Raw genomic sequence first — 72,089 nt, forward strand, 5'->3', positions numbered from 1 at the left:
CTGCAGTTTAGTGCAGTCTTATTCCCTGTCATCTACTTACCACCATCAAACACCCAACAAATTCCACAATATTCAACAAAACTGATTAATCTTATTTGGGTGTTTATGGATTCATTCATTCTCAAGCTTATTCTGAATCCTGCAAATTAAGCTTAACCCTAACATGAATTTAACCCAAACATCAATTTAACCCTACAAATAATTTTAACCCTAACATTAATTTAACCCTACAATCGAAATCCTATACCTTATCATGGATTACTTCAGAAATAAACAAAACTCTAAGAACAAAAAACCATAGAACCAAAAATACATAAACCTACTTATTTGTTACTAAAATCAAACAAATAAGAAGAAACCCATTATTTATTCGTACACATACATCAAGAATAAACCCAGAAAATCAATAAAATCGAAACCCTAAAAAAACAGAAAACCCAATAATCACTAACCTTTCAAAATATCTGGTTTCTTCTTCTTCTTCTTCTTCTCCTTCTTCTTTCCTCGTCTTAACTTCACCATCTTCTTTTCAGAGAAACGATTTTAGGGTTCCTTTGGATGGGTTTGATTTAGGGTTCCTCTGAGAAACAATTTCAGAGAGAAACAGAGAGGGGAAGAGGGAAGAAGAAGATAATGACGAGATTTCTCTTCTTTTCCGTCTATATCAGTCCACTTTTCCCACACGTGTTGGTGGAGAAAGTAAAGGAACTAAACGATCTGAGCCATTGATTTTCTACGAGATTTCCATCACACATATTGTGTCCCGTGTATGTGACACGTCGACTTAATACGTGGCATCATTTTCTCATATTGGAAAAAAATTACGTGGCATCAACTTCTCGTCTCGGTCAATGATAAATTGGAAATCTGACCGAGAAATTGACTTTTCTCACGATTTTGGATGGAAAACATCCAACAGGAGTATATTTGTAAATGGGAAAAAAACAGGGGTACATTATTAAGTCGGGTATAAAAACAGGGGTACATTTGTTTATAACCCTTACAATTTTCTTATGTAGGCCATTTGAGCATTAGTGTCAGAATACGGGCATCAAGACAGATTTAAGAGTAGCTCGGTTTTTCAAGATGAGATGAGAAACCGAGTTACTTTTAACTCGGTTTCTTAAGAGTAAATATGTCTTGTTAGAATACGAGCATCCAACTCAAAACCAATTGGCAATGAGTGGAGAGGCCCTAAGAGATTATAAATCGCAGGATCTTAATTGTCCATACAATGTGGGACTAATAATCTCAACACACCCCTCACGTGTAGCCTCGTAGGGTCTAACACGTGGACACAATAAATCGGGTGACGCGGAGTAAAGGTGCGGTCAACTGACTCGACACAAATAGCCTGCTCTGATACCATGTTAGAATACGAGCATCCAACTCAAAACCAATTGACAATGAGTGGAGTGGCCGCAGGATTATAAACTGCAGGATCTTAGATTGCCCAACAATGTGAGACTAATAATCTCAACATGCCCCTCACGTGTAGCCTCGTTGAGTCTAACACGTGGACAATTAAATCGGGTGACGCAGAGTAAAGGCGCGGTCAAAGACTCGTCACAAATAGCCTGCTCTGATACCATGTTAAAATACGGGCATCCAACTCAAAACCAATTGGCAGTGAGTGGAGAGGCCCTAAGAAATTATAAACCGCAGGATCTTAATTGCCCATACAATGTGAGACTAATAATCTCAACAATCAGCTCAAGTCCCAGTTTCGTATGGATGAATAACAATTTTTCTCTCCTCGAACCTTATTATGGTGAGATAACATGGGCGCTACTTATCTTAGTGCTAATCCAATATTTCATCATAACAGGATGAAGCATAATTGTCAATTTTGAGATATCATTTCACTATGTCCGTGAGTTAGTCGCCAAGAAGCAACTTGAAGAAGACGCAGAAACATCCAACTTACAATAAATACCACCACCCAGATTAACTTCAAGGAGACAAAGATTGAAAAACATTTATATACGTAGAACTTCTTTTAGGCAGCACCCAAGTAAAACCTACAAACACAGACACCCTATTATCGAGCCGTTGTTTTTTTCGGATGACCCTGTGGCAAGAGACCAGTTTCATAAGCTATACTTATATCTCATATGTCATACCAACCCGGAGAAGCTTGTGATGTGGAATGGACAATAACTTGTCGCTTTCCATTAGATTATTTCTAAGAAAATGGTAAAAATAATTAACTTCTGTTTCTCCGAGCAAGTACACCACACCCTTATCCATTGCTTTCTTTATAAACTCTATCTCTTTGGCTGCTGCTTGGAGCGGCAGGGTTTGGATTCCACTAGATGAATTTGATGACCGAGTTCCAGAAGGTGCAATCTGACAAGAATGGGGAGCGCTAGCCAGTTCTTCAGCTAACTGGTTTGTATTTGTCGTGTCTTCAGTAGATCCGTATTCTAGAACGTAAGACTCGTAGAGAATGAACTCTTTCAAATTTTTGACCAAATCTTGCTCAAAATCATCTGAATTGCCAACAATGTCGTCATATCCATAATGCGCCAGACAACGGAACATTCGGTACTCTTTTTGTTCAACCTGTCTGAAAATAAAACGTTCCTCGGCTGCCACTTTACTGACTGGGATCCGTTTTATTGAAACAAACACCAACACTAAATGTATAGATGGTATATTTTCAACGAAGTGTCGGAATATCGGTGGGATGCCTTGTACGAGCTCGGAATATAGTAAACTTATACCAGGAATTCTGTTTACATCTCGGTGCTTGACAAGATCTCTGACAAACTCGCCAGAAACTTTGTTTTTAAGCTCAAACATGTATCTTTTCTTGTGAACATAGTGCCATGTACCCATCATTGCCATGAGGACTAGTGCTAATGCCACTGGAAGGTAACCTCCTTTTGTGAACTTATATAGGACTGCTGATAAATATGTCGCTTCAATTGAAACCAACACTATGTAGAATAGTGCTACCAGCCATATGCTTGTTTTCCAAATGAATAACATTATAAGAGTAACCAAATTAGTTGTGATTACCATCACAGAAACCACCGCAATTCCTGCACAAAATTAAATTTTGAAATGAGAATTATGGAACACTTGAAAATTAATTCGCTGATCCAGTAAGAAACATAACTTACCATATGCATTACCAATCTGTTCGGTAGTCCGGAATACAAGTGTGATGAGGACAGTGGCAATCATAATAAAGTAGTTGAGCTCAGGAATGTAAACCTGTCCTTCAAACTTGGCAGAAGTGTGAACCACTTTAACCCTCGGAAAGGCCCCTAGACTTAGAGCTTGTGTTATGATTGAAAATGCTGCCGATATCATAGCTTGGCTGGCAATAATTGCAGCAGCAACAGCAATAACAAAGGTTGGCCAATATATATATATATTGGTTCTGCCATTAAGAACAAGTTATTTGGTTCTGAGATTAGCCTATTCTTTTCAAGACTGTATAAGAATTAATACCATGATTGCATCTTAGAGTGACTTACTTGGAATTGATTTGTAAAAAGTATCGTGAACATCATTCGGGAATTTGGAGAGATATGCAGCTTTCCCAATGTAACATGCAAGTAGTGCAGGAAAAACAACCCCGGAGAAACTAACCTGCAATTCCAATGTAAATAACAGTACATTTAGATCGTCGCCTGTCATTCTAACATGTTAACTTTTTTCTACTTAGACCTGTTCCCCCTAACCAAGATCATGGAGATCTCCAATACATACTTGAATTGCTCGGACGGAGAAATGACCGAGATCAGCAAACATAGCTTCAGTCCCTGTTTGAAATCATATTCATACTTAATCAAATAAGCTGTGTTGAAGGTATGAACCTTTTAAAGAAAAAGGTTAACGTTACTTAATTACCTGTCACACACAGCACAACCCCGCCAAGAGATAGCCAAGCTGTCTTACCATTTCGTTGGAAGTATTGTATTATGTACATTGGATTAAAAGAACGTAAAACAGTCACATCATGCTTGATTAAATTGTAGAGAGCAATGCCACTAATGAAAGTAAACCATACAAGTATGATTGGAGCAAATGTGCTGCCAACTTTGTCTGTGCCAAACTGTTGAGCGGAGAAGAGAAGGATCAAGATTACAACGGAAATCCAGACGACGGCATCTAAGTAGTCAAACCAAAGAAAAATAGTCAAGACAGAAAGCAGTTAAATAAAAGAGACCATTTCATTTTCTTTACTAATAATTTATTAATAGAGTACGTAGTTAATGTGTTTTGATCTGGTTCAGTGCAGTGCAGTTCAGTCTTAAAGTCTTGATTTGCAACGCAAATATACCTTGATTAAGATTATCCCTCTGCTTGATGCCACCAACTGCCGACAACACTGTAACATATACGATTTCATTGTCATCATGTACACAGATACGCATATAAAATACCTGACTAAATTTAGAGGACTAAAGATCACCTGAGATGCTTGGAGTCAGAATTCCATCTCCAATAACCATGGAAACCCCCAAGATTGTGAGACAAAAGAGAATAATTTGAATGACTTTACTGTTCTCTAGTGTGTGTTTTATCTTTTGAGCTCTCCTCAGCTGGTTTGATGGTTTGCCCAGTTTATAGTGAGATAGCTCCCTGTCCTCTGGCTGCTGATTAGGCATTAAGCCTACCTTTGCATAGCGGCATATCAAGGAATAGAGTGCAAAAGTTCCTCCTGCAGTAGTCAATAAGTTATAAACCTTCAAATTTGGAAATATTTATACAAATCTTCAGTGTTCTGTATCTGCTATTACTGCTTTATGGAACTCACCATTGCCGTGATCGTTGGCCCATAAAACGATACAGACATATTTAATCATCGGTGAAATTGCTAATGTATAAATGATGAGAGACAAAACACCAAGCAAGTCATCCTTGTTCTTGATCCCATTCGTAAAGGTACTCGAGTAGACGTAAAGTGGAGATGTTCCAATGTCTCCGTAAATGACTCCAACAGTCTGGAACGCTAAACTCAGTGTTGTTTTCCGGTCCAACTGTTGCATTTACATAAACAAGCAGGCAAATGCATCAAGATGGGAAAACTTGTTAGAGATCATTTAACCTTTTATTTTTCTCCGAAAAATACTATCTAATATATCTTACAGGGATTATTTCAAATCATACCGGGTATAAAACCATTAAAGATCAAAATGAATACCAACATTATTACCACATGACATGATTTTTTCCACAAATATGAACTAATTTAAGATTCGACCATTACTACCAATCACAACATTCCATGTGATCATCATAAGAAGATCCAAAACCCATAAAACAGGGAACTTAATAAGGAGACTTAGATCTCTGCGACTCGCTTTTCTCTGATGGTTTTTTGGAGAGGAAGTTCCTCATTTTGTTAGAAATTATAAACAAGAATTTTATATGAACAGCAAACTTGGCGAATAAAAGAAGATGGTAAACGGGAGCAAACCTTGTATTTATGGCCTGGATCATTAGAAACTTTTCCAGCTTCCAAGTTCAATGAGTCTACACGGCCAAGCTTTCCCCATGAGACCTTTCGTTCTTTCAATCCTTTCTCGATTTTTTCTGTCGTTGGCGCTTCAATATCTCCGTTGTTGATCTCATCACTCTTCTGATCTAAGTCTCCTATTTTCAGTTCAGAGTTTACTTCCTCCACTCTCACTTTAGACGAAGGAATGAGATTTTACGCACATCAATTCTGTACTATATAAAGGGCAAACAATAGCATGCACACTTTATTTTATGGTTGGACTATTTAGCCCCGGATAGAAACCTTGGCACATGGTGGGACAGAGCCAGCTGGTAAGTGGCACAAAAATGAAAAGAAAATTTCTACTACGCGGTTGTAAAACACAAATAGTAGGCATAGCCGCGTAAATCATAAGTTTGGGTAAAACAGTACATAAATAACATGTAAAACCTAGTTGGCAAGTAGAGCGAGTTGCACCTAATTGCCATAAGCTGTGTCTCTGTTCTGCATTATAGAATGAATCTTCTTTTATTAGAAAATAAAAAATGACCCCCACCAGGAAAAAATGATACCAAACAAAGCATAGAATTTGTGTGTCTAAAGAATTAATCAAAAAATTATGGTTGTTGGATAATATATAATAAATAGCCTCTCCGGCTTTTAGAATGTCATGCTTTTTTTTGTTAATGAATGCAAGTTCGGAGTAATTTCTAGAAGTAAAATAGTTATTTTTTTTATGAAACAAATTGTTTTTGCTTTTTATTTCTGTGATTGATTTTAGTTTTTAGGACAACAGAAACACGTTTGGTTTTCGTATCCAAACACAATAAAAGTATGTCTGCTTGAGGGAGTTGCTAAGTATTTTTTTTCGAAGGTTACTAAAAGAAAAGGTGGAAATAACACTTCAACGACAATAGTATTTCTTTTATCAATTAATATCTGTTTGCTGTGTTATACGTACAATAGTTGTTCATGACAATGTAACCTCGAAATTTACAAAATACTTTAGATGGTTAAGATACACGAGTAGTTTGGTCTAATGGTTGTATAAAATGTTAACCCCGTTTGAATTGTGATTAGTACCTGTCCTAAACTGAATATGGTAATGTGTAATTTCTTCGGAAAATTCTAAACTGAACGCAAGTAGATATTAGTGGTCTAGTCATACTATACAGGATTCAAAATATTCAGGAAAAATATTACTTTCTCTGTTTCAAAATGATAGGTTTGTTTCATGTACAAATTACACATGAAACAAGTCAATTTTGTGAAACAGAGGTAGTATGTCTAATTAACGATCTTCAATGAAATGTGCACAAAAAGACTAATGCCAGTTCAAATTAGGGATATGTAAATTCCTTTTCACTATCACATATCCTATTAGTCCTGGTGAGTGTAATTATCAAAAAAGTGCATTAGCGTAACACTTAAATTGCCATGGAATACATGAGAGGTTATTAAGAAAAGAATTCATACTTTGTCGTCAATTAGGCATAATTAATTAGCAATCAAAAACTCTTTCTCGAAAGTATTTGTTTTACTACATCATGTCGTGTGTACAATGTATTGCATTTTTGCATCTCAACATCTCATAAATAAAGTAGTTATATTCTACCGCAAACCATGAGCTTTTAAAAGCAGAGATAAAGTCAATTATGGGTAAACAATGTCATTGGAAGGGAAACTTGATTTTTGGCCAAGAATAAAAATGAAGTGAAAACCTGTTTCATTGGAAGAATAGATATAAACTAGTTTTGGTGTGAGTATCGTAACCCAAAATTTGAGCATATAGAGAATTAGAGATAACATTCCACCATGTTCATGAGCTAGTTGCCAAGAAGCAACTTGAAGAAGTAACAGAAAAAAAAAGGATTCAACTTACAATAAAAACCACCACCCAGATAAATTAACTTCAAGGAAACAAACATTAAAACTTTTATATACGTAAAACTGCTTTTAAGCAGCACTCAAGTGTAGTAAGAAACCAGCTTAATTAGCTGGTCTCATATTGAGCCAGATTAATTGGCTTCACACATGCACAAACACACGCACCCAATTATAGAGCCATTGTTGGTTTAGATGACCCTGTGGTAAGAGACCAGCTTCTTCAAAACATAGTTATATCTCATATGTCATACCAACCTTAAGAAGCTTGCGATTTGGGATCGACAATAACTTGTCACTTTCCCTAAGATTCTTTCTCAGGAAATGGTAGAAGTAGTTAACCACAGCCCGCTTAAGTATAGAGGAGTTCTCCTCTGCCACCACTTCTGTTTCTCCTAGTAGGTACACCACACCCTTTTCCATTGCTTTCTGTACAAACTCTATTTCTTTGTCAGCATCTACGAGTGGCGCAGTATGAATTCCACTGGATGAATTCGACGACGGAGTTCCAGCAGCTGCAATCTGACCTGAATGGGGAACGCTAACCACTTCTGCAGCTAACTGGTTTGTGTTTGTATTTCCAGTAGATCCATATTCTAGAACATAAGACTCATATCGGATGAACTCTTTCATATTTTGGACCAAATCTTGCTCAAACTCTTCTGATTTTGCGACAGCATCATTATATCCGTAACGTGCCACACAACGGAACATTCGGTAGTCTTTCCGTTCAACCTGTCTGAAAAGAAAACGTTCCTCCGCTGCCACTTTACTGACTGGGATCCGTTTTATCGAAACAAACACCAAGACTGAATGTACGGATGGTATATTGGCAATAAAGTGTGGGAATATGGGTGGGATGCCTTGTACAAGCTCGGAGTATAGAAGACCTATCCCAGGAATCCTGTTTACATTTTCGTTCTTGACAAGATCTCTGACAAACTCGCCAGACACTTTGTTTTTAAGCTCAAACATATATCTTTTCTTGTGAACATAGTGCCATATGCCCATCATTGACATAAGAATTAGCGCTAATGCCACAGGAAGGTAACCTCCTTTTGTGAATTTAGATAGGACTGCAGATAAATATGTCAATTCAATTGAAGCTAACACTATATAAAATAGTGCTACCAGCCAGATGCTTGTTTTCCAAATGAATAGCATTATGAGAGTGACCATATGAGTTGTGATTACCATCACAGAAAGCACCGCGATTCCTGCATGCACAAAGTTAAATTTTGAAATGAGGTTCATGAAATGCTATCGACAATCGACATATATAGCCAATCATGATGTTCTTGATACGCTTACCAAAATTATTAAAATTTGTTAACTTACCATATGCATTACCGATCTGTTCGGTAGTCCGGAATATAAGTGTGACTAGAACAGTGGCAATCATGATAAAGTAGTTGAGCTCAGGAATGTAAACCTGTCCTTCATACTTGGTAGAAGTGTGAACAACTTTAACCCTCGGAAAGGCCCCAAGACTTAGAGCTTGTGTTATGATTGAAAAAGCTGCGGATATCATAGCTTGGCTAGCAATAATTGCAGCAGCAACAGCAACAACGAAGGTTGGCCAGTATATTGGCTCTGTTATTAAGAAGAAGTCGATTGGTTATGAGATTAGCCTATTGTTTTCAAGACTGTGTGCAAGAAGAACTAATACTATGACTTCAGTTTAGATTGGCTTACTTGGAATTGACTTGTAAAAAGTATCATGAACGTCATCCTTGTATTTGGAAAGGTACGCAGCTTGCCCAATATAACAGGATAGTAGTGCCGGAAAAACAACCCCGGAGAAACTGATCTGCAATACCATGGTAAAGAAAAGCAATTTTTAGCTCATGTCCTTTCCTTTTAAATTACTCCCTCCATTTAAAAAAAAGAGAGAATAGGCTAAAATGAAAAAGTAAAAGTATCTGTTTTTTTTTTTTTAAAACGTAGTTAGTATTAACCCCTATTAATTTTTAGATTTTTTTTCAAGAGTTTCCCAAAACATACTTGAATTGCTCGGACGGAGAAATGACCGAGATCAGCAAACATAGCTTCAGTTCCTGTTAGATATAGTACTCATACTTAGGAAATCAGCTGTTAAGTTTATGCATCTTATGAGAAAAAAAAAATGATCAATATCACTTACCTGTAATGCACAGCACAACCCCACCAAGAGATATCCATGCATTCTTGCCATTTCGTTGGAAATAGCGTATTATGTACATTGGATTGAAAGCACGTAATACAGTCACATCATGCTTGAATAAATTGTAGAGACCAATGAGACTGATGAACGCAAACCATACAAGGATGATTGGAGCAAACGTGCTGCCAACTTTGTCTGTGCCGTACCGTTGTGCAGAGAACAGAAGGAGCAAAATTACCACGGAAATCCAGACGACGGCATCTAAACAGTCAAAGCAAAGAGAAAATAGTCAAGACAAAATGCAGTTAAATGAAAAGGTCCATTTCATTTTAGAAGATACGTTATTGATTTGCAATTCAAATCTACCTTGATTAAGAGATTTTGCCGACGACTTGATGCCACCAACTGCGGAAAGCACTGTAACATATACAATTTCAATTATCTTCAGTTATACAGATGTTTTGCATAAGTAAATCACCCGAAACAAATATCTGACCGAATTCAGAGTAACTAAGCTCACCTGAGATGGCTGGAGTCAAAATTCCATCTCCAATAATCATGCCAATCCCTAAGATTGTGAGACAGAAGAGTGAAATTTGCATAGCTTTACTGTTCTCTAGTCTTTCTTTTATCTTTTGAGCTCTCTTCAACTGGCTTGATGGTTTGTCCAGTTTATAGTGTGATAGCTCCCTATCCTCTGGCTGCTGATTAGGTATTAATCCTACCTTCGCGTAGCGGCATATCAAGGAATATAGTGCAAAAGTTCCTCCTACAGTAGTCATGAATAATTTGTCAGCCTTCATATAAGTGGAAATATTTGTACATTTGAGAAAGATATACTGCAAAGACAATCACGACATCGACATTCGACAACAATGAATATTGGTACTAATACCAAATTTCACCGTTTGTGTGTGTTCTTATCGCGGCATGGGACTTAAAATAGCAGGAAAGTTGAAAAAACGAACTCACCGTTGCCGTGGTCATTAGCCCACAAAACGATAAATACGTATTTAATCATCGGCGAGATTGCTAATGTATAAATGATGAGAGACAAAACACCCAGCAAGTCGTCGTCATGCTTGATCCCATCCAAGAAGGTGCTGGAGTACACGTAAAGTGGAGATGTTCCTACGTCTCCATAAATCACTCCAACACTTTGGAACGCCAAGCTCAGTGTCGTTTTCCAGTCCAACTGTTAGATACAGACGCAAACATCAAGATCAACAAACTTTGCAGAACTAAGATCGATGGTAAAATCTTATATATAGGATCTGGTAACAAGGCAAACCTTATTCTTATGGCCTGGTTCATTAGAAACTTTTCCAGCTTCCCTGTTCAGTGAATCTATACGACCAAGCTTTCCCCAGGAAACCTTCCGTTCTTTCAATCCCTTCTCGACTTGTTCAGTCGATGGCGCAGCATCTCCGATCTCATTACTCTTCTGATCAAAGTCTCCCATTTTTCAGATTTTTTGATTTGTTTGGACTTATTTGTTCACCAGCAGCAGCCTTGTTTAATTTATGGGAGTACAAAGGTTGATAGAGTCTTCATTTCTTATAAATATATTCAAAAGAGGAGTTGTTAACAAACAACCTATAGAGAGTTAACAAGTTTAACATGAAACTAAGTCGGTGGCGTTTGAAGGAAAACTCCCATGAAAGGTTCAAGGATTTTAACTTCAACGCTTATTTGAAAGATCGTTCTGCATTTTACTGGATCTGGGTCAGGTCGGTGATGGAGGTGTTTAGATAACTCTCACCAAACTTAGTGGGTGGACCAAAGATTGGGATAAACCCAATTTTAGTCGGTTATGAATTAGGATTAGGATTAAGAGTTTTATGATAATTCTTAATTGGTTTACTTTATCCTAAATTCTAGGAACTTTGTGGACAAGTTATGAAACCCTAGTCTTGTAGGCTAAGTAATGTACCTATATAAATAGCCTAGTAGAGAACCTAGAAAATTACACCAAAAAAATTCTTCTTTCTCTCTTAGGGTTTATATGTTTTCTCCCAAACGATAATATATAAATCTCTTATTTTTTCCCGAGGATTCAACCTCGTTAAATTCTTGTCTCTTTTATCTTCTTTAGTTTGTGTTCTTTGCAATATTTGGAGTACCATTGTGTAGCTATGCAAATCGCTTCCCCAGGGTTTTAGCGCAACAATTGGCATCAAGAGCTCGGGTTAGGTTCTTGGAATTTTCGGTATTCATAATATTGCAGCGGGAGTATTTTTTTCTGAAGTTGTTTGAGGTAATTCTGATCTCAAAGTTTAGTTTTTTTATCTATATTTGGTTGTTTGTGAACAATGGTTGACGGGAAAGATCCAGTTGATCCGAAAGATCCTTTAGGAGAACATTCAGAGTCCACAAGTAAAGATAAAGAAACAAAAGAAGAAATACTGGATTCTCATAGATCACAACTGAAGGTTTAAAAGTTACTTTGGTTCATGGAGAACAAACGTAATGGATGCTCTTGTTCATCTTGACCTAGAAGAAGCTCTAGAAGGTCGGCCAGCGGAGATGTCTGACAAGAAGTGGGACAAGATGAATAAATTATGTCTGGGTTCGATTCGTGGGTGTTTAGCAACATCAGTAAGAGTTAATTATCAGCACGAGACTTCAGCTAAGGATCTCTGGGAAAAGCTAGGGAAGGAGTACCTTGTGAAGAACGTGGCTAATAGAATACATCTTAAGAGAAATTTGTATCGCTATAACCTGAAGAAAGGTGCAACTCTAACAGAACACCTGGATTCATATAATAAACTTCTTGCTGAGTTAGTTAACTATGATGAGAAGATCAACGACGAGGAACAAGCTTTGTGTCTGATAAACTCTCTTCCTGAAAGGTATGAACCCGTGATTAAGGCTTTAATGCATGGCAAGGATAAGATGACATACGCTGAGGTCACTACAGCATTGCGTAGTGAGGAGTTCAGGAAGATGGACCGTGAAGACCTGTCAAGTGAAGCTAACAGTGACTTGCTTCTTGCAAGAGGTCGCTCAACAGACAGGAGAAAGAAGAATGGTGATCGTGGGAAAGTGAAAGGGCGTTCAAAGTCAAGAGCGCGTCTGCAGAAGGATGAATGTGCATGGTGTCATGACTTTGGCCATTGGGCTAAGGATTGTACCAAGCGTAAAGATAGAGAAGGAGATAACAACAAGACCGAGGTGAACATTGCTAAGGCAAGTGATGATTCAGATGTAGCTTCGGATTTCTCACTGATTGTGACACCATCAGCTTGTATCGTAACTGACGGTACATGGGTACTAGATTCTGGTGCTACTTATCACATATGTCCTCATCGGGACTGGTTCTCAAGCTTCGAGAAGTTTGATGGAGAAGTACGTATGGGGAATAATCATACCTGCAGGGTGATCGGGATTGGTAGTGTTCGAATCAAGATGCATGATGGTATGGTTCGAGAACTAAAGGAAGTAAGGTTCGTACCTGCTGTGAAGAAGAATCTGATTTCGCTCGGAACTTTGGAAGCTAAGGGCTACAAGTTAGTCGCTGAAAATGGCATTCTAAAGATAATCTCTGGATCGTTGGTAATCATGAAGGGCACAAGGCATCATAACTTGTACTACTTAACTGGGAGTACAGTAACAGGAGATGTGTCAATTTCTGAACACATCGAGACTGCAGCGATGGAGACCACGAAGTTATGGCATATGCGACTTGCACATCCAGGTGATAAGTCGTTACACTCTTTAATTCGTCAAGATTTATTGAAAGGTGCTATTGCCTGCAAATTAGAGTTTTGTGAACATTGTGTGCAAGGAAAGAAAACAAGAACAATCTTTGGCACAACAATCCACAACACTAGTGGAGTTCTTGATTATGTTCACTCAGATGTTTGGGGTCCCTCCAAGAATGCATCATTGGGAGGGAAACATTGGTTCGTGTCTTTCATTTATGAATATTCTAGGCGAGTATGGGTGTACACCATGAGGCATAAGGATGAAGTCCTAGAAGTCTTTGTGAGGTGGAAAAAGGCAACTGAGACTCAAACTGGCAGAAAGATCAAGGTACTACGTTAGGACAATGGTGGAGAGTACAAAAGTGATCTATTCTTGCAAGTATGTCAGGATGAGGGAATACATAGGCATTTCACAGTTAAGAATACATCGCAACAAAATGGGGTAGCTGAACGCATGAATCGTACTTTGCTGGAGAATGTACGATGTATGTTATCTAATGCTGGATTAGGTAAAGCGTTTTGGGCTGAGGCAGTTACATATGCGTGCTTCCTCATTAATAAGTTGCCATCAGCTGCATTAAAAGGTAAAAATCCGATGGAGAAGTGGTATGATAAACCATCTTATGACTATGACTCAATTCATATCATTGGTTGTGCTGCTTGGTATCATGTTAGTGAAAACAAGCTTGATAGTCGTGCTGTTAAAGGCATCTTTATGGGTGTGAAGAAAGGCGTGAAAGGGTTCAAAATTTGGAATCCAGTAGAGAAGAAGATAGTCATGAGTAGAGATGTTACATTTGATGAAGCGTCTATGGTAAAGTCTTGGGGTTCTCAGCAGGTGGAGAAAAGAAGCACCAATACTAGTGAGCCTTTGCAGCAGGTGGAGATTTATGCAACTCCACTAATTCCAGCTAAGTATGTATCTGTTACGACTACTTCGGAAGGCGTGACGTCTACAAGGGAGGTAACTACTGAAGTTCCAAATGATAGTGACGATGTTTATGAAGAGGAACATGAAGCAGTGGAAGATACAGAAGCTACGGTCACTGAGACCATAGCAACCAGCAAACCGAGAAGATCAATCAGGAAACCTGGTTGGATGAATGATTTTATAGCTTATGCATTACCAGTTGTTGAAGAAGGTATTCCTAATACCTATTTTGAAGCTATACACAGTGTAGAGCGTCATGAATCGGAAGCTGCTATGCAGGATGAGATGAAGTCTCTTTACAAGAATGTCACATGGATTCTTACGAAGCTTCCGAACGGTAAGAAGGCCATTGGGTGCAAATGGGTATATGCTAAGAAAGAAGGATCTCAGATGAATCAAGCACGCTACAAGGCAAGGTTAGTTGCAAAAGGTTATGCCCAAAAGGAAGGGATTGACTATAATGAGGTGTTCTCTCCAGTTGTGAAACACTCATCAATCCGAATTTTGTTGGCCTTGGTAGCGCAGTATGATTTAGACTTAGTTCAGCTAGATGGGAAGACGGCGTTCTTACATGGTGATCTAGAAGATGAGATTTATATGACTCAGCCGAGTGGGTTCAAAGTTGCTGGAAGAGAAGATTGTGTATGCAAGCTGAAGAAATCGTTGTATGGGCTGAAATAGTATCCAAGACAGTGGTATAAGCGATTTGATCAGTTTATGATTGGCCAGACATACACAAGAAGTCACTATGACCATTGTGTATACTTCAAGAAGCTACGTGATGGGTCTTTCATATATTTGCTCTTGTATGTCGATGATATGCTGATAGCATCGAATAACAAGAAAGAGATTGATAATTTGAAGCAAAAATTGTCAACTGAGTTCGAGTTGAAAGATCTGGGAGAAGCTAAGAAGATTCTTGGCATGGAGATTCAACGTGACAGAAAGAAGGGTAAAGTTTGTTTGTCTCAAAAGGAATACTTGAAGAAAATGTTACAGAAATTTGGTATCTGCGAAGGAACTAAATCTGTAAGTACTCCCCTTGGTCCTCATTTTAAGTTGAGTTCTGATATGTCTCCCACTACTGAAGAAGAGCGTGAGTATATGGCCCAAGTCCCATATGCTAGTTCTGTTGGTAGCTTGATGTATGCGATGGTATGTACAAGGCCGGATATTTCACATGGAGTAAGTATGATCAGCCGTTATATGCATAATCCTGGTAAAGGACATTGGAAAGCTGTGAAATGGATTTTGAGGTATCTTTATGGTACTGTTGATGTTGGCTTGGAGTTTGTGAAGGAAGATGGGAACAATCAGCTATGTGTTGGTTATGTGGATTCTGACTATGCTGGTGATTTGGACAAGAGGCGTTCAACTACAGGGTATGTATTTACCTTGGCTGGAGCACCGGTTAGTTGGAGATAGATTTTGCAGTCTATTGTGGCTCTCTCAACTACTGAAGCAGAGTATATGGCAGTGACTGAAGCATTTAAGGAGGCTATATGGTTACAGGGTTTGCTAGATGACTTGGGTGTTGTGCAGGAACAACTGCCTGTGCATTGTGATAGTCTTAGTGCAATTTACTTGGCTAAGAATCAAGTGCATCATGCCAGAACCAAACATATAGATGTTCGATTTCACTTTGTTAGAGAAATTCTGGAAGAAGAAGACATTCTACTTGTGAAGATCGATACCAAAGACAATCCAGCTGATATGTTAACGAAAATAGTATCTGGGGTCAAGTTTCGTCATTGCTCGAAATTGATCCACATTCTTCCGGTTTGGTGATACCCTTTGGGGTAGAGGTTCTTAGGAACCTGGTGGAGGCATTCTAGCAAGGACATTGATTGAACTACGGTCGGTTTGATTCCTTGCAGAGGATACGTAGGCAGCCTATGGCGCAATCGACGTTGGAAGACGAAGGTGATTTTGTTATTGATCGTCTCATGCATGAATGCATGATCCGAGGTGGAGAATTGTTGGATATGGGTCAGGTCGGTGATGGAGGATTTTAGATAACTCTCACCAAACTTAGTCGGTGGACCAAAGATTGGGATAAACCCAATTTTAGTCGGTTATGAGTTAGGATTAGGATTAAGAGTTTTATGATAACTCTTAATTGGTTTACTTGATCCTAAATTCTAGGAACTTTGTGGACAAGTTATGAAACCCAAATCTTGTAGGCTAAGTAATGTACCTATATAAATAGCCTAGTAGAGAACCTAAAAAATTACACCAAAAAAATTCTCCTTTCTCTCTTAGGGTTTATATGTTTTCTCCCAAACGATAATATATAAATCTCTTGTCTTTTCCCGAGGATTCAACCTCGTAAATTCTTGTCTCTTTTATCTTCTTTAATTTGTGTTCTTTGCAATATTTGGAATACCATTGTTTAGCTGTGCAAATCGCTTCCGCAGGGTTTTAGCGCAACACATTTTTGGATCGTACAATAATATAGAGTCAATCACATTAAACTAACTTTTTATTTGATCGAAAAACTAACCTTCTCCAGCGATGCTTGTCTAGTATAGCCTCCTAGCTAGATGCATGAACTTACATCGATATGTGTTCACGATTTCATTTAACGGCCTCCATGGCTGCATCACGAAAAAGTTTTTTTTTTTTTTTTTGAAGCATCACGACGAATAAGATGGCGGGGGATGGGGATTGGTCATCTAGTGTTTGACCGGTCAAAGTGGGTGTGATTAGGGCTTTAACTACAATGCTAGGCAGGTACTTAGCATGACTAGCAGTCAAGTTTAACGTTATTATCATAAAGCATCACATCTATGTTGGTCCTTTGATTAGCAAAAATATATATCCTTATGGCAGTCATCTGATGGAACTATAATCGATCGTTGACATAAGAGAAGAGAGCATGCTAGCTAAACATTGTTGAATTAGTTTGATGCTTAGGAGTCAATTAATAAGATTATATTAGTGATCTCTTTTTGCCATGATTGATACAGGGGACACCAAAAAATCCATAGAGGGTCACCAACCCAGAAGATCTAGCGATGAGGATTCTTATGTTTTATCGATTTAGTAACCTCCGTGCCATATGGTATCTCCCTATATCAATCCTGTTTATTTTAATCTGACATTATTGATTTCTTTTTGATGCTTAGGAATCAATTAATCTACTGATTATTTGGATCTATGGACTTGGTACTTGCAATTATTGGTACTATATTATTATTAAGCAATCAATAATGCAATTGTATATTAGTAACAACAAGAGTTGAAATATTTCGATTATCGATTAAAGATTCCCATAATTCATTCACAAAGTCGTGATGGTTCATACTTTGTACTATGATTCGCAATAATGCCGTATTATATATATTCCATAATAGGAATTATACAAACGGTGTCTATTCCGTGTATAATCCGTAATAATGTTATATTATTTAACCTGAAATTTCGATTCTTTGATAATGAAGGATTTAAAACCCCATTAACAATGGTTCCGGTTTCTTCCTCTAGAAATATAATTTTTTTGAAAGAAGATTACCTTCCCACCATCAAAGAAAAAGTAAAGTAAAAGTTATTTGCTAACTTTTAAAATTGTGTTATTAAATTTGTTTATGATTTAAAAGGGTATCGTTATCAGAATCATACCCATTATTCCCTCCTGCACCTTTAATTTTGTTTTTGTCCAATAAATCTATAGAAAGATTTACATACCGTGTCTTATGCGTGTGTTACTGTTACCATCGTGGATGACTCGTATAGGTGATGTTTAGAGGACAGGGAAATATTTGGGGTTGTGTTACAAATTTGACTATAATGGCACCTCTTTCGAATAGAAAGCCTAGCCAGACAATAGGTTGATTGGTACGTACAAGTACATTTTTTTTTTGTATAATAAACCATATGGATTGTTCTAATTTGCTTCGACCACAAACATAAAAGTGAAGAGTCTTGTTATCATGCACACGCGTCCATAACAACACAATAATGAGCCTGTATTTGTAAACCATTAAATTTTACATCCATTATAATGACATTTGAAGGAGGCGCTGCAAATGTGATCGGAGGAGTGTGGCTTTCTCAATCTCTTGATGTCGCTAGACATTTGATCAGCGAGGACCTTGCTAGAAGAGCTTACACCAGAGAAGAAAGTTTGTCTGTTTAGTTATTTGGCCGCAGGCCAGTGTAGCAAAAAAAAGAAAAAACATATGTAACAAACTAAAAGACTAAAAGTGCTTGTTCAAAGTCAAACCACTGTTGTTACGTCATGCAGCAAAAAATGCTGGCTATGGGGTTCGAACACATGCGCAATTATGGGAAGAAGATCCTAAGTCTTACCACTTAACTACTGGGGAAAACCAACTATTTGTTATAAAACTAAAAATGATCCAATAAGTAGGTGCATTTTCTCTTTTGGCATCCACCCTTTTGGTTGGATTGACAAAGTGGTAATGGTGATCAAAGAATTCATTTCATTAACGAAATAGCAAACGTAACAATTGATGAGGCAGCATTTATAGTTTTACAATTACCGACTTAACTAATGGAAGAGATGTTACGCGTATAGAAACATATGTGTGACATAAACTGTCACCTGATAAACACATGTCTGAAAGTTATGTCTAAAGCTGTTAACATACACTGCATCATTTCTTAACCTGCACTACAGTGTTCTGTAACTCTAACTGAGATCTGTATCATTAGGTTGTGCAGTGCATTCGTTTTAATATTGCATGTGCTAACAAAGAGAAGATGAATTTACAAACAAACAAAAATGTACACTATAACTAACAGGTATTGAGAGCCCATTTACGGGCCCTATCTTATCAAACTCTTCTCCTCATGCCCATTTAAGGGCCCTATCTTATCAACCTTTGCTTTCCCTGAGTCAAAAAAATAAAATAAAATGGTAAAAGAACCTTCTTCTTTGTGCAGCGATAACATTTGAATTTTCTGTTGTTCAAATTGTTTTTCTTCCTTATAACTTGTTTTTGATTGATGTTTTAACTGTGGATGTGATGGTAATGGTGGTGGATTATTGTTCGACATCGTGAACTAGTAATTTTGGCTGTGTATCTTATATTATAGGTGATTACTAGGATAAACATAGATTTATCTATGAAGTACATAGGATGCACTTGAGTGCATAACACATATTTTTATCAGAAATTAGTTTTGGCTTGGTTGCAACCGAGTGCATAATGGATATACATGTTTTATAGTAAATATATATGTTTTGACCAGGTTGTACCTGGGTGCATATAGCATATTCGTATAAGAAATAGGTTTTGTCCTTCTTAGAGCATAGCTCGGTTGAACCCACCAAGCGTTGGTATGTCAAGTTTAGTTTTCAGATTTTGGTGAATCAAAACTTATTTACTAGAGTTAACTTCGTATAGGTTAGCTAGAAAGTTACTAGGATATGAGACATACAAGTATTACTTGAAGAATTGACGAATGTGAAGAAGTAAAGAGCTACAACGACGACATCATCCTTCCTCTTGAAGTTTGTAATATTTTGACTTGAACTGTTTCATTCCTAAAGTATCTTTCAAGTCGTGTATATTGAAAACATAACAGCGAAGCTGTGAATGATTATACTCTAGTTAGACGTAGTATTAAGGAATTATAATACGAAATATAACGCCTATCTTTTGAACTTCTTATATAAGACATCAACATAATCGTATAAATGCTATTGTGATTATGCATGGGTATGGGTGAAGATTTCATCCTAGGAAACAATGTTTTACATTCGTTTAAAGGAAGTAAAATATTCATAAACTTGTTTTATGAATCGAAAGGGAAATCTCTAGGATTATTGGTATTGTTATTCATTTCAAATCTTCGGATTACCAATATGTGTTTAGTATAACCGCTCATAACTTGTTTATGTATCTTGATAAAACTACTCACAATGCCTGGCTTTCGTATTGCTATGACTTTTATTAGTGAAATCGATCTTAAGTAATCACTTGAGATGGTATGATCGATATATTATAATTGGTATGACCAACTCTAGACATTTGGGAACCGATCCTAGTAAGAGGTGAAACCGATCAAAAGCATGTGGAATCGATCCTTGTAAGAGGTACAACAAGCTTAGTAATTGGTAACCGATCCTATGACTTGTGCAACCGATTACAAGTTAAATACCATAATTATGTGGTAACCGATCCTAGTACCTAGTCAACCAATTTTTGGAAAGCTAGTGTGACCGGTCCTAGTACCCACATGGAGGTAGAACCGAAGCCTTGTGTTTTTGGTAGAACTGTGAAACCCATTAATGGTGATTTGATAGGATAATCAATCACATAGTTCTTGGAAGTCACATGAACCAATTCTAAACTCATTAGGAAGTGTGGAAAATCGGTTCCAAAATTGTAAATATGAAAAAGGATTTACAAAGTCAAGATGTCGACATACTTTGAACATGTGCAGTAATTCTTATCTTTTATTGTTCAAAGATATTCCTTAATAAATAACGGAGAATCCCGGATCAAAATAAATTGAGAATCTTTTAATTAAGATTTTTAGTTTTATATGCTTTTAATTTCCAGCAATTAAATGCATATCTTTAGAAAATAAAAATTGGTAATGTGCATTTAATAATTGGAGATTTTCTACTGAGATTTTGGTCAATATTTGGATAGAGCATTTCCAGGAATTATGAAAACCAAGTTTGGAAATATATTGCATATCTTGAGAATATTTTCGGTTTTGAAAATTCCTTGGTGTCCAAACTTTCTTGGTCTATAAATATTGAAGTTTGCATTTCGAGCAAAGTAATCCTCAGAGCCAGCAAAACTACCTAGTTGTGTTATTACTGGTGGAGCCGTCTATTCGGAGAGGAAAGTACCCTAATTAGGAGAAATCTCTTAAGACCGCTCGTTTTAAAGACTTTTTTGGGATTGGGAAGCTCTACGAGTATCGTTGGTGGGAAACTAGATAATTTTAGTTTATTATTAGTTTCCGATTGATTTGATTGACTAACGGTTGTTGAACCTTGATTGCACCTAGTTTGTTTATGCTTGAGAATCTTCTCATCTGATATAAGATTCACTCAAACTATATCGAAGTTTCGACGGGGATCTTTAGACTGTTTGTAGATCTAAAGACGTCTTGTGATAATCCATTGTTAACACACTCCGTTCTGTGTATGATTGATCACAAGAGATTCAAGTTGATTGTGTGCAGGTGTTTATTGAAGATCTAAGAAGATTTGAAGACAAAGAAGATTTCTTATTTGAGTTCATAATCTTTGGTGTGCACAAAACTTGATCGGCTGGGGATCCAACTATAATCGGTTTATCTTTGTGATAACCTTGATTGATTAGTTGACTAGATAGACATCAATATAATTCTTTGTGATTCAAAGTATTGATTGCATAGTTTGGACAATGGTAGTTGTTAATAGATTTATCTAATAACTTGACAAAGAAGTTTATTGGGATAAACAGAAGAGTCTTTTGTCAAACTCATATCACTTGTTTGAAAAGAGTTGTTACCGAACAGATTTTTTGTTCCTTTACTATTTCGAATACGAACCAAAGGAATTGTTTCAAGTGCGTGAATTATTGCAAGTTGGAGGTGCAGGGATACAGACGGAACTAGGTGAACTATAGGTTTAGTTTCTTGGTCTCAACTATACAAAGTTGGTTTAAATTTTGTATAGCGGATTAATCCTGAGAGTATTCAATTCTGGACAAGGTCCCGGGGTTTTACTGCATTTGCGGTTTCCTCGTTAACAAAATCTTGCTGTGTCTTTTACTTTTCTATTTTCGCAATTATAATTTTTTTATTATAATTAGAAGTAAAATGCACAAACCTTAATTCCTAATTACTTGATAGCAATCCTATAGTGTTTGGTTAAGTCTGAACCTATTATCAAGTAATCATACTTTGTTGTTGTATTGTCTCGATCTTGTATCCATGGTCAATCACGCAAGTTATCTTGTTGTCGTATTGTCTCGATCTCGTATCCATAAACGATCAAACGAAGTGTGAACCGATTAGTTGTATTGTCTCTACTCAGTCCATAGACAATCACTTTTGGAGAAAGGAATTATAGGTGGGAAAGTTTTAGATTGAGGTATATTTGGGTACCTTCGTATTTTCAGTCCTGGTTGCACCTCGGTGCATAATGTGTATTCTTATTGGAAATAAGTTTTGGTCAGGTTGCACCTGGATGAATAATCCATATTTCTATAGGAAATTGGTATGGTCCAGGTTGCACCTGGGTGCATAACGCATATTATTATAGGAAATAAGTTTTGTCCAGGTGCACCTGGGTGTATAATGCATATTCTTATAGAAAATAAGTTTTATCCAGGTACACAATGTATCCGCAGTCTGGTTTCAAATTAAGTTTCTTTCTTTTCGAATTTTATAACAACAATGAATCTTTCTTTATAGATACTTTCGCGCCCTTTTCGTAAATGTAAATTTTATTAAAATCTGACGAATATTTAGAAAATTAAGACATTTCTTGCGATTAGTTTTAAATAGGGGAGAGAGGAAATAATAGAACAAAAATAAATTTAAAGGTAAAGCGCATATATGACTAAATTTTGTATGTGTCCATTTCATCCATACTCATATTTTAGTAGTCCATTACTCCCATACCTAATGGTTTTTGTACATATGACTCATTTTCTGTATTCGATAAAGAGTAGAAATTGCAAGTTTTATGGAACTTGACTGAATTTATAGGACTGCTAGATGGGTCCTTAGCGTGTTCGTCCACAAGTCTTGAAAATTCCCAAATAAGAGTTTCACATATTACTTATTATCTGAATTCGATCCATCTCCAGACCAGAGAAGAACCTTAGCACACTCCGTGCCTGGTATCAACTCCACATGCATAAGCTCTCAACCTTCACTACACTAAATTCATGGATTAGTAACTAGAAGTCGCAACTGCTTAGCCTATGTTGCGAAATTTCAGTTGCGAATTTCAGTTGCGAATTTCAGTTGCTAAATTTTTGCAACAGTTCAGATCAGTTACAAAACTCGCAATTGTTTGAACCTGTTACGATTCGCAACTGAATTGTGTTATACGCATGCGAATCGTGAGTGTGGTTGCACAGACATTTAAGCTGACTCGATTTCATCCCATTCATATGTGAAACTGACTTGAGTTTAGCCTTATATTATCATCGATCTCTATTCTATCTGATTATCTTATTTCTCTTTATCTCTCGTTCTCATCTCTCATTCTCTTTTATCATTCAATCATGTCTGAAATTCAATTTCAGGGATATCAAATCCAACTTGATCCAACCTATTTATTTTTCGCCTTAGGGTTTTAAGGTTTACATATAAACGTTGTTTTAGGGTTTATTCTTTTTTCCCTAGTCTCCAAAAACTATCGATAACAACAACACAAAGAAGAACAAAAGCCCTAATTAAACTTCTCATTTCCTTGTAAGTATAATATAGTGTCTCACTTGAATTTATAGCGATGTTTGATCTTTGATTCTGGGTTTGATTGAACCTGATTTGTATGAAATTCCTAAATTTCCATGGTTTTTGATTTGAGATCGTGAAGAAGAACAAGGCTTTCCTCGTCAAAGAGTTTGGAAATGGAATTCACATGGTTCAGTTCGGTAAAGAACCTAACAATCTCTACAACATCAACTCCTATAAACACTCTGGTAAGATAAATCAACACAACTAGTCTTCTACTTTTGAGTTTTGAGTTTTGAGTTATGATTTGGGTTTGTTTTAATTTTGTTGGGTTAGAATTTTTAGGGATTTTGTTAATGATCTATTGTTGTTGGTGATTTGAGATCCCGTGGGGTTAGCAAATGCTGAGACTGTTTCATTCAAGATGGAAAATGAAAAAGCGGGGTTCTAACAACTCACCCAATATTTCGTTTAGCAATCCGTATGGACTAACTCCAATATACTTTCAAGAGAATCAAATAGACAGTTAGACTCAATCTTAAGAAAAGTTTATCAAAGAGATATCTCAATCTCTCAATTCAATCCACAATCAAACAAATAAAGATTTGCGAGCCTGATTGAATATAAGAGAAATAACTTGAATGGTACCAAAGACCAATGTTCAAGTATCAATCAATTTCAATCAACAACCAAAGGTTCGATTTACCAATTGACCGATTCGACGCACAACCTGTGATATTTCAATTATATAACAAAATATAACGCAGAAAAGAAATAACACAGACACCAGAAGTTTTTTTAACGAGGAAACCGCAAATGAAAAAAAACCCCGGGACCTAGTCCAGATTTGAACACTACACTGTATTAAGCTTCTACAGATATTAGCCTACTACAAAACTAATTTCGGTCTGGAATGTAGTTGAACCCTAATCAATCTCACACTGATTCAAGGTACAGTCGTACTTCTTACATCTCTGATCCCAGCAGGATACTACGCCCTTGATTCCATTAGAGGATCTCACCCACAACTAAGAGTTGCTACGACCCAAATTCGAAGACTTGATAAACAAATATGTATCATACATAAAAATATATTTAATAGATAAATTTGTCTCCCACAGACATGCCTACAAGTTTTGTTCTGTCTTTTGATAAATCAAGGTGAACAGGAACCAATTGATAACCCGGACTTATATTCCTGAAGAACAGCCTAGTATTATCAATCACCTCACAATAATCTTAATCAATTAACGAAACAAGATATTGTGGAATCATAAACGATGAGACGAAGGTGTTTGTGACTACTTTTCAATCTTTCCTATCAGAGATATAAATGTCAATACAATCTTACGATTGTACTCATACATGATAGAAAATAGCAAGATCAGATCACGCAACTACATTGAAAATAGTTGGGTCTGGCTTCACAATCCCAATGAATTCTTCAAGTCGTTAACCTACAGGGTTTCGTGAAAAACCTAAGGTTAAAGGAGAATTAACTCTAGATTATACAACTAGTATCACACAGGAGGTATGGGGACTAGGTTTCCCAGTTGCTAGAGCTCTCCTTTATATAGATTTCAAATCAGGTTTGCAATCTAAGTTACCTTGGCAACAAAGAATTCAATATCTTTCAACCATTAGATCGAACTTAGATTGTTATACACAAATGAAATGCACCTTCATTTAGGTTTGAGTAACCATACCTAAACGTGTACACTTAGTCGATTCAACAATAGTCAACCAATGGTTAGCCATATGAGCACTTTCATATCAACCTTAATGACTCAAATGAACTAGTTAGAGAGTTGTTCAATTTCTTAGATCTCATAGAAAGTATACAAGACACAATCGAAGCAAAATCAATTTTGATTCACCCGGATCAATTCATGAACATTATAGCCACGGTTTGCAAAGATCGCATTCCTTATTATATAAATGTTTTAGTTCATGAATAAATCGATTTTATAAAGTAACCTACTTAAGTATGCAAACGTGTACGCATACCTAAGTAGTCGGGCCGAATTTGGTGACGCCAGTACACGTACGGGTGCGCATACCAATTCACACTTCCAAACTCCAGCAGAAATTCACGGACGTGAAACTTCAGTCAGTATGCGTACGGGTACACATACCTGCCCAGATTTCCAACAACCGCTGGTACGCGTACGGGTACGCATACTTTAGGTTCCCGGTTTTGGACTTTTATATGAATGTGAGAACACACGATGTTTATATCCAAACATGGTTACTTGTTCTAAACTCTAATTTCAAGCATTGAAACTTTCTTAGAGGATGTTAAAATAGTCATTATCCACAAACTATTTTCATCAAAGCGATTTTCAAGTTATTGAAATAATCAACATGACTTTTGTCACGAGTAAAGATGAACTTGTCCAAAGCGAAAGCTTACCAACACATATTTCGAGAAATAGATAAGCGAGATAAAATCGGCTCGAAATAGCAAATGTATATAATCGAAGTCGATATAGCAATACGGCTTTTGTCTCAAAATGGGAGATAAGATAGATATACTTTTGAGTGATAGATAAGTTCAAGTCTCCACATACCTTTTGTCGATGAAGTTCCACAAGTTCCTTGAGTAGTTCTTCGTCTTCCTTTTCTGATTTTAATATTTTTTATTCATGTAATAATCAAGAACTTAATATAAGACGGCCAATGTTTGCTTCTGAGACCAAATACTACACGTTTCTCTGTATCAAATTTCAGATAAGAAAAAAGAAGTTGTATCTTTTCTTTCTTTCTTTCTCTCTCTCTTTTTTTTAAAGCATAGAAGAAGTTATAGTTGTGTATATATGAGCCCACTTATATTTTGCAATAAAGTTTTGATTTTTTAGGAACGATTTTTTGGGGACTTCTCAAAAATGGAAGGGGACTATTTTGTGATAGGAATGTCTACCCTATACTTGTAAGGGGTGTCCTAAAGTGTGGAAATGACTAACCTACCCTTAACCTAATTAAAACTAAAACTAGTCTAATAAATATTCACATATATATATATATAACCTAATCTAAATCATTAACAAAACAAAATCAAAATTATAACAAATCCATTACTTTTAATTTTTCACAAATCCGTTACTATTAGAGGGTTCATTTTCTTCTCTTCTTTCCGCTTCATTGGCTCGATTCAAAAAAAAATCCACAAAACCCATTACTTGGTAGAAAAATGAGTAGTAATCATCAAAATGAGTTGAAAATGGAAGTTGCGGAGAGAATTTCGGCTAGGAATTATATGAAACAGTTTGTCGAACTAGCCGAACTCAACTTTAATGGAGTTTTTTCTTTCTGAGAAAAGTTCGATTACCTCGCAATTTTTTTCCCATCCGAACTTTTAGTTCGGTTACGTCGCAATTTCTTTTCCCAGCCGAAATTTTAGTTCGGTTACGTCGCAATTTTTTTCTCCTAACTGAACTTTTCTCTGAAAACCTATATATTGATTTTGGTTACGTCGATTTTATTTTTCCCCAGCCGAACTTTTAGTTCGGTTACGTCGTAACTTTTTTTTCCTAGCCGAACTTTTCTCTAAAAGCAAAAACTCCATTAAAGCTGAGTTCGGATACCTGTGTCTTCAGAACCATTAGGCGAACTACACTTGCAGATGCGTTCGGCTACCTGTTCTTCAGATGTCGTAGCCTAACTTTATTTCCATGGTCGAAATCAGTTTATAAATTTTTCATTTTTTCGAAAGTTTTTGCCAATTCAAGCAACATTAACTAAATTTGAAGTATACCTAAGTACTCAAAACCCTCATTTCGAAATCAACCATCTTTAAAATAAAACAAAAAAAGAAAACCCCCTTCTTCTCAAAAATTATTCTTTTAAAAACACCCAACTAATTAATCTAACCTCACTAATTAATCATTACACTAACTAATTTAATTATCAAGGGAAAGTTTGGTATTAAAAATTTTTAGATAAGGGGTGATTCATAATTACTTCTAATATCCACCCAAAAAATTGAAGAGTAGTCCCCCTCCAATTTTAAGTAGTGCCCAAAAATTTGTTCTTTTTTAAAGCCAGCTTGTGTCCAGTAGCAGACTAGCAGCACAGTACCAACAACAACAACAAAAGGGTATCCTAGACCACCTATTTTTTTCTTCTTCTCCTATTCTTTTTCAGGTGGTATACCAAGCCTTGCAACCATGACCTTAAGATTAGAAACTGAATTCTACACTAAGGCCTAGGAGGCATTGGTGCCAACATTTTGGCAGTTTTTCTACGAAACACGTTCACATTTGCCTTTCTCTTCTTCTTGAGGAACGCCTCATGATTACAAGAGTTTCTTCAAGCATATGAAGCCATGATAATATTTTTCAAGAAACCTATTTTGAGGCATACTGATTTTTTTTTTGAAGCATACTAAATAATGCCAAAATAGGGTCACTAAATAAAAAATAACAAGGGTCACTAAATAAAAAACAACATCATCCCTTATCCACCCTTTTTGATAATGGCATAACTACCCTTACATAATTAGTATTAATGATTACGATTAGATTTGATTATCTAGCAATTTTAAGAATTGTTTAAAAATTAAATTATTAGTGGTGAATTAGTATAAAATCAAATTTATGTGAGAGAGTTGGGGTTTTTGAGAGGAAGAAGAAGAAGAAGTGAAAAAAAAGTTGGATTTTGAATTTTGAGATTTGAGTGATTAGAAGTGACCAAAATGTGTGATTCAAATCAGAGGTAGATTACATATGAGGTTTAATTTCTTTTTATAAGTTGAATCTGTCAAAAAATTGAATTTTTAAAACCCAGATCTATTGACCAGATGAACAGTTCGGCTGATAACTTTCCAGCCGAACCTCCATTTTCTGAAAATATGCCTAGGTTCGGCTGATAACTTGTCAGCCAAACCTGATATATTTTCAAAAAACTGAGGTTCGGCTGAAAAGTTATCAGCCGAACTTCACTCTTGATGAATTTAGGTTCGGCTAATTCGAACAAAATCTAGCAAAGTCACATTAGCCGAACATAGTGTTTCTCTAAATCATACACTAGGTTCGGCTCAAAATTGATACTCCAAGATCAGCCGAACCGATCTTCTGAAAACCCGAATTTCATCTTTGAAATTATATTTTATTGATCAAACAAAATAAAATCAATCAAAAACAAGATGGGTTTGTTACATATACATTCTAAAATACATCTAAGAGCAATTGAGATTTGAATTTCGCACTCCAGCATCGCTCACTTCGATTCTTGTTTGCTTTGCTTGATCAATTTCTTGATTGAATTGGAGTCCAAGATATTTAAGTTTAAAGTTTATTTTGATTTTTGATTTTAAGTTTTTTTGGAAAAGGGCACTCTAGTAATTTAAATTGTTTAAGGATATATGGGTAATTGCACTACCTTTAGACACCCCTTATAAATCCACCCTAGATGGTATAATGAATGAGTATGCCTCAAAAAGAGTATGCCTAAGAACAGGTTTCTTTTTCAACTTCAGGCAACTCAAATTCAACTGGCTTAAAGGGCTCTGGATTTATTGAAAAGCCTATATCCTTTTATTTGGGCTTATCCTCCATTCGCCAATAGTTGCCTCCCAAGCTTGTCTTGTTTTCATTGGAAAAAGATGATTTTTATTTTTTATTTTTTTGGATAGATTTTTATTTATTTTTTGCTAAGAAACACCAAAATATATTAAGCTAGAAAAGAGTTACAGAGTGCACTTAAAGGCCTCTTTTCTTACAAGACCATCCAAAAAACGAGGAAAAGTAGTCCATATGTTTTTAATACAACATTTTCTAGCTTTTCTAGCAAGCTTATCAGCTAGATTGTTTTTCACGCGATTAATGTACATAATTTTAAAAGTAGTACTTCTAGACATCAAGCTACGACAGTCAGGAAAGACATCACTACACCACCACACGATATTTGTACAGTCTCCATTCACAAAATCCACTATTTGGAGACAGTCGCTAACAAAAGTGACTTTGGATAGCTTCAATTCTTGTGCCCAAGAGATACCCAAAAAAGTGCAGTTGCTTCAGCTCCAACCGCATCAGGAATCAGTCCAAAGTATGCTCTAGTACCTTTTATTGTACCTGTAATATCACACCAAAGAATACCCAAACCCATATTAAAGTCTTTAAAAGAGTCATCAATAAACATAAAATGGTATACCTCTATTCTGGAATACTTATTCTCCTGCTTCATAACCTTAGCATGAACTCTAAGCTTAACATATGAATGCAACATTCTCTTTACATATAGATTAACTTTATTCATATCTATAGCAATCTTTCTGAATATCACATCACATCTAAGTTTCCAAATGCACCACATTATAACAGCAGCAATACTTGGCCAGTTAACGTCATACGGGGAATCACCATGACCATCATTCAACTAGGACATAAAATAATCATCTAACTCTTGCAACTCAGTAGAAATTAAATGTTGAAAAGATAACCCAAACCATATATGTGATGCAATGGGACACTTAACAAAAATATGTAAGGATGTTTCAACAACAATCCCACATAAGGGACAAGTATCATCAACCAAAGGATTATAAAAGCTCAGTAAAGAGTTCACCGTAAACATATAGGCAAAGATTTTCCATATGAAAAACCTAATCTTTGGAAGACAGTCTAAAGACCACACTTTCTTCCAGAAGAAAGAATCTTCAATTGAATAATCCTCATTCACATATGCTTCATATGACGATTTTATTGTAAACAAACCATTATGAGTATGAGCCCACATTATTTTATCATCTTGATTAAGATTTAGACTAATAGATCTAATCCTTTTAACATCTTCGGGCCCAAATAATTCATTTAGCAAAGACAGATTCCAACAGTTATTATTCTTATCAATCAGATCCTTAACATAACTATAATCTTTGTAATTAGGATTAATAAAAACCAGAAGAGAATTAGTATAAGGCAACCAAATATCATTCCATATGTTAGTAGAAGAACCATCATTTACTTTCTTAATTATATTGGATCTAATAAAAGATAAACTCTTAACAATACCTTTCCATATCCAAGAGGACCCATCTGCAGCTTTATCAATTTCTAACAAATTCTGATTAGGATAATATTTATGTTTTACGAAAATCGAAAGCAAATTATCTGGATTTTGCATAAGTCTCCAGCCTAAGTTACTGATAAAAACTCTATTAGTAACAAAAGTATTCCTAATACCAAGCCCTCCACAGCTTCTAGACTTACCAATATCATCCCATGAGCGAAAATAAACATCACACGTGGGATTCTTTTTTGACCACGAAAAGGTTCTCTCTATAAAATCAATTTTGGAAGTGATCTTTTTAGGTAAGGGATAGCAAGATAACTGATAAGTAGCCATACTAGAGAGAACATGTTTAACTACCACAGTTCTACCAGCTATATTAAGATTAGTTCTTTTACAATTACTTAATCTTAAGAGTCCTAGACAGAAGTTTAATATGTTTATGATGAGTTTTTGCACTAGTGATGAAACCAGATTTTTTCAAGTTAATGTCTTGCCCAGAAGCCTTAGCAAAAGTATCTATGATTTTCATAAGGTTTCTAGCATAAGACAAAGAAGATTTAGAAAACAACATGCAATCGTCAGCAAAGAAAAGATGCGAAATAGAAGGACTGTTACTATTTACTCTAAATCCTTGTATGATATTATCCTTTTCATCCTTAATAAGAAGTTGCGACAATACCTCCATACATATGATAAAAATATACGGAGAAACACAATCCCCTTGCCGAATACCCCTTGAAGGAAAGAACATATCCCCTGGAGAACCATTAACCAGAACTGAATATGAAATAGTGCTAATACATTGAAAGATCATATGATACCAGTCTTCAGAAAAACCTAGCTTCTTAAAAACAGAAATGATAAATGACCATTCTAACCTATCAAATTCTTTAGAGATATCTAGTTTAATAGCCATGAACCCATTTTTAACTTTTTTTCTTTTTCTTTTTAAAGGAATGCAAAATTTCATGAGAGATGATAATATTGTCTTGGATTTGTCTATTAGAAACAAAAGCTGATTGATAAGGCGAAATAATTGAATCCATCAAAGGCTTCAACCTATTAGTTAAGATTTTTGAAATGATTTTATATATGGTATTTGATAAGCTAATGGGTCTGAACTCATGGGGTGTATATGGGTTATTTATTTTAGGAATTAGGGTAATAAAAGAATGGTTCATTTGTCTAAGAAGAAATTTATTTTTGAAATTTTTTTGGACATGCAATATAACTTCAGTTGAAATTTCATTTCAATTATGACGAAAAAACCCAGCTGCATAACCATCTGGACCTGGAGATTTCTAGGGATCCATATTCTTCACAGTACTATAAATTTCCTCAACAGTAGGTATTGCAATTAAGGAAATATTCATGTCATCAGTAACAATAGGCTGAATATTACATAGAGCAGATTGAATATCAGAGCTACTAGGATTTGATGTTGTATAGATCTTATTAAAATGTTTTGTAAGCAGATCTACAACCTGATCTCTACTATCCAACCAATTACCATGCTCATCTTTAATAGTATGTATCGTGTTATACATATTTCTGAGTTTTACCGTATTATGGAAAAACCTAATGATCCTATCATACTGAGTGAAATAATCGATCTTAGATTTCTGCTTATAGAAATTATTTTCTATTTCTTACCAATAATCCAGTTGATTAGAATAGTTAAGGATAAAACTACCAGTATTAGGGGTATACTGTACACTATGCAGTTTTTCAATCTCAGCATTCAACTGATTAATAGTATTTTTAATATGACCAAAAGAGAACACATTCCATCTACTAAGATCATGCTTAAGATTTTTTAGTTTACCAGCCATAATGAAACTCGGAGAACCATTGACTTATTTAGACCAAGAATTAATAAGGAATATTAAGATGTTGTTCAAGGTGAAAACACTTAAGCATAATGGGGCTGTGGTCTGAGTAAACTCTAGCAAGATTTGTTATACGAGTTTGCGGCAGAACAGAGAACCAATCATCATTAACAAAACCCCTATCTATTTTTTCAAAGATCAGCTCATCAGGGTTTTTAAATCTCCTATTACACCATGTAAAAGGATTTCCAAAAGAAAAAACTTCATTCATCTTCATTTTTACTAGACTTCTTCTAACTAAATCAGGAGGGAAGGAAATATTCAAATTACCACTCTGCTTTTCAGAAGCATTTAGAATGAAATTAAAGTCCCCTAAAAATAACCAAGGTCTTTTATTAGACTCATTCATGCTGTTAAGAAAATTCCATTGATTCTTTATTCCAATGTTACTGAGAGCTCCATAAATAAAAGAAACAATGCAATTTTTAATCCCAGGAGTAACATCGCACAATATATGAATCATATTAAGAAAGCTACTTAAAATATCTATAGAAGACTTAGCAAAATAACCTAAAGCAATCCCCCAGATTTTCCTTCAGCATGAATAATATACCAAGAATCATACGGCAAATGGTGTGTGTATTTTCTAACAGTATCTACATTTACCATAATTTCAATAAGACAAATAGCATCAAATTTATTTTTTCTAAATATATTAGCTAAATGCAACCATTTCTTATCTGAACAACACCCATTCATGTTCCAGCAAAGAAACTTCACATTAGAGTAAATGATTCTAAACCACATGGTACAAAGTAAAAGAGAGAGAGAAAAAAACCCCGCAAACTTTGACAATCTCACTGAATCCCAAGAAATCTTTTACCATCACAATCACATTAGAGTAAATGATTCTAAACCACATGGTACAAAGATAAAAGCGAATGAGCCAAGCAAGAATAGTTACATGCACTCTTAAACAGTAAATGATTTGATCATGAATAATTAATTAGCTGGACCATATATTAAAGGACTTACTAGGGTTACATATTATGGTTATCCATCAATTTGGGACTTACGAAAAATGACATATCCTCTCTCATATTATTTTCTAGCTTTGTAGGATTCGAGTACTAGCTATATACATTTTATTTTCTACCCAAACTTTACTCTGGTCTTCTAAAATCGGCCAAGAATTGTTATATATACCCTGCCGATCATCATTGTCCCGTTTTGCAAAAACAAAAAGCACTGACTAGGAGTATCCATTTTTCACCTAGCCAAATACTAAATTCGCAATAGGTTCGGATATCTGTTCTTTAGTTTTGCCAGCCAAACTCAATACATATGCTAAATTCATAGATTCGGCTAGGTATCCTTCAGTTTTGCTTACCAAACTTTGTACACATACTAAATTTGCAATACGTTCAACTATGTATTATTGAGTTTTTGCTAGCTGAATTTAGTACAAATGCTAAAATTTGCAGTAGGTTTTTGCTAGGCGAACTTTATACAAATGCAGTAGGTGGACTATGTATTCTCGCTAGCAGAACTTAGTACAAATGCTAAACTATACCGAGCAGTAATATAACTAGCACAATGTGTATAGGTTCCTATAACTTTCAGATATTTTGAAGGAAATGTATTATGAGCTTACAATGCAACTGTTTGTTTTCTTTCGTAGTGGCGTAGTAATACTGATACATGTGTTAGAAATTTTAGGGCATGGAATAGAAACGATCATGGGTTGAGGCGCGTAACACGCTTTCTTTAAAGCATTATTTGCTCCCACTCGATTAGAGTTGTTGCAGGGACTAATTGCAAATAGCTTCCAGGATACAACAAGCCTTGTGTGATCGATGACCAACAAAATCGACGAATCACCCTTGAACTCCTTTGATATTACTACTTGTTCTATGTAACACAAACAGAGAAAACAGAAGAGAATAAGAACTCATACATGTACAGTATCTTTGGATTCTTTTATAGACTCCCAAGTGATGTGTCTCTTGAGAACCTACACCAGAAGACATCTCTTCTGTCTAGTGTCCTTATACTGTGAAGGGTCACAACTTCTAACTTGAAAAATCAAGTTGATTCAAATTGTAACTAACCAGATTCAGTTACACGATCGCTTTGGTTCTTATCACTCATAGATTCTCTAACTTAGAAAATAACTTTGGATATTTGATCAGAATATTCAACAACATGTGTATGTGATCTGTGTTGTTTCTCCTGAAGGAAATTTGTTCACCTAAAGAAAACATGCATGCTGACACCACAAAACTCATTCCGTGTCTTAATCCCGTGTCTGTTCGCAAATAACACAGGAAAAGGTAGAATCATCAGAAAGGTGCATAAGTAGTTAAGTAGCTGAATATATCCTTTTATATACAATATGGAATGAAGAGAAACCGTTGCTTGTCGAAAATTATGCGCTTGTTGGAATGAGCTAGCTGGATTTGTTAACTTGCAAGACATCTTCTGATCCCAAACATGCATTCCAAGAAGTTGCAAACTCGATATGAATGAGGAAGAAGCATTTTTCCGCTTCCCTGATGTAACAAATTCTACCATTCATCATCTTGAGAAGCCTCCTTGACAGGTTTAACCCTACATCTTCCGATGAAGACCACTGTGTTCCTCTGCCAACCATATCTTGTATGAGTTCTGAAGGGAGACCTTTGCCAGGATGAGCCAGTCTACATATAATGGTTTGTGATATTTTAATCATCAACAAGAAATATCGATAACCTCCACAAATATAGGATAACTAGATTAAGGTTGTCATTTTAGTTTATAGCATGTGCATTAATATGTACAATAAAGTTTATAACGATCGTATACCTGAATTGTATTTGCAAAAGTGGCCATGAACCCTGATATGAAATAGAACTGGGTTCAACTTCAATATTTATCCAACCCACGGAGGATGGTGCACGAAGTATTATATGTACCAGAAAAGCTGTTAAAAGTTGCTGGAGTCTAATTTGATCACCGTACATGGATAATGCTTGGGTTCGTTCTGAGATTTCATAATCGAGCTGCCAATTTTTTTCTGTCAACAAAATCATTACTTGACTAACAATTGCATCCATGGCACTTCCGAGGGGAAACCAATCCATACATAGCTCCATAGACCTGCTAAATGAATAAGGAAATTTTTGAACTTAGTCTAAAGCAAAATGACAAAATTGAACAATGTGATCCCTACAAGCTGACCAGGTATAAAATTCCGAATTTAGTCTAAAGAAGATTTACCCCTTCTGGATACTTTCTAAACTGCATCCCTCAATGATCTTTGTCATCTGCCTCTCACATGCATCACTGGTCTTTAAAAGCCGCTTCATTTGATCCGATATAGAACTAGATCCAAGGAGTTTGTGGGCAAAACGAATTCCCCCCAAAGGCGCTTTTGTCTCTTCTTGAATATAAGCCAACTCCTTAAGTCTTGCAAGACACTTTCTCTCTTGCTGGTTTTGCGTATCTTGTATTAGGTCAGGCACTGGCATTTGCAGGAAGCAGAAACATCCAATAGTCTTCCTATTCATATCAACCCTCTTATTTACTGTTAATATTAACTTGTGGTGTTCCCCTTTCCTATCAAAAAAAGCAAATGGAAACTCCAAGGTAACGTGGCTGCAAATTGCCTGATACAAGAGGATCATAAACTCGGTGATAGCACCTTGATCTTTCAGACGGCACAACTTCCCAAATATTTCTCCTGGAAGTACTTTACCAATAATTTCTCCCTTTGGCCAACCTGTCAGCTTTTCCATTGCTGTGTTTCACTCACAGCAACATGCATTCTCATCTGAAGCGAATATCGGTGGAATCAACGGATCAAGACTTTGTATGACAGCCTTGTAATCTCCTTGCAAGCGAATAAATTTATCCGTGAGAGCTTTCTCTGTCGTGACATCTTGGCCCATAAAGGATACACCAGAAACATTGCCTGAGCAGCTCTTAGTGGTGCATGCATTTGCAACTATACATACAACCTCATTTTGCTGTTGTATCCCGAAAGTTCTCAATTTTATCTGGACATTTTTTCTCTCCTCGCCTGGAGAAAATAAAATGAAGGAACACTGACATTTCATAGTAAACATACGAAATAAGTTGAGAGTGTAATCAAAACATGAGAGCCAGTTGAATACCAAATACAACTCTTGCCATTTTAAGTGCTTACCTTGGAGAGCTCGAGAGAGATGATAATCAACAGCTTCATGGGATTCTTCATGGAAGAGCTCATTAACAAGGGATTTACCCAAAGCTCTAGTATGTGATAACCCTGTCAATTCAGCAACTTTGGTGTTCCATCCATTGACGTTGACATCAGAATCTACGGCAATAACTGGGACTATTGCTGTCTCGATCAGATTGACCATTTTGGATGCAACAGATCTAAGTTCATCCACCCCTTCAGTCATCAGTTGCCGCCCAATTGACATACTAGTACCACTTTGACCTCGCATGATCAGTTGTAAAGAATGAATCGCATTCATTTCCAAAAGTTCCCATGGCAAACTTCTATATTTAACTTCCTCAAGGAAAGCCTTGAATGATGACCTAGGGTGCATCTTTCCATCATTATCTTTATCCCTAAACTGATGCTTAGATCCTCCCCATTTAACTTCTTTTTCAATGCGAGATCGAAACCAGAACAAGAAATCCTTTGATGTAATTCTTACGGTGGCCATGCCACATACCACGTCAAGGAGCAACTCTGCACCAGGGAACCCAGCATTGACTAAACTGTCGGTAGTAAACCCTGTTGATTCACAATCGTATGTAAGCAACCAATCTGCAATATCTTTTATCTGTATTTCATTTGGAGTAACACCCAACAACTGACATTTTCCTTCATAATACAATGCAGCGCCATCACACTTTACCAGGTCCATGACATTAGGAGACCGAGTCACAATCCCAAATGGGACATCCCTAAGAAGCATATCACACAACAAGGTTTGCATTTTGAGAGTTTTTTTCTCCTCTAGTTGTGACACCAATTTAAGCTCTCTACTCAAATGTACACCAAATGCTTGAATGAGGAATTCACAAGCGTATCGCAGCGGAAAAGGAACATAACGGGGTGAAGAATGGTGACAAGCAACTAAACCCCAAAGCTTCAACGACCCATTCTCGTTAATAAGAATCGCAATAACAAGGGAAGCAATTGAACCCATGTTGGCCATATACTGTGTATGACAAGCATGGGGTGATCGAAGAGTTGAGTTCACTAACAACAATGGTTGCCTTAATTCTTTGATTTGTATAACTGGAACATGATCTGAATGACAATCATAAATCATCCGAATTCGGCTTTGTTGGAACAGAAATCTAGCCGCTTGTGGGATATCCGTTGCAGGATAATGCAATCCTAAATAAGGCTCCAAATCCGACCTCCTTACCTCCGAAATAACCTCACCATGTTCATCTTCATGGAGCTTGTAAACCATCACTCTATCATATCCGGTGAGCTCCCGGACATCTTCAACTAAGGTATCACAAACCACACCAATATCTCCACCAGAAACTGATCGCATCCTGGAAATTGCTTGAACGGAAAATCTCTGTGATTGCACGACACCAGAAACAGAAAACGCAGGGTTGCTGGGTAGAACCGGCTCGAAATCAATAACAGTTCCAACATCGTTTCTATGTAGTATCGCATAGAATGGTAACTGGGTGTTTACTGAATGAACTAATACAGGGTTACACAAAGAAATTTCTAAAGAAACTATAGCTTTTTGTGAGAGAGTCTCTAGAGGACTGTGTGAAAAAGTTTCGAGCATCTAAGTCGAGAAGAAGCTGATTATCATCATCCATAATATGATCGTTTTCAATATCTAAAAGTTGGATGGTGTTTTCACTGTAAGCAATGATTCTGTTGAGATTATTAGTCCCACATTGTTTGGGCAATCTAAGATCTTGCGGTTAATAATCTTTAGGGCCTATCCACTCATGGCCAATTGGTTTTGAGTTGGATGTCCGAATTCTAACATGGTATCAGAATAAAGCCACCTCTTTAAAGTTTAGAAAGATAAGCAGATATTTTTTGTTCAGGTACTGGTATTTTAGCAGAATGAATTAATTGTGGATAGTTAAAAGATGTACCTGATTCATTATCTTCATTATACTGATCATTAGCTTTGTTCTTCTTCTTATTGTTTGTTGTTGATGAAGTAGAAGCAGAATTTTTCATTGTTTTGGTTCCCCTGCTACTTGAAAAGAACAGAGTGAAAAGAAAGAAGCGATCGAAATACTTTTTTCATCGTTATCATCAATTCAATTTAAATGGTTTTCTGTTTTTTCTTTTTTCTTTTCTTTTTGAAAAATCATATGCTGTTCACGTGCTTAACCGAAGATAATGTCGTTACTTGGAGAAACAAATAAATGAATTTCTGCAACAGCTTTTCTGGTTCTCATGCTTGAACCGACCAACTTTCGAATTAAGTAGTTGGGAGTTATTTGGGTTTCAGTACAATAACTCTTCACCGACCGGAAAAATGCTCCAGTGGAAAATCTCAACCAATGATGATTAGATTGGACATGTTAGAAGTTTTATTGTGATTTTTTTTTGAGTCGAAACGACAAGCAAATATTTGATTTTATGTCTAAATGCACTATAACTAAAACCCATTTTGTGACACATGAATAAGCCTGCAGGAGGCATCGAAATTGTAATGTAGAGTTGTAAAGTGTACACTGACTAACTTCTCCTTTCAGAGTATTTTCAGTACATCATCCGCATACTTTGATGTTAGATAGCTTGCTGGTTAATGGTTATTACATAATTCAGATTAGCATTCAAAAGAAGTAGAGTTCAGCACGATTTTCAGTTCAACCGTTTCAGTCCAACCCTATGGATCTGATTAAGAAGTGTCCACAAGAATGGAAAGATGGAGGTGATGTTGAGAGGAAGAGTGATGGCAAGAATGATGATTAACTCTTACCCAAACTAAGTGCCAATCACCATTGTTGCCACATACCTTCCTAATAACACCTCGCTCTATCTATCTCGTTCTTGAAAACACACTTAACTAAAGCTCACAGGATTAGAGAAACAGAAATTGAACGGCACAATCGGCTGCACTCGAAAACGCCTTGAACCCTATTCCTTGACTACATAAAACCATTACCTGCCACGCCCAAATAACAAATAACATGCAACTAAACTACCAGTGTTATATATTGCTTAACCTAAACACAGGAGATAAACACAAGAGACATGCAAAGAACCAGAGATATCAGACACGGAAATAAAATATCATGATATCAAATTAGCTACTCGAGATTTATGTCCCGTAACCTGTAGAAAGGCACGGATATAAAAAAGAGTCAAAGAATCAAGATGGCCAGACTAGCAAAGAATAATTTTTTTTTTAGTATACTCAAGGTCAAGGGAAGTTCGTAGCCGTTTAGACGCGATTCTGGCCATGAAAGATCACAAACAAAATAAAATAAAATAAAGTTTTTCCTGGGGAAGACTTGAAACAGAAGAGAAGAAGATTGGTATTTATAGACATGCAAACGGACCGACTTAGAAGTCAGAATAGAAGTTCGATACAAAACGTGTCTCTAGCTTATATACCGAGCCACCGACCTTAGGGTTTTATATTTAGAACTCTTTCGTTTTCCGGTTCTAATACTGTTTTCCTAATCCATGTAAAACTCTATGAGAGAAACAGAGTTCTCAATCTAATCCTTTTTTTTTTCTTATATATATAGTCTCTTCACATCTCAAATTCTATTGTCTATCTAGCTATAGCTATAAAAAAAAAAGTGTAAAAAGTCTATTGTTCTTTTACAGAAAATGTCTGAAATACACTTTACAGCCCAAGAGATGCCCGAGTGCTTCCATAAAACGTCTGAAGGACACTTTACAATGCGAATGATGTATGAGTGCTTCCAGAACATTGTCAACATGGGTCCTATCAGCCAGTTTTTCTCTGTAATTCCTGGATTCAGCGCAGATTCAGTGCCAACGGGTCGTGAACAAGAATCTCATGCCAAGATCGAAAATTACATGACTATTATGGATTCTATGGCAAAGGAAGTATTAGAATACGGGTATCCAACTCAAAATCAATTGGATGAGTGGAGAGGCCCTAAGAAATTATAAGCCGCAGGATCTTAGATTGCCCAATAACGTGGGACTAATAATCTCAACACGCCCCCTCACGTAAAACCAATTAACAATGAGTGGAGAGGCCCTAAGGGATTATAAGCCGCAGGATCTTAGATTGCGCAATAATGTGGGACTAATAATCTCAACACGCCTCCCTCACGTGTAGCCTCGTTGGGTCTAACACGTGGACAATTGACGCGGAGTAAAAACGCGGTCAAATACTCGTCGCAAATAGCCTGCTCTGATACCATATTAGAATACGGGCATCCAACTCAAAACCAATTGGCAATGAGTGGCGAGGCCCTAAGGGATTATAAGCCGCATGATCTTAGATTGCCCAATAATGTGGGACTAATAATCCCAACATGAAGAGTTAGATAACACCAATCTTGGTATGATGGACGAGTCTCGGATCCAGCAGATAGCAAAGAGTTCTGGTTGTAATGTCAAAGATGTGAAGGATATGTTAGGCGAATACAAACACCTAACAAAGACGATGAAACGGATGAAGATTCGAAAGATGAGATAAACTGATTGATTTTTGTGTGGATTTATGTACGTGGTACATCAACCATACAATTTAAGACCAAGTTGGATAAATATATTTTTATCTTTATATATATCTTGATAGAACTTTTGTTACCTTCTGTTTATTGAGCATGGTATCATTAGAAGTTTTTTTTTTCTTTCTTAATACCGTATGGTTTTTCTCCGGTCTCGTTAGAATTAGTATTTCTTTATCCACTACGAAGTACTTATTTAGCCTCTTCACGGTCGTAAAGCTATAAAGATTGGAGGAGATTGCCATACCAGAGCTGGCCTTGCTCTTTCCAGAAGTTGTCAAAGATCTAATGCTTCATTATATCCTTAATTAGGAAACTACTGCCACAGCCAGACTAAAACTTGGATAATTTGCGGATATTATGCAGTGCATAAGAACTTACGTGCAGTATTTTATTCCGCAGTTATGCAGTTTGTTTATTCTCTTGGCATTCCATTTGCATACCAAGTGCTGTATCTTATGTCTTATGCAATAGAAAACATTAAAGCATTTAAGATTGGATAACTGCTAATATTGAAACAATGTACACCCAAGGAACTACAGAAAACTTAACAAGCCTGAAACATTGATACACCCTTGAAAATTACATTCATTTTCCAGGAGCGAAGTTAGTAGCGTAAGCCCATGCATTGTGTTATGTATGCCTTGAATACATGTATACTATTCAGTTGGGCTTACTCCTTGGACTTGGCCTAACAGTCCACTAGTCTCTTTTGTAAACCTAGGTCAGATATAAAAGGAGTCTAGGTTTTATAATAGAGAGAGAAACTAATGTAATTCTCGAAAGAGTGTGAGGCACAAAGGAGGCAAGAGTTCATGAGAGGGGATTTGGGGAAACCTTGTAAACTTGTTTGGTCATCATAGTGAAATCATTTCGTCGTCTTTGCAAGTGGATGTAAATCATCTTGATCGAACCACTATAAATCCTTGTGTTGTGTGTGTGCTTGATTTGATTTCATTTCCATTTTCATATCTTAATTGATTGTGCTAGCTAGAGTCATTGGTTATATCAAATTGGTATCAGAGCCCCGGTTTGAAGCGATCTACAATGGCGGCAAAGTGTGAGATTGAGAAGTTTGATGGAAGGAATGATTTCAATCTATGGAGGCTAAAGATGAGGGCTGTTTTGGTACAACAAGGTTTGGTGAAAACTTTGAAAGGAAAAACGGCTCTAGCAACAACATTGACGGATGAAGCAAAGGAAGAACTCATGGAGAAAACACATGGATTAATTTTGTTGTGTTTAAGCAATGAGGTCTTGAGAGAAGTTGCGACGGAAACGACTCCGGACGGGCTATGGAACAAGTTGGAGAAAAGGTACATGACTAAATCCGTGACTAATCATCTTTATCTTAAGAAGAAATTACATACTCTTAGAATGCATGAAGAAATGTCTATTATAGATCATATTGATGATTATAATAAAATTCTCTTGGATTTGGTAAATATTGATGTCAAAATTGAAGATGAAGACCAAGCATTTGGTTTGCTTTGTACCTTACTACCATCTTATGATAACTTTGTTGATACCGTAATTTATGGGAAGAATACAATTTCCATGGAAGACGTTAAGGCGACTTTGAACTCTAAGGAGTTACAGAAGACGGGTATTGATGGTAAAGATAATTCGGGAGATGGGTTGTTTGTAAGAGGAAGTGGAAACCAAAAGGGTGGATTTGATAGTAGTAGATCAAAGTCAAGGTCTAAATCTAAATCCGGTAAATTCTATTGCTTTCATTGTAAGGAACGAGGGCATTTCAAGAAGAATTGTCCAAAAAGGAAGAATCTTGAGAAGAATACTAATCAAGGCACCACGGAAAACGTTGAAGTAGAAAGTGATGATGGAACGGTTCTCACAGTTTTATACCGAAAGCTCGGATAATAGGTGGATTCTTGATTCGGGTTGTACTTTTCATATGTATCCTCATAGAGAATGCTTTTATACTTATCAAGCTCGAGAAGGTGGTAAAGTTCTTATGGGAAACAATGTCACTTGTAAAGTGGTGGGTATAGTACAATTCAAATTAAGATGCATGATAGTATTGTGAGGACTTTAACCAAGGTTAGGCATGTTCCGTATTTGAGAGGAAATTTGATTTCTTTGGGTACACTTGATTCAAACGGTTGCAAGTATCAAGGTGAAGGTGGAGTTATTCGTATCTCAAGAGGAACTCTTACAATCATGAAAGGTACAAGAGTTAATGGTCTTTATACACTACAAGGTACTACTGTTACAGGTGATGCAGATGTATATTCTTCAATTTCAGAAGACGACACTACCAAGTTGTGGCATATGAGGTTAGGGCATATGAGTGAGAGGGGGTTGGATGTTTTGAACAAGCAGGGATTGCTTTGTGGTCATAAAACTGGTAAGCTTGATTTCTGCGAACATTGTGTGTTTGAGAAGCAGTGTTGTGTCAAGTTCAGTACAACTATTCATAACACCAAGGGTATTTTGGATTACATTCATTCTGATCTTTGGGGTCCTTCTCGGGTGGAGTCACGTGGTGGTGGTAGATATATGTTGACATTCATTGATGATTTCTCAAGGAAGGTATGGGTATTCATACTTAAACACAAAGATGAAACTTTTTTCAAGTTCAAGCAATGGAAGACTATGGTTGAGAAACAAACCGGATGAAAAATCAATTGCTTGAGGACAAACAATGGTTTGGAATTTGTGGAGGTGAGTTCAATGAGTTCTGCAATGTGCTAAGATAGAGTCGATTCTCCTTTAACCTTTGGTTTCTTCTTCTAAACCAGGTTAACGACTTAAAGACTTCATTGGGATTGTGAAGCCAGACCGATACTACTTTCTCGTAGTTGTGTGATATGATCTTGTTGTTTCTATCGTACAAGTACAATTTTAATAATTGGCTTGAGATTGATATCTCCGGTAGGCAAGATATAAATAAAATCACAAACACTTCGTCTCATCGTTTGTGATTCCACAATATCTTTTTTGCTGCGTCGATTATGATTATTGTGAGGTGATTGATAATACTAGGTTGTTCTTCAGGAATATAAGTCTGGTTTATCAATTGATTCTTGTTCACCTTGATTTATCAAAAGACGGAGCAAGGGATTGTGAAACACCGCACAGTCAAAAAACACCACAACAAATAGGTGTTGCATAAAGGATGAACAAAACCATAATGGAGAAGGCACGGTGCGTGCTCTCCACTGCTGGGTTACCGAGGCCTTTTGGATTAAAACCCCACACCTAACCTCAAGGTGGTCAAGTGGGGACAGTATCGGTGCTATGTGGAGGTGCCCGAAGAGGGTGCGGCGGTCCGTAGGGGTCCTACACATTGTTTGCAACAGGATCGGCGATGTGGTCGTAAAGGTTTTCAATTGGACCCTTTACAGTAACAATATCCTGATCGAAATACCCAAACATCGAGAACATAGCAAGTCTTCCATTCTTGATTTCCTTTACCTTCAATTCAGATAAGGACTCTGGATCATCAGCTAATCTTAGAGGGTCAAAAGATCCACCAGGGTAAAGTTTGTCTAGTCCTTCTCCAAGTGGACCACCACCGACTCTGTATCCTTCAACAAACCCCATTAGCACAACTTGAGTATCCCAGATTACAAGGATGCTTTGGGCATGTACCAAGTTAGGGTTGCCAAGGTAGTCCAAACCACCTTCAGAGAAGATCTGTGAGCCAGCTTTGAACCATACAGCTTCCCCGAAATTGATATCGTTTTTTGAAATAACTTCAGGGAAGACGCAACCTAAGGCACCCAACATAGCCCATCTGCTAGGCTTGTCAATATATGTCCGATATCCGAAATCCGTTTCCGAGTATTCGGGATCCTATAGGATTTTATCCGTTTTATCGGATATCGGATACAGATTATTTATCAGATATTTCTTCCTTAACCTATCGGAATCGGATTAGGCTCTATCCGTTTGGTTAATATCCGATAGAACATGGATTTATTTGTGATTTACCCTAACCATATTTATGATTTATTTGTGATTTACCCTAATATCCGATATCCGATATCCGATATGAAATGTTTGAAAAATTGAACTTAAATTTCAATTATGAACATGTTTTAAAGGATTTTTAACATTTTTTTTCATAACCGGATATTATGGGATAAATATCCGATATCCGATAGCTTAGCCTATCGGAATCGATATCTGATTTTGATATCCTATAGGATATTATCGGATATCGAATGTCCGATAGTGCTTAACCTGTCAAATATCGGATTTCTGAATATCCAACGGATATTCTTCCATTGACAGGCCTACCATCTGCAGTGGATCACTTCGAGATCACGGTTCTTAGCGAATGTCTCTGGGTTAGCAGATAACCCGGCTGTGTCCCAACCATAGTCACCTGGAAATTCACCAGTGAGGTAAGATGGGGTTTGTTCTGAGAATGGTCCCAAGTACTTGGGTCTGTCTGGTCCGTACCTGTTTATTTAAAATCCCGAAAATGAGGTTTTTTCAGATTCTGATTTGAAAATATCAAAATAGTTTAAGACTCTAAAGCTGATTTACATGACATGAAACGAGTTGTAAAATTACCACATGCTTGATTGGATGCTTTTTACGGTACGGCGCATGGAGATACGACCACCTTCGACAATGCCAACTTTGCGAATGAACTCATTTTGCTGCTTCAAAGCAGTTTGACCAGCGAATGCAGACCTTTGGATTGCAGTGGTGGCCATGATTTTTTTGTTTCTTCTTTGTTATGTTTTTTTTCTCTAGAGTATGGAGTGCTGATGAAGTTAAGTAAACAAGTAGATAGGTATTAAATAGAAGAATAAGGAGATTGTGTGGATAGAGAAAATCTACGCATCAGCATATTTCTATCGGAAAATGGGTCATTTGTCTAAATATTTTTAAATCACGGTTCAAATAGACGAATAAAGAATAAAAAATAGTTCGGGTGAAATGGCCAAAAAAAAACATAGTAAGGATCCTAGCTTAAATTTAAAAAATAGCAAGGATGAAACTGGATACATCCTGTGTAAATTAAAAATAAGAAAAAATATTTGAAAATGGGCACGATAAAACTGGTTACATCCTGCCTATTTTTACATTTTTGTCTATTTAAACAGTATCAAAATCTAACTTTCCATTTCACTCAGAAATTATTGCTTTTGGTCTTTTTAACCAATTTTGTGTATTTCTATTGGTTCTCATCTTGATATTTCAATCTGATTTTCTTTGTGGTAAGAGTTGAGAATACTGGCTGCTGTTCTGCCAAATGGATTTTTAGGATTCCGTGGTCGGTCCACTTTGTTTTGGTGGTTCATGTCACTCATAAGATAACTCTTGTCAAATTGTAAAAATATATAAGTGGTGATGTACTCTTTACATATCACTTTCATCTCGCGAGTTGATGATAGACGGCTGAGATTTACTTAAACTACACTTGAAACTGTTCAGGCACCCATACCTTCACAGTGAATAGAAGTTAGCTATAGGGAGAAAGTTTGGTTCACATCTAAATTGAAGTGAATGGAAGTGACAGTGACTATCATTTTATGGTGCTCATCAACATTATCGTTTTTTTTTTCTTTTTAAGAAATGACAATTCCTGTTGTATTTATTTTTTATGCTCAGTTTGTATGAGCTGAATGGCCATTTATTCCTTTTTGATTCTCATCCCTCTTCCTGCTAAAGGGCTGGGAATGAACAGATGACAACTCCTTTTAATTCCTTGTGAACTGTTCTAAATAGATTGCGCTCCCAAGTCCTTCTATGCTTAATTGTCCACCCATATTTGGAGTTTACCTGCCATAGCAAGATTTCTAGCTCCGCCCCGCGATACTAAGGCTCCTCCAAAGTGAGACATATAGTGCTCGATACTTAATATGGTGAGTCATGGTGAAAGGGCTTATCCATGTTAATGTATGTGTAGCTCGCGCTGGAATATGTATCCTACACGGATATGATTACTTTAGATTTAGACAAATGCTTTTTATATTTTGGACGATTGTACATGTGTGTACTAACAACTAACTACTCTACCGATACTCATACTTAACATTTGCCAAGAATCTCTTCAGACCATTATCCCATCTTGGTTTCTCTCAGTGCTGGGATTGAAAATATCCAGAGACCCTTCCACTTTTTGTCGAATTGATCACAAGATGCTACCTGCAAAACAGTAATTGAACAAGCTTGGTTAAGCTGTGTAAGAGGATCAAACCTTACCAGCTTAAACAAAAACTAAATATAGCAAAGAAAAAACTCAAACTTTGGAATAAAGTTTCTTTTGGAAACATTACATATTCCATAAGAGATACCAAGGTAGCCATTAATCTGGCACAGGAAAATGATCCTACTAACACCGCTGTTTTATCTGAACTAAAAGATAAAATGACATATCTGTACTCTCTTGAGGAAATACTATGGAAAGATAAATCAAGGGAACTTTGGCTGAGTGAAGGTGACGATAATAAACCTTATTTTCACAAAGCTACTATGTTTCGTAGGAAAATAAATAATATAGATTGGATTAAAGATTCAAATGGAAATTGGTTAACTACAAGAGAAGCTATTGGAACTGAATTCATATCATACTTTCAAGATCTATATAAAACTTCAAATTCTGAGGGACAAGATGAATTTATAGACTCTCTGACATCAAAGGTCACTGATGAAGATAATGTTTTTCTCTCATCCCCTATCTCAGATGATGAAATTAAAACAGCTGCATTTCAAATGGGAGCAAAAAAAGCTCCGGGACCTGATGGATATACATGACATTATTATCAAGTATATTGGGATGTAGTAGGTGAATCTGTTTGTTAAATGGTCAAGCATTTTTTCCAAACATGACACTTACTTACACAATTCAATCATACTAATATCTGTCTCATTCCTAAAACTAATATGGCTGAATATGTTGACCAGTTCAGGCCAATAGGCCTGTGTAATTTTGCTTACAAGGTGGTCTCAAAAACTTTGGCTAACAGGATGAAGCCTCTGATGGATAAAATCATTTCTCCCCATCAGAGTGCTTTTGTCCCTAAAAGACAAATTGCGGATAATGTCTTAATGGCACATGAGGTGATTCACTGCATTAAGAAAAAAAACAAACGAAAAGTAGGATGAGCAGCCATAAAATTGGACATGTCAAAGGCTTATGATAGACTTGAATGGTCCTTCTTGGCCAAAGCTATGTCTAAACTTGATTTTCTCAAAGATGTATAAGTCTAATCATGAATTTCCTGAATACTGTCTCCTATTCTATTTTATTGAATGGAAGTCCAACATAAAGCCAGAAAGAGGATTAAGGCAAGGGGTTCCAATCTCCCCTTACCTACATATTATTTGCACTGAGGCGCTTTCAGCCTATATCTCTAAACTTGAGAAAACAAACCTGATCCATGGAATAAAGATTGTAAGAGTAGCTCCTCCAATTAGCCACCTATTATTTGCTGATGATAGCTTCATCTTCACTAAGGCTACAATATCTGAATTTCATGCTACTAAAGAGTACTTGCACAAATACTGCAAAGCAAGTGGGCAAGAGATCAATTTTCGTAAATATGGTTTATTGTTAAGTAAAAATGTACACCCAAGACACAAAAGATTATTGGCAAGAATACTGGGAATCTCTAATTTACATCTTGGGGAAATATATTTAGGAGTACCAATCAATATTCTCAAATCTAAAACTCAAACTCATCTTTCTCTTCTCACTGCCATTGAGAAAAGAGCAAGTAGTTGGCTTACTCATTTACTTTCACAAGCAGCAAGGACAACTTTAGTTAAACATGTGGGGCAAGCAATGCTCATGTATCAGATGGCTAATTTTCTAATACCTAAAACTCTATGTCACAAAATTAATTCTCACCTTATGAGATATTGGTGGGGAGAGGATCCAAAGTCATATAAAAGGAAAATTCATCTTTTGGCTCGGGAAAACATCTGCAAAACAAAAAAGGAAAGGGGGTTAGGCTTCAGAAATAGTGAAATAAATAATCTTGACGTGATGGCAAGAAGTGTTTGGAGACTTGTGTAGAATCCAAACTATCTATGGGAAAGAATCCTTAAAGCAAAATATTATGATACATCTGATATTTTACATGCTAAATGCCCAGATTCTGCTTCTTGGGCATGGAAATGTATTTACAAGACAATGGAAAAAATTAAGCCATTCATTTATTGGGTTGTAGGAGAAGGAAATTTTATAAATCCTTGGTGTGACAACTGGATACCTTCTAAAGGAGTTGCTACACCTAAAGAGAACACTGCCCCTGATACTAATCTTAAAGTGTCTGATCTCATTAACCAACAGACTAGAACATGGGATCCAGTAAAAATTCGAGAAGTATTTAATCAATCTTCTGTAGAGAAGATTGAAGCTATTTCATTAACCATCATGCCTAGAGATAGAAGAATATGGGTAAATGCAAAATATGGTAGATTCTCTACTAAAATTGCATATCATCGTCTCTCATTAAGGGAGGACAATATGAATAGTGATTAATGGCTCAAATTGTTGGCAGTCAAATTACCAGCAAGAATAAAACTCTTTATGTGGAAGGCATTGAAAGGTGCCTTACCAGTAAAACTAATTTTGAATCAGAAAATGAATATTTCAGAATTTACCTGCCCTAGATGCAAAGTGAAAGAAGAAACAATTATGCACTCACTAATCACATGCTCCAAAATTCATACAATTTGGTCCCAAGTAAATGTGATAAATCAAAATTTTCGAGACTTTACTGTAATCGAGTGGGTAAGATATTGGTTACAGATGAATCCTTTTAGGGATGATTCCATTAGAGATGAATCATTCCCGAAAATTGCTTGCATGATGTGGGCAGTCTGGAACAGCAGAAACTCGTTTGTTCATGAAGGAAAAGTTGAAAAACCAACATCAATTTTGGCAGAAGCAAAGGCGATGTTACCAATACAGCACAACCAATCACATCTTCTGAAGATTTCTATCATCACCCAAACAACTGAGATCTCTGCTTGGATACCTCCGCCTTTAGATTGGATTAAAATCAATTGTGATCGGGCTTGGGATCTATGTTCAGTGAATGGAGGAGGGATGTTCGTCATTAGAGATTCTACACACCAATTCATTCTGGCAGAGGCAATTTATTCTTCTCGTGAATCTGCAGAGGAGGCAAAGATAAGAACGATCAAAGAAGCAATGAAGAAATCTTGGGAGAGAAAATATCAACAACTGGTGATTGAGGGTGACGCAGAAGGAGTTATACAGAGGATTAATCAAAGGGATTTTTGCGGAAACCTAAGAACCCAAGCAGTGTTATCTGATATTGAATTTCTAATCTCTAAATTTAAGAAAATTCTCTTAACTTTTGTTAACCGCATTTACAATAGAGTTGCCCACCGTGTAGCCCAATGGGCAAAAAAGAACCACACATGTATAGCTTAGTCTACACCTCCGGTTTGGCTTATGCCATCACTAAGGGTCTGTTTGGCAGCTTGGAAACCCAACAACATATCCTAAGTAGAGATATCAGTTATCTAACTAGGAATTGGTTAACTTGAATTATGTTTGTCTCAAATTTTATCTTATCCCAGATTAACATAGAAGTTGTTTGGTTAACATCTCAATCACCCAACAGAAATCATAAGTATAACTTGAATCATGTTTGTTTCGCTCTCGAATTTAAACAACAACATGCAAATAACAGTATCCAAGTCTAAACTCATCCAATTTAAACAACAATATGCAAATAACAGTATCCAAGTCTAACTCATCCAATTTAAACAACAATATGCAAATAACAGTATCGAAGTCTAACTCAACAGTATGCAAACATTAGCCGCGGCGGCGACACTGATAATCATTCCACATTGCATCTGCGATTGAAGTTCGAAGTTCTGAAGCTACTTCTCGTTGTCTATTTCTCCCAAGTGTAGGGCATTCACTGTCTTGTTGCATTCTTGGATCGGTTTCTAGTAGGTTTTGTAAGTTCTCATCATCGAAAATCAAGTCATTAATGCACTCTCCGCGGATGTGGTTATGAAGGATGCAACATGCAAATACAATTTTCACTTGTGATTCGAATGGATATTGAGGCTGCAGTTGCAAAATAGTGAAGCGTCTTTTAAGTATACCGATAGCACGTTCAATTGCATTCCGTAACGATGCATGTCGGAGATTGAATAATTCCTTTGCACATTTTGGACGATTTCCACCAAATTCCTTCAAGTGATAACGGACACCACGATATGGAGTAATAAACTGCGGCATATTGGCGAATCCTGCATCAGCGAGATAAAATTTACCTGTACAAACAAAAAAAGGCTAAGTTATCAATCAAGCTCTCCGTGGATATAACATAAATGTGATTATAGACTCTACTGCATATAGGATCTTCTTCCCCATTCTAAAATGAAGTACAAACATTGTACAATTTTCCCTGCAACAGTAGGAATAGGAATGGCAGCTATTGCAATGCAGTGCTAAAACCAACAGTAACTACCAAAACCAAAACCCTTGTTACTGCCCGTATTTTACTCGTTTAACATTTGGAAGACCACTGAACTGAGAGACACCCATGAGTTATTAGCTCTTTTCTGAGAGCCACCCGTGAGTATCAATGAAATGGATTCACAGATGAGATTAAGTGGGTCTCGGAAGACCACTGAACTGAGACATGGGAAGTGTAAAAAAACAGACAAATAGTTCCCAATAATCATTAAAATGTCATGCTCACAGATGAGATTAAATATCATGCTCTAGGAATAATCATTAAAAAAAACAGACAAATAGTTCACAGATGAGATTAAATGTCATGCTCTAGGAATTCCAAACACATAATTCAACTGGAGGGTTTCTTTGATAGTAAATGATGAATTGAACAAATGATGAAAAATACAGCATGATCAGCATGCCTATCTATCTAATTAAAAAGTAGTTGTCTACCTGAGCTTCCCGTTAAAAAGATGTCAAAGCTAGAAACATGGGTTGGCAATAGTATTTGGAAGTACAATGAAAAATATATGATAGCACGTTATACCTTCGGGCACAATTAATCTATCGCATCTTGTTAGAGCTGAATCTAGTATGCGTGAATCAGCAGCCGAGCCTTCCCAACCAGCTAGAACATACTGAAATTGTAAGTCAAAGGAACAAGCTACTAAAACATTTTGCGAAATGAACCCTTTTCTGCACCAAAAAGGGACTTGTTCGTCGAGACCAACCATTGCTGGTATTTGTGTTCCATCAATGGCTCCTATACAATCCTATAATGAAAAGAATACGAGTAAAAAGTAGTTGGTTGTGGATACAAACATATTTATATATACAACAAAAACTAATTGAGTTTATGTGATAAAGCTTGGTTGAAGATATGCAATACCTTGAAGTATGGATAAAATCTTGGGTTTTCTAAGATTTCAGTGGGGGTATCAGGCCCTGCTGGTACAAGAAAATCATCTGCCAATGCAACAATAGCATCCAAGACTGCATTAAAATGTCTACTAATTGTCTCACCTGAATGCTGAAAACGCTCTTGAAGTATCCTGTTACGTTCATTATGTCCAACAGCAAGCATAAAAATTGCTACTTTTTCTTCAACACGAACTCCATTACTATGACGAAGTAACTCCTTTTCTTTCAACATATCACATAATCTTAAGAAAACATGTTTTTCCATACGAAAACTATCCTGACATCGTGCATCATGACCATTTAAGACTTCATCTACATGAGCTTCACCACTAAGAATTGAATCATGGAATATTGTTTTCTCCACAAAATATTGGTAATAAACATCAATTAGTGTTGTTGTGGCTGCTGTTACAACTACTACCAAATCTTCTTCATCGTCAGAACTTGCCATATTACGATATCTTATATGTACCTACCAACAGAAAGAATATAGAAGATTAAAAATCATTATATCAATAGAAAACACACAGAAAATTAAAAATCAACATGGAAACTTTAAAAATAAAAACATTTCAATTTAATTCATAAAGCAGGAACATAGTTCATAAAAAATGAAAGGAAAACTACTATTACAGTACCATAACAACACTAAACTTAAACATTAACCAAATTAAATCTCTGACACAAACTACTAAATGAAAAGAAACTTAAACATAACCTAGTAATTCGAAATCCCTGAGAATACTATGTGGCCAAACTTCACCCTATGAGACACCTAGTCACTTAAATTGGAAGGATAATATGCGGGAATATTGAGCTTCGATAACAACCGCTGTCGTTTCCTGTTCCCAATCAATGCAATGAAAATCTTAGCTTTCTTTTCATCTTACAATAAATCTAGCGCCTGCACAAAAGTATCATCATCCAAATTTGGTACATCCTCGAGTGCGGACACTAAACTTGCCTCTAAAGATGATGAAATTTTGTTTTCTTCTTTCTTAGTCGCAACATTTTTCACAGCCGCTGACATTACCTGAATTGCATCTACCATTCCTTCTCTGTACTCTTTTTGGTCTTTCTAAAAGGACGTGAATTCAGACCTGTTGAAGCTCGAGCCCTTTTTTGAGTGTCAGATGTACGCAAGTCCTCATCCTTATATTTATATCCATTCTCATTATGTTCTTGAGGGGTATCTGGAGATTGCGTGTTATCTAAATTTTCATTATCATGGTCATCATCATCTTGCACAGTATTGTCATTCCTACAACGGCTATACCTTCCATTGGCCCTATTATCCCAAATATAATAGCTAACTCATCAAAGTGAGCAAGGGTCTTTGTCCTCCAGCATTTGACATCAGGATGCTTCTGCAAGTGGAATTATAAAATTTTCCTATTAGCATATCTTCTAAATAAAAAACGAAAATCAAAATTCATTCAATTGTTAAATAATAACATAAATTACAAACCTTGATATAATCATCCCATACAACATCATCAGCAATCACAATTTCTCGCGACTGATCCCATCCAAATCCACTTTGATCTCTAAGAGTACTCACAGCAACATAGTTCTTCTTCAAAGTTTTCATACGATTTTTCAACACATCCTTGGTAAAAGAAGAACCAAAACTCTGCTTGAAATTATCAACAAAGTGTGTCCAAGCATATTTGCTGAATTGACCATCGAGTAGTTGTCCTTTCTGTACTTGGTCTTCCATTAGACCTATGAACAGTCTATCCATGGGAGGAGTCCAAGTTGTCCTTCCAGTTTGGGGGTTGGATGATTGATCACTCTCCATATTCTATAATCAACTGAATATTTAAGCTATTGCTAAACAAACTTTTCAGGAAACTTGGCCACACAACAAAGCTTAACCCTTTGAACTTGGGAAGCTAGTAATTACTCAAACAAAGCTTGTCATAAACAAAATGAATTACCTACTGATTCAATCAAATCTACTAATGAGAATAAAAACCAGTAACATGCAATTGATAAAAACAAAAGAAAACATATGTAGTAATGAGAAGAAAAACCACTATCAACAGAAAAACCAAATCATTAATCTATGAAGATGATACCAGCAACATGCAATTGAAAAAAACAAAAGACAACATACACAATAATAAGAAGATGGATAAATATTCATGCATCAACAAAGATGATAAGAAAAAGAAAGAGGATGAATATGGTACCAGTAACTTGCAATTGATTCCTAGCAGATATGATATGAAAACCCTCTGTAAAAAAACAAATTGAATCAGATCTTATAGCAACTTGCAAATCAGATTTGCATGATAAGAAATTGAATCATAGAAATTACTAGGATGAATTGAATCATAGAAATTGAATAAGATGTAAAAAATTACCTACTAATTTAATCAAATTTAAAAAATTCCTTTCCCAAATTTAAGTCATACCAACCACTATCAACAGACAACCTAAATCATTAATCTGATTACGATGATACCACCAACATGCAATTGATAAAAACAAAAGAAAACATATGTAGTAGTAATGAGAAGAAAGAAAGAGGATGAAGATGATACCAATAACTTGCAATTGATCTGTTGCAGATTTGATATGAAAGCGCTCTGTAAAGAAAAACCAAATCAGATTTGTAATAAACTGAATCGTATTACTGGAAACAATATTTGGCACAAGCAGAGTTTTGGTTCAGTATATATCAGATTTTTGTGAGAAGAAAAGAGAATACCTTGTGCCAATTTGTGGAAACAATATTTGCATCAGTATATATAGGGAAGAAATTGGAAAATTCTGGTATGAAAAACCCTATCGTGGGTTTAGTAATGGTGATACATGTATCATGGATTCGTGGGAATGGTAATGGGATTGTGGAGTTCTATCCTTGGCGAGGAAATTGGAAAAACAGGTATCTGAGAGAATACCTTAATCACACCTTTTTAGCATACAAAAATCACGGTGGATTTTCTTATTCTTATCACAAGTTGGGAATTGAGGGAAGACAAACACGATATAACTGTTTTATCTAGATAACCCATCCTAAGATAAGGATATCCAAGCGGCCAAACACGACCTAAATGCTGACCATAGTCCTAACACAAATGTAATGGGGGTTTGGGGCGTTTCCGATTTGCTTATAAAAAAAGAAAAAAAAAAACTACTCTACCGATATATTGAGGAATAGCGCAAAATGTATTCTCATATTGCGGATAAATATGATGATAAAGTAATAAAGCGCTAGGAGTTTCATATAGACCCCACATATTTTTCTTAGTATGAGCTATGCATTAAGACCCATGCATGCGAAGACATTCTTAGGCTTTGCTCTCTCATATAAGTTTTTGTAGCATTTTATATTTTTTGGATTTCGTTTAATTCAAAGATATTCTAGATGGATATAGGATAACTCTTGAAAGTTGAAATTTAAGCCATCTCTGATATTTGTTAGACCTGCTGCAAGAAAAGCATCGATATATCAAAAGAAACAAAGAACCCAAGATGGGGACTTAGTACTCTAAAAACTCGAGGTAAATACGAGCCTAGAATTCAATTGAGCTCCAATTTTTTTCAAATTAGAATCATGTCCATATGCTTATGTTGATCCAGTCCTGCAGTCTTTAGATTCAAACTAGAGGAAACAACCATTAATGTCATTGAGTTAACATCTTCCCAACTCAATTCGCGAGAATTTTTTTTTTTTTTTTTATTGGAAGAGAGATTTCGAGGCTAGATAATTAAGAAAAAATGTTACACGTACTTTCTTCTATACATGCACAAATATTTCCAGATTGACTAAAAAAACGTGAAGATCGGGTTACAGGCGGCTGGTCTCTCCAATCCCAACGTTATGTGCCAAAAGAAATCCCTCCTAGATGCTATTGTGGGTGGCCATGAAAGATTAAATAAATAATAAAAATAAGAATGTTTTCTCCCGGGAAACTTGAAGAAGAAAAATAAATAAATGAAGAACTGAGACAAACCACTGGTATTGGTATTTAAATTCAAGCAAACTGCCGTCTGAAAAGTTTGAATAGAAGTTTGTACAAACCGATATCTTATGGGTAGTTAATGACACAGGACTCAAGAGATAAATAAACTTGTTATAAAGCTCTAGGTGGCTGACCGGCCGACCGACCGACTTTGGGGTCTATTTTTAGAAATACTTTTCTGTTTCTCATACAGTATTTGTTTTCCTAATCCATGTAAAACTCTTTGACATTGTTTATCATAAATGGAGGCTTTAAGGCTTCAATCATCTTAATTATTATTCTCTACAATACCATCAGAAGCAAAAATAAAATGAATTAAAATGACAAAGTAGTGGATTCAATTTCGTTGTAGAAGAAGAAGATACCTTCTCGTTGTCTTTTCTTAGTGAAAATCATTCCGAGGAAGATAAATACGATAGTTATATGATACAGGTGTATCCGTACTTCTTTAGGGAAGTTAGTTTACCTCAATCTAAGTTGAGGGAATAATCCTATTTTAGACAGAATTCCTAGTTAGGGAAGAATTTTGTTTTAGGCAATACTCTTAGTTTAGGAAATATATTACTAATAGAAGTCTTTGGTCGGCTGAGTACGATGAAGGCTATAAATAAGGGCTTTGGCTAATATCTAAGGACATATACTAGGCACAGAAAACCTATGAGAAGCTTGGAACAATACTTGTGCAAGCTAGCAAACAGTTTAAGGTTGATCCACTGTTTAGAGAGATTGTGAGCGTAACAAAGAGAGAATTGTAATTGTTTTCTTATTCATAATCTAGAGAAGATATTTTTCTTCGAATTACTACTTGTCTGTTCTCTAACTTTCTCGTCTATTATTATTCTGAATTCCGCATTTATAGTAATAGCTTCCAAGGTATAGAGATCAATACGTATCAAGTTGGCATCACGAGCTAGGTTAGTTTTTAGGGTAAATCCCTGTGGTTTATGGTTTTCACTAGATTTCTCTACATAAATCTTGGTGAGGTACTCGAGAATATAAAAGACATTAAGAAAACAAGGGGATCAAGGATGACAAAGTCAGGTGATGATCCTAAGGAAGGCAAACCACAAACTATGTAAGAAATGGTGGCTACGCTGCAAACAGACATGAAGTCTATTCAAGTTAACCTTCAGGAGCTGAGTGAATGTATTTATTCTCATACACCAAAATCGAAGACGAAGAAAAACATTACGCCTACACCTGAAGCTTCGGAAAAACATGATTCGGAAGAAGACGATTCAGAAGAAGAAGAAGAGAGGAAGAAGATGAGGATGAAGATAAGAATAAAAGTGAGCTTTTTAAAAGTTCTAGATCAACTAAACCTCATGGTAAGAATCTGAAAATTGATTTTCGTGTTGATATTCCCCTTTACGATGGGAGTGTCGAGGTAGAAAAATTGGATGATTGGATTGAATGTCTAGAGACGTATTTTTTTTTCTTTGAATATGGTTCAAATGAAAAGATTGCTTTCGCGGCACTGAAGCTACAGAAGCATGCTCTAACCTGGTGGAAAGCTTATCAATGACAAAACCTAGGTAAGGGAGAATTGTCGTGGAAAAGATTCAAGGAAGGTGTAAGGAAACAATTTTATCCGATTGGATACCTTGAGGAGAGATGGTTCAAATGGTACAACTTGAAGCAATCATACAACTAAACTGTACAAGAGTATACTTCGGAATTTCAGAATCAAGTTATGGTTTTGGATTTAGACTTGGAAGATCATGCTATCTATATGCAGTATATTTCCGGGGTCCATGAGTATATACGGAAGGAGTTTAAGATGTTTTCGGTGGATACTATCTCTGAAACAAGTATAAAAGCTAATGCCATTGAAGGAAAGCTTAAGAAATCTGATTCAAAGTGAAATACTAAGGTGAAATCTATAGGTACCACTGTGAAAGGAGGTGAAAGGAGAAAAGAAGAAGGGAAGTCTAATGACAAGGAAGGTTTGTCTTGCACCCATTGCAAGCAAACAGGTCACGTTGTCGACAAGTATTGGGTTCAGAACCCTCATCTAAAACCTAAAAGGTTGTAGAGGAAATAATCCAAGAAGGCAGCACTAGTCACTCAAACTCCAAAATAAGTCCATGGACTAACGGAACCCAATTCAAAGCTTTCTCTTATGACAGGGGTAAAAGAAAGACCTTCAAAAGATGATCTTAGGGAGCGACTCTTCACAGTGAAGATACAAGTCAAAACAACACTAGTTGATGTTGTTATTGACCCGGGAAGTCAAAAGGATTTACTTTCAAATTCTTTGGTGCATAAGTTAGGATTGAAGAATAACAAACATCCAAAACCATACCCTTTAGGATGGCTTCAAAAGGAAGGATGCTTACAAGTTTCACAGCAGTGCATGTTCAAATTTGCTCTGGATGAGTCATATATTGACGAATTTACATGCGATGTAGTTCCATTGGATGTCTGACAGGTACTACTAGGTAGTCCTTACCTATGGGATAGAGATGCAACTCTACACAGGAGGGAACAAAAGTACACCTTTACCAAAGATGGAGAAAGTTTTGTGATTCGGGCTATTGATTCTCCTCTTGAAGGAGCAAGCTTCATCACAGCCACTCAGGCTAAGCGGTTGGTGAATGCTAGCAAAAAGTTCATTCTCCTTGTGATCCGTTCTCTTGAAGAGGAGCCGAGTAGAGTATATTTAACATCCTGGACTGCTCAATAAGAAGGCGACCTAGAAAGGTTGAAGTTGAAATACAAGGATTTATTTTCTGATGTCATAGGGTTACCGCCAAAAAGGAGTGTGGAGCATGAAATCATGTTGATCGGGGAGAGTTCTCTGCCTAATGTAGGTCTTTATCGCACGACCGTCGAGGAATCTGATGAGATCAAGAAACAATTCCAGGAACTCCTCGAATTAGGAATGATAATGCCAAGTGCTTCACCTTGTGGATCAGCGGTATTGTTGGTACCAAAGAAATATGGAGGCTGGCGTATGTGTATTTATTATAGAGCATTGAACAAGATTACTATCAAGAATCATTATCCTCTACCTAGGATAGACAACATGATGGATCAATTGGAAAAAGCTCGAGTCTTTACAAAGTTGGATTTCAAATTCAGATACCACTAAATGAGAGTCCGAGAAGATGATACATGGAAGACTGATTTCAAAACCAAACAAGGCTTGTTCGAATGGTTGGTGATACCTTTTGGTTTGTGTAACGCTCCAGCAACGTTTATGCATTTGATGAATGATTTATTCCGACCTTTTATAGAAGATTTTGTGATTGTTTACTTGGATGATATCCTAATATATAACAGAACTTGGAAAGAGCATCTCGTTCACGTTGAGAAGGTGTTTAAAGTGTTACATGAAGGCCAGCTGAAGTTGAACGTAAATAAATGTGAGTTTGGGAAGGAAGAGTTAGTGTATCTCGGTTTCATTGTTGGTGGTGGACAACGGAAGATTGATCCAAGGAATGTTGAAGTGATCTAAGTGTCCTAGACATAGTACCGCAACTGAAATTAGAAGTTTCTTAGGGGCTTGTACCTACTTGCATAAGTTTATCCGACATTTCTCAAATATTGCAAGAACATTGCATGGTTTGACGGGAGCTAAGGCAAAGTTTAAATGGAAGCAAATCCATGAAGACGCTTTTCAGTTACTAAAAAGGAATATTTCAGAAGCACCGGTGTTGGCATTTCCTAACTTACAACGTACTTTTGAAGTTGAGACCGATGCTTCTAACTATGCATTGGGAGGAGTGTTGTTACAAGATGGTAAACTAGTGGAGTACCATTCAGAATTTTTCTCAGGTGCTATTAAGAACTATGCACCTTATGACAAATAATTTTATGCTTTATATCAATGTATCAAGCATTGGTGAGTGTATCTCTTAGGTAAGAAGTAGTGGTACATTCAGATCACAAACCATTGGAGTATCTACACGCTTAGACGAAACTACAACAATCCCGACACATGAAGTGGATGTCTTACTTGATGAGTTTCAACATTCTCATTAGGTACAAGAAGGGAGTAACAAACAAGTTGGCAGATATGTTGTCTCGTCCACCAGTCCGATCATTATTGGTGGCCATGAGAATTCAGCCGATTGTTCCTCAAGAGTATGCAGAAGATGGATTGTTATACAAAGGTAAGTTACTTTATGTACCAGAAGATGGAGATCGTTTACAGTGGTTGAGAGAGGCACACACTTCCCGAGTTGCTGGACTCTTTGGGATGAATAAAACTCTACTTAACCTTCGGCGCTATGTATTTTGGCCAAAGATGCAAGATGATGTGGTTAAGTTAGTTAGAGGGTGTAAGTTGTGTAGCACATCTAAACCTTCCAACAGGAAACGTGGGTTATATCTACCATTACCAGTACCATCAATACCTTGGGAGAGTATTTCTATGGATTTTCTTGGTGGGTTACCAAAGATCAAGTCTGGTAATGATTACTTGTTCGTTGTGCTCGACCGATTCAGCAAGATGATTGCATTAATTCCATTACAAAAACGGTAATGGGAGCTGGTGCAGCAAAGCTCTTCTTTGAGCATGTGTGGAAGCATTTTGGTTTACCTACTTCGATTATTTATAATGGGGATAGTCGATTCCTTAGTTATTTTTGGGATTCTTTATGGAAGATGATGGAGACTAGGTTGAAGAAGAGTACAACTTTTCATCCACAAACAGACGGACAAACAGAAGTGGTGAACAGGACTATGGTTCACATGTTAAGAGGATATAATTCTAAGCATCCTAAAACTTGAGATGAGAGTTTACCACATCTACAGTTTTCTTTCAATAGAGCAGTTCATAGTTCTTCAGGAAAATATCCTTTCGAGACGTTCTATGGTTACTACCACCTAGCCATTTCGATCTAGTATTTTCTAGTGACACCTAAATGGGGGGAAAGGAAGAAAGTGAACGACAAAAGGAATAAAAATTCTTGGAGAGGATATCTTAGATTCATGCAACTGTTGAAGCACAATTGAAGAAGTCACAAGCCAGATACAAAGCAAAGAACCTTGTAATTTTGGTGTTGGTGACTTGGTATGGTTAAAGTTAGGTAAGGAACGACTGAAAGGGGAAGGTAAGAAGTTGAAGCCATTGAGGTATGGACCGTTTCGTATTCTCGACCAGATTGGTGACAATGTCTTTCGTCTAGATCTACCACCTTATCTAGGAATGTACTCGGTTATAAATGTCGAATACTTGAAGTTGTTTGAACCACCATTACTTTGATGATGACGGCGACGATACTATGATCTTACCAAGAGTAGAATACTATGATTTGATAGACAGGAACCACTCAAGGAAGACTGCATATTGGAGCAAAGAGTGACTAAAACACGAAAATGAGAGAAAGAAGCTTTTCTAATTGGATGTAAAGGTCAAGTTCCTAGCAAAGCCAAGTGGTTTAACAAGGAAAAAGGGACTCTCGAGTTCCCTAACCTTCATTTTTAACTTTCACAGGAGTTCAAGTTCTTAAAAGGGGAACCCATGATACAGGTGTATCTGTACTTCTTTAGGGAACTTAGTTTACCTCAAGCTAAGTTGAGGGAAGAATCCTCTTCTAGGCAGAATTCCTAGTTAGGGAAGAGTTTTGTTTTAGGCAATACTATTAGTTTAGGAAATATATTCCTAATAGAAGTCTTTGGTCGGCTGAGTACGATGAAGGCTATAAATAAAGGGTTTGGCTAATAGATAAGGACATATATTAGGCACAGAAAACCTAGGAGAAGCTTGGAACAATACTTGTGCAATCTAGCAAACAGTTTAAGGTTGATCCACTGTTTAGAGAGATTGTGAGCGTAACAAAGAGAGAATTGTAATTGTTTTCTTGTTCATAATCTAGAGAAGATATTTTTTTTCGAATTACTACTTGTGTTCTGTTCTCTAAGTTTCTCATCTATTATTATTCTGAATTCCGCCTTTATAATAATAGCTTCCAAGGTATAAAGATCAATAAGTATCATTATAGCAGTGAATAATGTAGTGATTATGAAGCAGAAGAAAGATGGCAAGCATAAAGTTGCAAGGAATATAATCAGACTCTGATTAAGAAGTTTAATATACATGTTCTAGATAAACAACGATGGATAACTTCTTGGCTTGAAACCAGATATTATACTAACTCCAGTGCAAATACTCTTAAAAGTTCTCCATTATTATCCTTTCCTATAAAAGATGGGTTTGCTTCCCCTGCTTCCTATACCTACCGAGTGAATTTATATGGCTATTACAAGAAGAAACAAAAAGTTGGTGGATACGGAGTTATCTTTCGTGATCCCAGTGAAAAACCAGTAAGTGCTTGTGTTTGGTATTTTGAAGAAGGATCGTACCTTTATTACCTCTTAAAGGGACTGAAAAAGGGGTTTACGACTTGCTTTAGCTTGTGCACTTGATGGAGTTGTTCTCTGTAATTCAGAAAGACTTGTGCGCATCTTTGATAAAATGTCTCACACTTCGTCATTTTGTCACCTTCGGTATAAATATCGTTCATCCCCTAACTAACAAAAATATACAAAGAGTGTGCCAAGAAGGAAGTATTTTATGATGTCAAAACAAGTGATGAAGTCATGAGATTTTTTCGGATCATTAAGGATGTTAACAAGATGCGTAAAGGATTTAAGTTTTTTTTTTCTGATAGAAAGAGAGATATTTTATTAAAAGAAGAAGAATATACAACAAAAGATACAAGGAGTAGCAAATAACCCAACTATTGTTATTAATGAAATGTCCAAAAGTTGTTTCCCATGCAGTTACCAAGGATTTGGCTTGACTGATTAAACACAGATCAGTTTTAAACGTGTGCTTCTCCTCAAAAGTGCGTGCGTTTCTTTCTGTCCAAATAACCCAAACTATTGCTGTCGGAATCACGTCCCAGTAGACAGAATTTGAAGTTTTGTAAACCTGCTACGAAGCATGAGCTAAATCATACAGGGAATGTGGAGTTACCTAGCTCCAACCAGAAGGAATTAAGTTAAGCCACAACTTGTAATCCACCTTGGAATGAAGAAAAAGATGATTTGCAGATTCTTCAGAGTTTCCACACATCATGCAGTCATTATCTATAACCATTTGCTTTATGTAGAAGCATATCTTTGGTGTTGAGTTTGCTGTGAGACTGCACACCAAACCAAAAAGCACCCGTTTGGTGGTATTTTTCTGTTCCATACAAACTTGAAAAGAAAATAATTAACTCCATCTGACCTTATTAACTGAGAATATAACGTCTTAACTGAAAATACTCCATTGTTTCCCAAACTCCATCTTCTTGTATCTGGTAAGCTATTTAGAGTTGGAGGTGAAGACCCAATTCTGAGCAGTAAAGTAGAAAAATGATCAACTTCCTCCTCCAGCAATATCTTCTTTTAAAATCAAAAACCCAACTCCAATTAGAAATATGAGAAGTTACTGAACTATATTTGTCTTTAGACAATCTGAACAATTCAGGGAAAGACGTACTTAAGGATTCATCTGTCAAACCAGAAAGAGACTCTTGTACCTGAGTGAATATTAATTGAAGCATAAGTATTTATCAACTGATCCGTTTCCACAATAACTTTCTAGCAAGAAACCCCAAAAGTATTAGTTACTCTACCAGGTAACCAATGAGAAGACATAGAACCATGTTTCTCAGATATTATCTTGCACCATAGATGATCTTTCTCCACACCAAATATCCAGACCCACTTTGCAAGTAAATCCATGTTCATTTGTCTGACAGGGGGTTAGTACACGAGTGAGTTTGGGGGAGTTTAATATATTTTAGATCTTGGGGATTTTGAGGGAGTGTAAGAGAGTTTAGGGAGTTTGAGAGAGTTTGGTGTTTTGAGTGTAGGGAGTTTGAGAGACTCCCCAAAAATCTCTACTCTTTTGAGAGATTTGAAGTGAGGCAAAAATACATTGTAAACTCCCTAGAACTCCCTAAAAAAACCCAACTCCCTAGCATTATATTTTTTTACCACTAACAGGGAGTTTAAGAGCTTCTTTCAAACTCCTCCACGGCTAACAGGGTTTTCTAGGGAGTTTGGGAGACTCTTCTAAACTCTCCCACGACTAACGGGGATTTTGATAGACTCCTTAGAACTCCCCCACGACTAACAGGAAAAAACCTAACTACACCCAACTCCCCAAACTCCCTTGAGGACTAACACCCTGTGAGATTTAAAACACCTAATCCTCCTCTACTCTTATCAGCAAGCACCAAACTTCAGTTTACCAAATGTGAATTTTTAGAACTACCCCATAAGAAATTCCTCATTTTCTTTTCCAGTTGATTTATAACTGGAATTGGATCTCTAAAAAGATAGAAATAGTAAAGAGGAAGAGAAGAAATAATAGTTTTCAGCATTGTAAGTTTACCTCCCTTTTTGAAACTGAAATTTTTCTCAAATGAGTAAGCATGGTATCAAATTTTGTAAGAATTGGATCCCATATAGATTTCGAATTTGCTTTTTCCCCTATAGGCAAGCCCAAATATATGAAAGGAAGCTTATCAGTAATGCATCCCAGATCCAATGCCCAATCTTGTAAATCTTGACAGTCACCAATTGGAATGATTCTAGTCTTTGCTGTATTAACTTTCAAGCTTGCAATTAATTCAAAACACCTCAAAGAAGAGAACAAATTGTGATGTTCAGTCCTTGAATTATTGAGAAAAAAGATTGTGTCATCTGCATAATGTAGATGATTGATCACAATTCCATTGTGCACATTTGAAAAGCCATTGAACTGACCCATTTCTGCAACTTTGTCCAAATATCTAGAGAATCCTTCCATTGCAATGTTGAAGAGAAGAGGTGACAGTGGATCTCCCTGTCTAACCACTCTAGAGATGTTAAAGTGCCCAAAAGAAGTACCATTAATAAGAATAGAAAATGAGGCTGTTGAGTAACAGAATCTCAGCCATTTAAACCATTGCTGACCAAAACCAATTTTTTTTAACATGTTTTCCAAGAAAGCCGAACTTACTCTGTCAAAAGCCTTCTCTAGGTCAATTTTACAAATTAAACCAGGTATACCAGAGCTTAGTCTTGAATCCACCATCTCATTACCATCTATAGTTTATCCAAAACTAAGCTCAATCTAGTAGCTAGTACCTTGGAAATAATTTTGTAAACACTAGTGAGCAAACATATAGGCCTACAATCTTTTATGGTATCAATGCAATCTCTTTTAGGAACCAAAGCAATAAAAGTTGAATTATGCCTTACATCTATTCTTCCACTTGTACATAACTCATGCACCACTGCCATTGAGTCTTGTTTCAAGAACTTTCAACAATTGAAGAAGAATAAAATACGATAACCATCTGGTCCCGGTGCTTTGTCATTACCCAAATCCTTTATAGCTGAATAAACTTCATCTTCAGTGAAAGTGGCTTCAAGTATACCTGCTTATTCAGAGTTAATTTGATCAAAATGTATATCCTCTAATTCAGGTCTTATTAGCATCTCTTCAGTAAATAAATAACTGTAAAAGGAAAAAATATGATCCTGCAAAACTGTTTTGTCAGAAACCAAAACTCCATCTATGTATAATTGTCTAATTCTGTTGTACCTCCTTTTTGCAGCAGCAATTCTCATAAAGTGAGCAGTGTTCCTATCTCCCTCTTTAATCCATTTGGATTTAGATTTGATCCTCCAGGTAGTCTCCTCCATAAGAGTAACTTTTTCAAAATCAGCTTGAAGATTAATCTTAGCAGTGACTTGATCTTGTGATAAACAAACACTTTCAGAAGCACTATCTATCACTTGTATGTCTGTCAAAATATTTTGAAGTTTTGTTGTTGTATGGCTAAAAATGTCTTTGTTCCACAGTTTAAGTAAACCTTTCAGTTCCTTCAGCTTCAACCAAAAAATCTCACTAGGAGTACCTGCAAAACAAAGAGAGTTCCACCAATTTTCCACCATTTCAACAAAGCCATTTTCCAAAACATAGAATCTCTAATCTAAAAGGGCTAGGTCCCCAAGAAGGACCAGATAGGTCAAGGATTAAAGGAATATGATCAGAAGTTGGTCTTGGTTTTGCAAGCTTAGAGTCTAGGGGAAATTTGAGATCAAAGGAAGGAGAAAGCAGAAATCTATCAAGCCTGCACATGACAGGATTAGATTTATTGTTGGACCAAGTATATCTGGCGCCTTTTAGTGGAAGATTAATAAGCTCATGTTTTTCAATGAAGTTAGCAAAACTCTTCATACTCTTGGAGACTTTAGAACAATTCTTTTTCTCATCACAGCTAAGAACTGTATTGAAATCCCCTCCAATACACCAAAGAAGATCCCAGAAACTACACACATTATCTACTTCTTCCCAAAAGCTACCTCTTTCTTGTGGTTTATTAGGACCATGCACATTAGTTAGGATCCATTGGAAACCATCTGATTTGGTTGTACAAGCAATAAAGAGTGTATAATCTCAAACTAAAGAATCATTAACATCCAGAATATCCTTATTACATAGGATGATCATTCCTCCTGAACTACTAACAGATTGTTGGAAAGTCCATCCATAATTATTATTTCCACAAATTTGTTGAATATCAAAATCTGTGCAGCACATCATCTTAGTCTCTTGAAGAATGATGATGGGAGCTTTGTAAAGATGTATGACTTTTTTTCACAATTGTTCTACTTTCTCTTGAACACAATCCTCTGACATTCCAAGAAAGAATCTGCATATTCATTTGGAAACCGGTAAACCCACAACTCCTTTTTGACTTAGTAGCCGAACTACCAGCAGATGAAGGTGTTACTCCTAGTCGTTTCCATTCTGACAACAACTTCTTAGGTAGAACACCATTTGTTACAGAAAATGAAGTATCATCATCATATAATTCTTCATCCATGACAGGTTCAAATCCAGGGGGATACACTGGTGTGGATGAAAAGCTATTGTCCTCCATGATCAGACGTCCATTCTCTTCTATACTATCTTCAATATTAATGATGAAAGTACCTAGAAAAACAATGAGTGGAGTAGCTCTTTCTTTAGGTTCTCTTAAAGATAGGTTAGGAGGAGAAATATCACCACATAAAGTTTGAACTGCAAAACTCTTCTGAATGCAAATCATCACATTTGATGGTTGGCTGTCTTTATTCTTAAATACAGAACCTTCAGTCGAAACCACATGGAGGAAAAATTTCTTAGAATGGTTTGGCATACAATCTAGCTTAATCCCTAAGCTTAGACCGTACGTAAAAAGTCTGTTTACTTCGGTAGCAATCCAAGATGGTAAAACAAAAGTGGGACTTTGTAGTTTAGACAAAGGTAAGGGTAAAGGAGTTGGTAGTAACAGAGGTTTAGAAGGAGTTTTCTGGAGGAGTGAATGGATATTTATGGTGGGTGACAAGGATGTAGGAATACATGGTTGATAATTGTTTATGAAATAATGGATGAATTGCGATGTGATATTCTGAGAATGAGAATTTGGTGATGATGGAAGTTGAATCTCCTCCAAAGAAAGTTGGAAGGCAGGTTTTGATGGCGATGTGATATCATCATTATCCATATCTGTCACAATGTTAGCATCTTTAGAAGAAACGGGATTAGGGCTTAGGGTTGAATTTGGATTTCGATGGGTTTTTTGGTTTGAATGGATATATGGGTTTTGGTAGATTTTTGGGTTTGAAAAGATGATATGAGCTGGATTAGGGTTGGGTAACTCGGTGATAGGTTGGGTTTGGTTTGTATCTGACTGGTGATTGGTTACTCGCCAATGTGCCTTGAATTTTGAAGACTGTTTCCTTCTACCAGTCCTTTTTTCCTCTTACCATGATGAGCTGGCTTTCTTGAGTGCAGGTTCAAATTTTGAAAATCCCCCGTAACAGAAGCCGGTGTAGGTGGTGGAGTAATTTCAGGGCCAAATTTCTGGCGCTTCTGTATCCTCCAATTACGTGATGTAGATGGACGTTTGACCTTGGTTTGATTATCATAAACTTTTGATGATCTTCTGATCGATCTTTCTACCTGATTATTGATGATACTAACCACCATGATGAACGCTGTGTAAATACCTTGCTTGGTGTGAATCTTCACAGCTCTTGGTATAAAGTTAATACCATGCTTGTTTCTGAACTTCATCTTCATTGCATTTAAATCTACAAGACTTAAAGTAGTAGGATCAATGCATAGGACCTCACCACATATTTTGCCCACAGCGTGCATAAGATCTAAAGACCATAATTGTACGGAATTCCATGAATTTCAATCTTAAAATCTGTATTCATGGTTGTTGCTTTAGAAACCCAAAAATCTGAATTCCATCTATTTACTGTAAAGATCAAGTTGTCATGAACAAATGAAAACAGTAAATTCTTGCCCTTTGAAAGATCTGGAACATAAAAAATAGCTTGTGAAGTATTAATAGAGAACAACGTAGTGTTGAAACCCAGTATTTGTTCCAGAGTTTTGAAAACATTAGACCAAGAGCTAAAAGAGGAAGGCGCAGAAAGTACAAAAGCATTCTGCCAACAGCCTAGTGGTTTCGAATCCAAAGAAGAAATATGTAGGAATTCACCCTCTCTTGCACTTTTGATAGAAATCGAATAACAAGCAGAGAACTTATCACAATGGAAAGGTGAATTTATAGATTTTTGAATGATTTTTGAGGGATGAAGGCTGGCTTTGCGAAAGGAATAGGTGATGGTTTATTTTTTAGGATTTGAGCATAGGAGATTTTTTGATTAGGATGTTTAGGAACATTTGGTTTAGGAATTGTAGTAGCTTTGTTAATGGCTGAAGAAAAATATAGTAAACTTTCCAATGCAGAAGCCATTGCAAACCAACCTTCATAAACTGGTCCAGATGGTACATAAAAAAGGTTGGATTTATATTTGAGTTTGATTTTGAAAGATGAATATGCAGATAAAATCCTTGGTCATTTTGATGTTTGTTTACCATGAACCATAAGCCTCTTTCTTCAAATTTCCAATGTGATTTCCCAGCATCACCATTTTTGGCTGCTTCAAAAAAGATTTGCTGCAACTCTTTTACAAGATTGAAAGAAAGAGATCCATGTGAAGATCCACTGGAAAAGAATTCTGAAAAAGTGATAGGTGAATAAGGTGTTTTAGAAGAACAAGAAAATCTAAAAATTTTCCTATCTATACGAATGAATCGCTTTTCTGATTGTATGGTGAGAAAGGAATGGAATGGAAAAAGAAATCTAGAAATCTAAGAAAACCTAAGATCTAATCGAAAAAATCCTAAATCTAAACAAGGAATTGCTAAGGTTTTTGAAAAAGTTTTGTTGAAACGATGGGAGAGAAGCTCTCGTCATATCGTGGTGCACATCCTGACTGTGACTCTGACTCTACCTCAAGTCTGACTTCAAGTCTTGACTTCTCATTTGAAATTATGAACACGGCTGGTTCGCACAAAACCGGCAACGGAGCTGCTTATTATTTGGCAAAGCATTTTAAGAACAAATTTGAGATAAAACCAATGGAATTTCCTCGTGCACTAATGAGAGAGATCATTTGGGAAGACGCCTACGAAGGAGACATGAGTTATTCTAGAAGTAGTTGGTTAAAACAATTCCAAGAAGATAGAGAAAGAAAAGAGTGTAGAAATATCCGAAACTTTTGATCAATGCTTACGCGCATCATGTATCTATGAAATAACTTACGGATTAATTTCTAACATTTTTGGATCCCGGCTTGATTGGGGTACACCTCATTGGGGTACACCAAATGAGATAAAATAAGGTCATTTTGAAATAAAACACAAAGCCCCTTATCCACGTATTTACAAAAATGGCTAATCTGGTCTTGATTAATTAACACTAATAAATGTGATTAAGATAATTAATTTAATTAGTTTATTAGTTGATTAAAATTTTGAAATTAGGTTTTATTTTAGATTGAACTCATGGATCTAGGTAGGGTTTTGAGATTTTTTTTTTAATTTTAAGAATTCTACTTGTAACGGAAATGAAATTGTACTACCCAAACACTTATAAATATGAGATTGTTGAGCTGCTTGGCGATTTTATACTCAAAATTATAGAAGAAATCAAGATTTTCAGTTCTGAAAGTATGAAAAGTCGGCAAGGTCTACGGATGAAGAACATGCCGACTATATCCGGCCGGCAAGATCTGTGGATAAAGAACATGCCGACAACTTATGGCCGGCAAGGTCGATAAAAAAAAATACCCTGCTGATTATAGGATTTTTGACATATAGAGAAGGTATTATAAATGCATGATTAGTCGACAAGGTATTAATTTCATAACCTGCCGATTAAAATATAGTCGTCAAGGTATAGAGATGGATATCTTGCCGACCTTGTAACTGCTAATTTCAGAGATGAAAAGTCGGCATGGTATTTAACATTATACCCTGCCGACTATATTTTAGTCGGCAAGGTCGACAAAAAATACCCTGCCGACTTTTGGTTCGTTTTGATTCTTCGTTTTTTTTTTGTGATTTCACATGTATAGTTGGAGTGTAGAAGAAAGATTTTGATTTTTTTTTTAATATGTTTTGGTCAGCGTGGTTTTTTAGTATGAGCAATTTGGTCTTTTAACACCTTTTAAACACCCCTTAGCACACTAGTTTGGATAAGAATAAAATGGATATTACCCCAATTAATTTGATTTGAGTATACCCCAATCTCGCCAGGTTTTGGATTTCAATTTTTTATATTTTTTTGGTATGAAAAACGTTATATAAGATACCTTCTCGTTGTCTTCTCTCAGCGACAGTCATTCCGAGGAAGATATATAGATATCCGGTTATAGCACTGAGAAAGGGTTTAAGACTTGTGCGTATCTTTGATGAACGGCTCATACTTCATCATATTGTCGCCCTCGGTAGTCGGTACAAACATCGTTCACCTTGCAACAAACAGGAAATTTGCAAAAAGTGTGTATAGGAATAAACTATCTTATGATGTCAAAACAAGTCGATCCAGGCGATTAGTTAGAATCATCAAGGATGTACACAAGACGAGTGATGGATTCAAGTTTAACGAGACATCATGAACACGGGTTCTCGCAAAACTGACAACGAAGCCGCCTATGGTCTGGCTAAACATTTTAAAAACAAACTTGAGATAAAACCTAAACAATTTCCTGATGCGCTACCAGAAATTATTTGGGAAGACGCCTACGAGGGTGACATGACTTATTCCCAAGAGGGTGACATGACTTATTCCCAAAGTAGTTGGATGACAGAAAAACGGTTCCGCGCGCTGAACTGAAGTCTACACTTGCGAAACTGTTAATTAATTGCCAACGTCAATCTCTGATAGAGAGTGAATTTTCCATTTTCAATGGCAAAAAATAAAGTAACAACAACAAGCATAATTTTTTGTGCAAAAAAATTGCCACAAATTTTCCTTTACGAGTTTAACTGGCCCATCATATTTGAATTGGGCTCAAACATCAATTTCTAACAGCCCAACATTACTTGCCAACGATTTTATTTTGGAACGGTTTTTTTTTTGGGGACCAGCCTTTTTTTCGGGGACAATTGTTTTATTTTGGGTAAGGCATTAGAAGTAATTCTAGGTCACCCCTTATCTAAATATTTATATTAATATCAAAATTACCTTCCTGATTATTTTTGTATGATGATTAGTTAGTGTGATTAATCATTGATTAAGGTTAAATTAATAGATTGTTTTTTTTAAGAAGTAGAATTATTAGTGAATAAAGTGATAGAAGAAGAAGATGGAGAAAAAAATTATTTCGAGATGGGTGAATATGAAGAAAAAACATCATCTGGATACCGAAG

The 72,089-nt window shown here is 36.3% G+C and overlaps 4 protein-coding genes and 2 pseudogenes across 4 annotated transcripts; 1 reads left to right on the top strand and 5 right to left on the bottom strand.

The window, feature by feature from the left end:
• Nucleotides 1–1,758: 1,758 nt before the first annotated feature.
• Nucleotides 1,759–5,968, bottom strand: LOC113351118 (potassium transporter 5-like). Its single transcript, XM_026595169.1, has 10 exons — nt 5,944–5,968; nt 5,438–5,649; nt 4,775–4,997; nt 4,430–4,678; nt 4,298–4,345; nt 3,865–4,125; nt 3,724–3,776; nt 3,485–3,603; nt 3,129–3,391; nt 1,759–3,047 (listed from the first exon to the last, which is right to left on the bottom strand). Exons 1-10 carry the CDS (start codon nt 5,966–5,968, stop codon nt 2,104–2,106), a joined length of 2,397 nt encoding a protein of 798 aa, XP_026450954.1. The 3' UTR covers nt 1,759–2,103.
• Nucleotides 5,969–7,247: 1,279 nt separating this feature from the next.
• On the bottom strand, nt 7,248–11,032 carry LOC113353344 (potassium transporter 5-like). Its single transcript, XM_026596982.1, has 9 exons — nt 10,777–11,032; nt 10,458–10,680; nt 10,006–10,254; nt 9,852–9,902; nt 9,486–9,746; nt 9,347–9,399; nt 9,038–9,152; nt 8,681–8,935; nt 7,248–8,559 (listed from the first exon to the last, which is right to left on the bottom strand). The coding sequence occupies exons 1-9, from the start codon at nt 10,945–10,947 to the stop codon at nt 7,577–7,579; spliced, it is 2,361 nt and encodes a 786-aa protein (XP_026452767.1). The 5' UTR covers nt 10,948–11,032; the 3' UTR covers nt 7,248–7,576.
• Nucleotides 11,033–27,136: 16,104 nt separating this feature from the next.
• Nucleotides 27,137–39,160, bottom strand: LOC113347738 (annotated as a pseudogene).
• Nucleotides 39,161–44,344: 5,184 nt separating this feature from the next.
• LOC113351119 lies at nt 44,345–45,779 on the bottom strand (annotated as a pseudogene).
• Nucleotides 45,780–49,781: 4,002 nt separating this feature from the next.
• Nucleotides 49,782–50,432, top strand: LOC113351120. Its single transcript, XM_026595170.1, has one exon. It carries the CDS (start codon nt 49,782–49,784, stop codon nt 50,430–50,432), a length of 651 nt encoding a protein of 216 aa, XP_026450955.1.
• A 390-nt stretch (nt 50,433–50,822) lies between these two features.
• LOC113351121 lies at nt 50,823–53,451 on the bottom strand. The gene is made up of 4 exons (XM_026595172.1): nt 53,365–53,451; nt 52,369–52,872; nt 52,027–52,252; nt 50,823–51,292 (listed from the first exon to the last, which is right to left on the bottom strand). Exons 1-4 carry the CDS (start codon nt 53,449–53,451, stop codon nt 50,823–50,825), a joined length of 1,287 nt encoding a protein of 428 aa, XP_026450957.1.
• Nucleotides 53,452–72,089: the final 18,638 nt, after the last annotated feature.

Source organism: Papaver somniferum, chromosome 2, assembly GCF_003573695.1.
Source record: "Papaver somniferum cultivar HN1 chromosome 2, ASM357369v1, whole genome shotgun sequence".
In the NCBI taxonomy this organism is placed as follows: domain Eukaryota; kingdom Viridiplantae; phylum Streptophyta; class Magnoliopsida; order Ranunculales; family Papaveraceae; genus Papaver; species Papaver somniferum.

What these genes read in the sequence shown, in the direction of transcription:
- LOC113351118 (XM_026595169.1), bottom strand. Translation starts at nt 5,968, where the DNA reads ATGCAGAACAGAGACACAGCTTATG. An exon ending in ATCCAGGCCATAAATACAAG is followed by an intron (nt 4,998 to 5,437) that starts GTTTGCTCCCGT and finishes TAAATGCAACAG; the next exon opens with TTGGACCGGAAAACAACACT. An exon ending in ACAGATTGGTAATGCATATG is followed by an intron (nt 3,048 to 3,128) that starts GTAAGTTATGTT and finishes AATTTTGTGCAG; the next exon opens with GAATTGCGGTGGTTTCTGTG.
- LOC113353344 (XM_026596982.1), bottom strand. Translation starts at nt 10,947, where the DNA reads ATGGGAGACTTTGATCAGAAGAGTAATGAGATCGGAGATGCTGCGCCA. An exon ending in GGTTGTGCTGTGCATTACAG is followed by an intron (nt 9,400 to 9,485) that starts GTAAGTGATATT and finishes TATATCTAACAG; the next exon opens with GAACTGAAGCTATGTTTGCT. An exon ending in TCTCCGTCCGAGCAATTCAA is followed by an intron (nt 9,153 to 9,346) that starts GTATGTTTTGGG and finishes ATGGTATTGCAG; the next exon opens with ATCAGTTTCTCCGGGGTTGT.
- LOC113351120 (XM_026595170.1), top strand. Translation starts at nt 49,782, where the DNA reads ATGAATCCTTTTAGGGATGATTCCATTAGAGATGAATCATTCCCGAAA.
- LOC113351121 (XM_026595172.1), bottom strand. Translation starts at nt 53,451, where the DNA reads ATGGTAGATGCAATTCAGGTAATGTCAGCGGCTGTGAAAAATGTTGCG. An exon ending in AAATTTCATCATCTTTAGAG is followed by an intron (nt 52,873 to 53,364) that starts GCAAGTTTAGTG and finishes TTCTGTTGGTAG; the next exon opens with GTACATATAAGATATCGTAA. An exon ending in GATTTTATCCATACTTCAAG is followed by an intron (nt 52,253 to 52,368) that starts GTATTGCATATC and finishes TTTTCATTATAG; the next exon opens with GATTGTATAGGAGCCATTGA.